The sequence below is a fragment of the Mauremys reevesii genome, linkage group 22 (genome assembly GCF_016161935.1).
Source record: "Mauremys reevesii isolate NIE-2019 linkage group 22, ASM1616193v1, whole genome shotgun sequence".
Classification (NCBI taxonomy): Eukaryota; Metazoa; Chordata; order Testudines; family Geoemydidae; genus Mauremys; species Mauremys reevesii.
Genome location: NC_052644.1, coordinates 19,857,518 through 19,926,432, shown reverse-complemented (window position 1 = coordinate 19,926,432; position 68,915 = coordinate 19,857,518). Strand labels below are relative to the sequence as shown.

The 68,915-nt window shown below is 60.0% G+C and overlaps 2 protein-coding genes and 1 long non-coding RNA gene across 4 annotated transcripts; all 3 read right to left on the bottom strand.

Moving 5' to 3' along the window:
- Positions 1-21,669: 21,669 nt before the first annotated feature.
- On the bottom strand, positions 21,670-24,231 carry LOC120388393. The gene is made up of 3 exons (XR_005590553.1): positions 24,052-24,231; positions 23,907-23,942; positions 21,670-22,476 (listed from the first exon to the last, which is right to left on the bottom strand). It is a non-coding gene; the product is annotated as an uncharacterized LOC120388393 (long non-coding RNA).
- Positions 24,232-40,505: 16,274 nt separating this feature from the next.
- On the bottom strand, positions 40,506-48,384 carry CACNG6 (calcium voltage-gated channel auxiliary subunit gamma 6). Of its 2 annotated transcripts, XM_039510123.1 has the most exons (5): positions 48,305-48,384; positions 47,751-48,048; positions 42,434-42,508; positions 41,915-42,052; positions 40,506-40,958 (listed from the first exon to the last, which is right to left on the bottom strand). In XM_039510123.1, exons 2-5 carry the CDS (start codon positions 48,034-48,036, stop codon positions 40,726-40,728), a joined length of 732 nt encoding a protein of 243 aa, XP_039366057.1. In that variant the 5' UTR covers positions 48,037-48,048; positions 48,305-48,384; the 3' UTR covers positions 40,506-40,725. The 2 variants fall into 2 exon arrangements, with proteins under 2 accessions (XP_039366057.1, XP_039366056.1); XM_039510122.1 differs by lacking the exon at positions 48,305-48,384 and having other exon boundaries at positions 47,751-48,128.
- A 7,564-nt stretch (positions 48,385-55,948) lies between these two features.
- CACNG8 (calcium voltage-gated channel auxiliary subunit gamma 8) lies at positions 55,949-61,639 on the bottom strand. The gene is made up of 4 exons (XM_039510153.1): positions 61,245-61,639; positions 60,555-60,638; positions 57,358-57,498; positions 55,949-56,556 (listed from the first exon to the last, which is right to left on the bottom strand). The coding sequence occupies exons 1-4, from the start codon at positions 61,396-61,398 to the stop codon at positions 55,949-55,951; spliced, it is 987 nt and encodes a 328-aa protein (XP_039366087.1). The 5' UTR covers positions 61,399-61,639.
- Between the last annotated feature and the right edge of the window lie 7,276 nt (positions 61,640-68,915).

Below are 68,915 nucleotides of genomic sequence, written 5' to 3'. Positions count from 1 at the left end.
CCCCCCGCCGCCGGGCCAGGGCTTGCGCTGGGGCCCCTGTGGGGCCCAGGGCAAATTGCCCCCCTTACCCCCCCCCCCAGCAGCCCTGCCCTCAGCTCCTCCGTTACCCCTGACTCCCCCAAGCCTTTGCACTGCTTCTCACAGGTGCAGGAAATACAGGTCTGGCCTGTGAGTTAAATGAATTACTCAAAGTTCTGTATTAATGGGCCTAGTGAGGAAACTATTTGTCAAAAAAAAAAAACAGAATTTTTTTTGGGTCTGTATTGTTACAGACACACTCGCAGACATTTTGAAATAAATGACCAAAATAATTGAAACTGGCAGGATTCTGTTGTGATATTTTGACAAATAAAATATGCAGAATTTTCAAATATTCCGTGCACAATTTTTCTGGTTTTTGCACAGAATTTTGAAAATTTTGGTGCAGACTTCCCCGGTTATAAGAAGAGCAGGAACCAGGGGAGCCGTGGCAGGCGCCGTGTGAAATGAGGGGTTTGTTCCGGCTCCGGCCCCATTCGCTGGAGCGAGTCTCTAGGCGGAAAATCCCCCGGGTTTGGGCATCTTCCCCCCTGACCCTGGAGACACTAGTGACTGTCCGGGGTGGGGGGGCGCAGAGGAGCCAGTGGAGCTGAGCTGGAGCCAGCGTCGCCACAGCTGCTGTTAAAGTCCGACCCCATTTCCTCCCGGGTTGGGGGTTCTGCCGGGGGGGAGATGGCGACGGCATCGGGTCCCTGTCCAGGCGTTGTCCAGCGTCTAGGCTGCTAGGGAAGATCACACCCAGGGACAGGGGTTGGGAGGGGCAAAGGGATACGGGACACTGGTGAGGATAGTTGAGTCTTCTTGTGCCCCTGCCTTGGGGCTGGATTGGAGCCAGCGCCCCCCAGAGGGGAGAGACCCCGTGTCCCATTGCCCACCCCCCTGAGCCAGCCATTCCCCAGCCCTGCAGCAAGGAGATACCCCACGCCCCTCCCAGAGCCGGGGGGGTGTGACGTTCCCCTGGTGTTATCTGGACCGGTGATCTGCTCGGTCACTCCAGCCCTCGACCCTGGGAGCCAGCCCCACCCTGCTGCGCTGGGAGACCCCCACCCCCGGGCTGCTCCCGCACGGCCTCTGGCATGTGAGCGGCTCCCAGCTCCGGGAGTGAGCACTCTGGGCAGCCGCTGCTTGGACTGTGCAACCGAATGTCACTGGCCGAGATCTCCGGTCCCAGACACCCCCCTGGGAACCTCCGTCCTGCAGTGCCCAGTTCTGCCGCTGGAGGCTGCAAGTTTCTGTGAGTTCATCAGTTTAACAAATAAATTGATATGTACCAGGCTTGTTATCCCAAGGGGAGTCTCTGACACACCTCAAACCAAACGCGCTGCTTCCGGTAGAACAAACAAACACATTTATTAACTACAAAAGATGGATTTTCAGTGATTATAAGTCAAAGCACAAGAAGTCAGATTTGGTCAAATGAAATAAAAGCAAAACGCATTCTGAGCTCATCTTAACACTGTCAGCGCCCTTACAAACGTAGATGCTTCTCACCCCAGGCTGGCTGGGTGCCCTTCCCCAGGCTCTCCCCTGCGATCAGCGCTTCAGTCGCTGGGTGGTGGTGTCTGTAGATGGAGGGGGACGAGAGAGGAAGAGCCGGGCAAACGTCTCTCCCTTTTATCATGTTCTTTCTTCCCTCTTGGCTGTGCCCCCCCCTTCAGAGTCAGGGGAGCGTTACCTCATCGCAGTCCCAAACTGACCAAGGGAAGGGGGGTGACTCACCCGAGAGTCCAACAGATCCTTGGTTGCTGCCTCGGCCAGTGTCCTTTGTCCCTGTGAGGCTGGGCTGGGTTTGTCCCGTACGTGCCCTGATGAGGTGTGAACTGCCCCTCTGCTCCTGGGGAGCTTTGCCTGGGCTTGTTTTAAGCCATGAAGACACATTTTCAGCCTCATAACTATATACGTGACATTACAACCTATGACATCACTATGACAACCATGCTCGGTGCATCATGAGCCTTCCAAAGACACCCGACATGACAAAGTTTGCACAGGAACCCACACAATCATATTATGAGGATGAACATGGGGGTGGAGGGTGTTCCCCCCTCCCCGAGGTACAGAGTGTCACAGGCAGGGACTAGCAGGCTCAAGGGGGCTCTTTAAGCAGGAGTTAAGGGAAACTGAGACATTGGGGAGACGGCCAATGTCTGAGCGCCCAGGGGCAGGGGGACGTGTCTCTCCAGACTGATCTGTGGGTCCGGAGGCTGCAGGGGCCAGGATTTCAGGGTGGGGGTGGGGGAGGAGCATCTCCTGCAGGGGTCAGGATGGTGGAGCTGAGGGGACTTTTCCTCTGCACACTACTGAACGGCAACAAAGCCTTGTTCAATGGAAAACAGCCCCCACCCGCTACCCATGCAGGAGGGATTCAGAACTGCCGTGCTCTGTGTCCTAGCCCCCGCATTGCTCCCAGCAAGTGGCGATTCCCATGTCGCCCCAGAGGCAGGACCTGGGGGTGGGGCCCGGGGCCTTTGCGAGGAAGTCCCAAGGGGGGGATTAGCTGTGGGGCTCTCCCTGTGCCCACACTGTCCAGCCTGGGGTCCCGAGGAGGGGAACATCGGGGTCACAGGGTGATGACCCCCCAATCTCTCATACGGGCCCCGCCCAGGGATCACTTCCCCTCAGCCCCATCCCCCCCCCACCCCGGCTCACGGCGACGGAGCCCCCAGCACAGCGGGGAAGGGACGACCCCAGGGAGGGGCTGTAAACAGCCGGCGCCAATTGGTCACAGGCACCAGACCCTTCTGCAGCTTCACCCGGAGTCAGGCTGTGAACCCCGGTGACCTGGACAACTGATGCCCCTCCCCAGAGGTGGCTGCAACTCAGCGCCGGGTGAGGGGTCCCTGTATAACCAGCCCCCACCCCATCTCCCCCAGGTGTTATTCACATTCCCTGCACAGGGGGGCTGCGGGGTGCCCAGGTTGGGCTGGTTTGTGGTTCCGTGTTTATTACAAATCTGGAGATTAACAGGATGCACAATAACATAAACAGCCACCTCGGCGCATCCCCTCCCGGTACTGAGCCCCCCACACCGGCCCCCACATCTGGGTCTGGGCAGGGCAGGGGGACAGCAGCTCCATGGGATGGGGCTGCAGTGGGGGGAGGGCAGTGTCCTGCAGGGGAGGTGAGTCTGTCGCCCCTTTGGGGCCGGTGCCCCATGGCTGTGGGGGGCTCTCACTGCGGGGTTCCCTGGCTCACATTGATCACGGCGTACTCGCTGGTCTGGGCGGGCTCGGGGGCAGGGGCCGGGCCTCCCCGCTGGCCCTGCAGTGCCTGGCCATCCAGCTCGGCGTAGGTGAGTCCGTCGGCACCAGAATCGGGCTCCTGGGAGTGGAAGGGGAGAGAGTCACTGGGGTGTGTGTGTGTGTGTGTGTGTGTGTGAATCCACCAACACCCCAACACACACAGAGCACAGGGTACACACACACACACACACACACACACACATTTGGCGATCCCATAATCCCACCCCCCTCCCAGCAGCCCCACCCCCACCCCAAACCACTGAGTGTGCCAGGAGGAGGGGAGGTGTGAGGGGGCTTCTGGGACCCATGTGGGTCAGGGTTGGGGGTCAGGCCCCATGGGGGAACAGGGGACACTTACCGGGGTCTGCGTCTTTTTCCCTTTGTCGATGGAGGTGTCTGCAGAACAGAGACATCCGCTGAGCTGCACCCCCGGCCGGCCCAGAGCAGAACCCCACACCCAGCTCCAGCCCCCGCGTCCAGCCAGGGGGGTCAGAGCCTGGCACAGCCACCCCTCCCCCACCCCACAGCATGGGCCAGGGTCATTAGCCCCGTGTTACAGAGAGGAAAACTGAGGCACAGAGATGTCTGGGGGTTAGAGCGGGATGGGGGCTGGGAGTCAGAACTCCTGTGTTCTCACCCTGGCTCGGGAGGAGAGTGGGGACTAGTGGTTAGAGCAGGGGGGCTGGGAGCCAGGAGTGGATGGGGAACTAGAGCGGGAAGGGAGGGTGGCCCCAGGGAGCTCCTGGGAGTCCAACACTCTCAGCTGACACCGGCTACCTCTGGGGCCCTCTCCTTAGCCCCGCCCAGCAGCAGCTGTAAATCAGGCCCCGCCCCATCTGGGTGGAGCCCCACAATCCCCTCCCCAGGGTCCTGCCCCACGCTGGTACCCCCTTGCGTGTGCTACTCACAGATGTGCTCTTCCTGAGCCGGCGCCTTTAATGCCCCCATAGGGCTGGTGCTAAAAGAGAAAATCCCCTTGTAAATATCATAGCCCTCTGCCCACGGGGGAGATTCCCCAACACACCCAGAGAGCCCGTTATCCTGCCTCACACTGAACCCAGTTCCCTAAGCCACCTGCCCCAACCACCAGACCACACCCCCACCCCACTCTAACCACTAGACCCCACTCCCCTCCCTGAGCTGGGACAGAACCCAGGAGCCCTGTGACCCAGGCAGGTCGATCGGGAGGGGGGGAGGAGCCAGGTTCCTACCTGTTCGGTCTCAGTGCGTCTCGTTTTCCTGCAGAGGGACACAAACCAGAATCTCCCATGAGACGATCAGGATCCCCTGGTCCCAGCGCCCAGCCACTCACCCCCCACAGGACAGCAGGGATGGGGGGTCTGGGGGTCCCCTCTGCTGCCGGTGCTGAGCCTGGATCCCTGCTGGGGTGGGACGGACCAGTAGGGGGCAGCACAACACCAGAGCATGCGCCGGGGGGAGGGGCAGATTAACTCGGGGGGCTTTTCCTGTCCCCAATCCTCCCTCGTTAGTGACTCGTTATAATGTATCTGATCCAGGCCGATCAGCTTCTCAGTCACCCCATGTACCGGAGAAGCACGGTGCCAGCACCTCTTTATACAGGGATCCTTAGCCTGGCACTGAGATGCGGCCACCTCTGGGGTGGGACGGCTGTGTGTGTACAGGGATTACACATGCAACAGCGCCCCCTGCTGAGCCCCCCCGCTTGGCTTCCCCAGCACAGTCCCCCATCCCAGCTGTTACCCGATCCGGCCCTGCTTAGCGGCAGGTTTAACCCTTCCCTCGCTGGACGGGGCACTCACTGGCTCGGATTTTTCTGAAGCAGACGAAGGCCACGAGGAGGAGAAGGATGACGACTGCTGCACTCACCCCAGCGCTGGTGGGGCTGAACTGACCCGAAGGTTTTGTCGTCATCGATTCCGATCCGCCTGGGAAACAGCAGCAGCCGTGAGTGCCGGGAGCGGCTGGTCTGTTCCCCCGCTCACCCCCCAGCCCCTTCCACCCCAAGCGGCACCCAAGGGGCTGGGACACCGCAGGGCGCAGGCAGCAGAAAATTCTATGGGGAGGGTGTTGGGGAGCCCCGAGGAATCAAGTGGGCTCAGAGCCAGCAAGATTTGGGGGATTCTTAGCACCAGGGGGCGCTGGGCTGCAGGGCGGGGGGCTCAGTAGGGGGCGCTCTCCCCAGGCAGTCGGGCCTGGCCCCGCTACCCCAGCGCAGCACTAGGGGGCGCTGTCTGATCCAGCCCGACCGTCATTTCCAGTCCCCCCCCTAAGGTGCCATGGCACCAGTCAGGCCTGGCCAAGCCATCTCCAGCCAACGGGCCCATCTGGCCCGGTATCCCGCCTCCCATGCTGGCTGCTCCTGGCTGCTTAGCAGTGAGGCCCAGACCCAGTCCCCCACCTCCCCCGTGGCCACTGATGGGCCCAGCTGCCCCCAGAGGAGGCCTCAGGCTTCCCTGTTAGCGGCGGGTTTGTGCCTGAAGAAGGAAGTTTGCTCTTCTCCCAAATCCGTTGGAGGGGGGCGGGAGTCACTGCCCCTAAGAACAGCCTCTGTCCCTCCTCCTGAGCAACCACTGGGGAGAAGCTGCCCCATAATCTGTGACTCAATAGATTCGCCCCCGCCCCAGTACCTGTCTCTGTGCTGCTCGGGTGGGTGGAAGTTGCCATCTGTCCAGGCTGGGTCGTGCGGGTTTCCTCTGCGGGAACAGAACCAGTGTCCGATGGGGTGGGGCTGAAATAGCAACTCAGCAGGCACCCAACCCCCCACCCCACAACTCAGCGTTGATCATCAGGGGCAGTCTGGGTCGGGGGAGGGAGATTTTTGTGTCTGGGGTCTGAGCCGGCTGGGCAGTCCCTGGGCCCTGACTCCTCTGTGCGTCCCCAGAGCCGGGGCAGCCCGGGGAGCATCCCCTGGCAAAAGCTCCCCCTGCTCTGCAGCTCCCCATGGGGCAGGGATCCCCCCTCCCTCAGCCCTGAATCTCCATTGGCTGCTCCCCGGCCGGATGTCCCCACCGCTAGGCCCAGGGTGGAGCCTGGCTCTAAGCATCCCATCAGCACTGACCCCCCAGCAGGGTCTGTCTGGGTGTGGGGCTGGGAGCAGAGACACTGAGCCGGGCCCCTCACCTGCTACCACCAGCTGCACGGGGTCGCTGGGCTGCGAGGAGATGAAGGGCTCTGACCAGGGCCGGTAGCTGCAGCTGTAGCTCCCTCCGTGCTGCCGGCCCACGCTGGGGATGCGGAACTCGGCCCCGGCCCCAGCAGGGTCCATGTGTCGCTGCGGGTCACCCCCCTGCGGCCACCGATGGGCCCAGTGAAGCAGGAGGCTTCACTCCCCTCCCAAATCCGTCGGCAACCCTGGGGGGAGACACTGCCCCTGAGAACAGCCTCCGTCCCTCCCCCTGGGCAACCACTGGGAGAAGCTGCCCCAAAATCTGTGACTCAATAGATTCCCCTCCCGGCCACAGTACCTGGCTCCGTGCCGCACGGGCAGGTGGGAGCCGACGTCTGTTCAGGCTGGGTCAGGTCGTTTCCCCCTGCGGGAATAGAACCAGCGTCCGTCGGGGTGGAGGGAGGGGCTGAAACAGCAACTCAGTGGTCGCCCCACCCCCAACTCAGCATCAATCCTCAGGGGCAGTCTGGGCGGCGGGAGGGAGACTTTGGTGGCTGGGGCCTGTGATAAATGAAGTTGGGGGGCAGCTCCCTTTCATGGACACCCAGCCAGCCAGTTAGCTGTAAAACCCCTCTTGGGGGCTGTTCTCTGCTTGCTTTACCTGTACGGGTTAAAAAGTCCCCCAGGTAACAGAAAGGGGGTGGGCACCTGACCAAAAGAGCCAATGGGAAGGCAAATATCAGAGGGGTCGCCGTGTTAGTCTGGATCTGTAAAAGCAGCAAAGGATCCTGCGGCACCTTATAGACTAACAGACATTTTGCAGCATGAGCTTTCGTGGGTCAATACCCGCTTCGTCGGATGCAAGAGAAGGCAAGAACTTTTTTAAAGGGGGGCGGGGAAACGGGACAGGGCAGCAGTTATGCTGTGAGAAGCTGAAGGCCAGAGATGAAAATCAGCAGCTCAAATCTCGAGCTACTTTTAACAGCCCAGCTATGTGAGTAAACCAGGAATGCTTAGAAAGGCGCGATCGGGTTTATTTCTTATTGGCGCGTGGACGCCTCTGTGGTGACCCCAGGTGCTCGTGTTTGCTTGTGACCTTGAAGCTGAACCCCCCAGGAAAGCTAGTTTGGGTGCTTCCGTTTTGGAATTGTTCTTTTGAAATCTAGCACTAGCCTGAGTTCCCAGCTGTATTTTCTTTCTTTCCGTTTTTAATAAAATTGACCTTTTTTAAAGAACAGAATTTCCGGGGCGGGGGGGGGGGGGGTTGTGGGTGTCCTAAGAGGTTTGTGCACATGTTTGATTAGCTGGTGGTAAGAGCTGATTTCCTTTGTTTTCTTCTCAGCTCTTCCCCCGAGGACTGTGCAGGCTCTGGGGTGGGGCCGTGGGTGAGGGGTTCAGGGTGTGGGAGGGGGATCTGGGCTGGGGCAGGGGGTTGGGGTGTGGGAGGGGGGCTCTGTATTTGCGGGGGCTCAGGGTTGGGGGGCTTCCCTCAGGTGGCTCCTGGCCAGCAGCGCAGTGCGGCTCCGGCAGGCTCCCTACCTGTCCTGGCTCCGCGCTGTGCCCCGGAAGTGGCCAGCAGGTCCAGCTCCGAGGCTGGGGGGCCGGGGGGAGCGGAAGGCTCCACGGCGCGCGCTACTCTCCGGTCAAACACCGGACACATCGTCACCCTAAGTGACCCGCACGTCTGCAGCAAGCCGAGGGGGAGACACAACGGGGCCTTGCTCCAGTCCCGCTGCGTGTCCACGTCTTACAGCCCTGCTCTGCCTGACCCGTTCCCCGGGCTCCTGCCAGCTCCCCGGGCACAGTCCGGGGGCGCTGCGGGGGGGCTGGTGCCTTCACTCTGTATTTCCTGCTTTGAGTGCAGGTGAATTCACCCTGTGTGGTGCCCATCCCTGTAATGAGTGGGGCGAGGTCTCAGTCCCACCTCTGGGTGTGGGAGGGAGCAGAGATCTGACAGGATCATCCCTTTGGGGGATCTGCACCCCTCACCCACCACCCACATCCCTCATCCTTAATGCAGAAATGCCCCCAGCTGCCCCATTCCCCACAAATACTCACCTCCTGACACTGCGCTGCACCCGGCCAGCCAGCAGCCTGGAAAGGAGATGAGTCATTAGGGACCAGATCCCAGATCAACTGGATCCTACACCCTGGGCTCAGATTCCCCCCCCCCCCCCGACACATGCCCTAGTCTCAGATCTCATCCCGTAGGCACACGCCCTGGTGTCGTATCTCCCCCATAGACACACGCCCCGGTTGTCTCCGATACTCACCAAGGAGGAGGATGGTGAGAGCAGACGCCATGACGGAGCAGTGGGGGGCCCCTCAGCTCTGCCACCAACACCCCGGTGCTGAGCTCCACCCAGCCTGAGGCCCGAGTGCGAGGGGAATGAGAAAATGTGCCAGGAGCTGCAGCCCCAGGAAGCCCGTGATGCGCTCGGCCCCTTTCTTCTATCACATGGTTTCTCTGCAATCTGCAGGCCCCATCTACCGTGCTCAGAACAAGCCAGATCCCTGCAACGCCCAGCAAACCACATCCCCTCACACAGCTGCCTGGTGCCCTCTTACCCGCCCCATCACGTCCCAGCCCCACATGGGAGCTGCCCAGTCCAGGGACCAGCTGGAAACAGGGCGATCTCAGGAGGCATCAAGAGGTGCTCAGGTTGTCCTGACCTTTTCTAATAGGCCCGTTCAACCTCCCTGGAGCAGCAGCTCAGAGCAGAGGAGGGCACCCACACACACACACATAGTGCCCCACACAGAGTGACCCTCTGCTATGGAGTGGGGCAGAGGTTCCTTCCTGACCCAGTTGGGCCAAGCGCCCACCCTGGAGCATGAGGGTGGAGGGGCCTGGCCAACCCCCTTCTCCGTACTGTCACTGCAGAATCTTTTCTTAGCCAAGTGACCTGGCACAGAGATGGGACGGGGGGCTGGGAGGGGAGTTGTGGTTTCTGGGCCCCGTGAGGGGATGAGAGAGGGATAAATTTAGATCCTGAGTTGTTAAAGGAGGAGTCGATAAATCTGCGAAAGGGGAAGGCTGCCCAGAGCCAGCGCTCGCTTCCTGTTTGTGCTGCTGCCTGTGAAACTCTGCATAAACCCGATGCAGCGACCCTGTTATATACCCCGGCTCTGGCAGGGCAGTGGGGATCTAGTGGTTGGGGGGGAGGGGCTGGGAGCCAGGACTCCTGGGTTCTCTCCCTGGCTCTGGTTGTGGGGATGGGGTCTGGTGCTTAGAGAAAAGGGCACAGATCAGAGCCAGCCCCCTGGAGGTGAAAGGCCCCGTGTCCCTTCCCCAGCCCATCCCCAGGGCAGTGGGTCTGCACAGCTCAGGGCCCGGGGCAGAGCTCACAGGGGCTGACGGCTGAGCTGAGTTTCCCTCTCCGACCTCAGGATGCTGCGAAAGAGCCGCGAGGAGGGGAGGGGGCAAGAACATGGGGACCGAACTCAAGAGAACCCCAGGGCCGCCCAGAGGATTCAGGGGGCCTGGGGCAAAGTGGGGCAGCTTGTACTCACCAGGCGGGCGGCGCGCCGAGTCTGCGGCGGCGGCATTTCGGCGGCGAGGGGCCCTTCAGTCGCTCCACGTCTTCGGCAGCACTGAAGGACCCGCCGCTGGGAAAGGGAAGGGATTCTCGGCCAGGACTCACAGGGCCCCTGCGGGGCCTGGGGCAAATTGTCCCACTTCCCCTCCCCGCCCAGTGACCCTGGAAAACCCCCATCATATCCCAGCTCTGGCTCTCCAGCTCATTTGCCCTTCACCCCCATGGGGCAGGGTCCGGGGGGCCCAGGAGACGGGGGGTGGCAGCCACTAGGGTGAAACGAGTCTCTTTCTTTAAGGCCCCAAAAGGTGGGGGGGGCACAGCCCATCCCTGCAATATTTTATCCACCAATGAGGCCTTGTTTCCAACACCCCCAATTTTGAGTCACAGATTTCTGCTCCCCCATTTCTCCCGTGTCCCAGGCGGGCCCCAGCCCGGCCCGTGGGGTCTGTCCGGCGGCCGCTCGGGTTGGACTAATCCCGTCTTTCTGTCTCGCCAACTTTCCCCGCAACGTTCGTTCGTCCAGGTTCTCGTGATGCTGCCTGAACTTCTCACTCACCTTCATCGGCTGAACCCCCCACGAGGGACATTTGGAGGCTCCGGTATCACAGGCACCCCCTGGGGTGGGGAGATTTGGGGGCCAGGGGAGCAGGCAGCTCTGTGGGGTTGTACAATAGAAATACAGGGTGGGGCAGGTCTAGGGAGAAAGGGGGGAGAGAAAAGGGGCTGGGGGACCCCGCTGCAGAGAGAGGAGGGGGACAGACCCCGGGGGGGGCAGTAAGTGCCGTTATTCCAGCACCCGGGCCAGATGCAGCGCCCCACACATAGGGGGCCGGGGGCTCTGTCTATGGGCACTGGGGGCGCTGGGATTCTGCGGGATGGGGGGGGGGCTGGCTCTGGGCTGGACGATGAGCCCTGATGGTCCTGGGGGATGTAACGACCCAGCCGCTTGTTGTGAAAGCGCCAGGGCCCAACGCACCCTGCCCAGTGCGGCCCTGGATGGACGGGGGACGATGCGGGTGTCTGAGGGGGAGGCCGTAACTGGGGGTTTAGACTCGATGGGGACCCCCAGGCAGGAGCTGGCTGGAAAGGGGCAGGGGGCAGGCAGGTGGGGTGACCGTGGCTGTGAAATGCCGGGTGCCCGGCCCTAAGGAAAGGGAGCGGGTGGTGCTAGGAATCCGGCCGGGAAGGGGTTAGTTATCGAGTGTCTGGCCCCCCCAGTGCCCCTGGCTCCCCACAGACACAGGCAGGGCCCTCCCCACGCTGAGCCCTGCTACAGCCCAGCTCCCCACTGACAGCCCTGGGCAGAGACCGGCCCGGCTGGGCCAGCAAGTGGGACCCCAGCGCCCTCCAGGGGCTGCTCCATGGGGAGCCCAGTGAGCCCAGCGCAGGGGCAGCTCCTCTAGCTGGTGCCGCAGGGGCTGGTCCTCGGGGGCCGGGGGTTCGATACTGAGGTGCGGCTGCTTGGCTGGGAGTGGTTGGGGGGGAGGATTCTCTGAGGCTGGGGGGTTTGGAAGTAGGGGGAGGTTGTGCTGGTGGCTCAGGAGCTGTCACCCCACCCCAGGGCGATCCCATCTCCCCCAGGTGTGACACACACTCCCAGTGTGTGGACAGCCGGGCTGTGGGGCATCCGGGGGAGAGGGGAGGGGGCTCGTTTGTGGTTCTGTGTTTATTAGAAATCTGGTGATTAACAGGATGCCAAATAACACAAACAGCTGCCTTGGTGTATCTCCTCCCCCTCCCGGTGCTGAGCCCTCCTGGCCATGGGGCTGGGTGGGGCAGCACCAGCTGCAGCGGGGGGTTACGCTGTCACGCCCTGGTGAGCGAAGCTCCCTGCCTGTCGCTCCGGTGACTCTCCCCTGGGTTCACGCTATGGGGCTGGGTGGGGGGCGCCCCTGCACCCTGGGGACTCTGCCCGTGGACCCACGGCTCACGTTGATGGCGGCATGCAGGACTCGGGGGCAGGGGCAGGGGCAGGGGCTGCCCCCCCCGCCCCCCGCTTGCCCTGCAGCACCTGGCCGTCCAGCTCGGCATAGGTGAGTTCCTCGGCGCCAGGGTCGGGCTCCTGGGGCTGGGAGGGGAGAGAGTCACTGGGGGGGGGGGTGTACACACACCAGGGAATCCAGCTCACAGAGCCCCATGGGGCAGGGGGCAGGGAACACCCTTCCCCCACCCCGAGCATCTGTCCCACATGGAACTCTACTGACCCTCAGCAAACCTCACACAAATGTGAAGGTTTGGGGGGCTCTGGGGTGAGTTTGGGAGGTGCAGGGTCAGTCAGGTGGTTATTCTCTGTGTTCTGGGTCTCCCCCTCCACCCCGGTGGGCCACTGCAGATTGGTGAGGTGGGAGGGGGGGTCTGGATGGTGCATTGGGGGGGGGTCGGAGAAGGGGGGGCACTTATCAGGGCATACAGCTGCTTCCTTTCACCCATGAGGGCGTCTGTGGAACAGAGCCTGCCCCTGTGAGGAGGGGCTGGGTTCAGATCAGGGCCCCGGACCCAGCCCCCCCACCCGCCATGTGAGCCCTTCACAGACTGGGCCACCTGCCCCCAGCATACTGGGGTGGGGCAGGATCACTAGCTCTATGGTGCAACAAGGGAAACTGAGGCACAGAGCAGGCGCACACCCAAGACGGTGCAGAGGTGCCTCATCCTAAAGTGACACGGGCTGTACCCCACATCAACGTCCTCCCCGAACAGGATGTGGCCTCCACCATGGAGCACCCGCCCCTCCCTTCCCCCTCATGTGTGACTTACACTGTGGCTTCAGCGTCCGACTCCCTACGGGGAAAAAGAGAGAGAGAGTCCTGGCTCCCAGGCCCCTCCCCAACCCCCGCCCCCACTCCAACCCACTAGACCACACTCCCCTCCCCGAGCCAGGGAGAGAACCCAGGAGTCCTGTGTCCTGGGGCAGGTAGATGGGAGGTGGGGAGCGGAGCTGGGGTCTCACCTGCTCTGTCTCGGGGCTGGACCTTTCCCTGCCGAGACACGAAGCAAAATCGGCCATGAGTCAACCCTGATCCCGTGTACCAGCCCTGCCCCCCAGCCCTATAGGGCAGCGGGGCCGGGGGTCCAGGACAGAATCACACGCACACTCTGCTGGGGGAGCCCCACCACCTCCAGCTGCTGAGCCTGGATACCCTAGAGACAGGTCCCAGCCCCCAGCAGCTTGGGACTTCAGAACCCTGCCTGGTTGCACCAGACACGCCAGCCGGCTGCAACGCAGACCCAGGGTCTGAACCACACCCTCAAAGCTGCAGGCTTTAACAAAAACTGCTCAGCAGGTCACCTATCTCCAGCACCCAGACACCCAGCTCCCAATGGGATCCAAACCCCAAATAAATCCGTTTTACTCTGTATAAAGCTTATTCAGGGTAAACTCATAAATTGTTCTCCCTCTATAACACTGATAGAGAGATTTGCACAGCTGTTCCCCCAGGTATTAATCCCTTACTCTGGGTTAATTAACAAACAAAAGTGATTTTATTAAGTATAAAAAGGAGGATTTAAGTGGTTTCAAGTAATAACAGACAGAACAAAGTAAGTTACTAAGCACAATAAAACAAAAGCCACAAGTCTAAGCCTAATAACATTTAAGAAACTGATTACAGGTAAATCTCACCCTCGGAGATGTTCCAATAAGCTTCTTTCACAGACTAGACTCCTTCCTAGTCTGGGCCTGATCCTTTCCCCTGGTACAGCCCTGGTTAGCTCCAGAAGGTATCTTAGGTGAAAAGCTGGGGATTCAACATGACTGGCCACCCCCTTTGTTCGGTTCCACCCCCTTTTATAGCTTTGGCCCAAGGCAGGAATCCTTTGTCTCTCTCTGTGTTCCCAGCCCTCCCGCTAAATGGAAAAGCACCAGGTTAAAGATGGATTCCAGTTCAGGTGACATGATCACATGTCCTGTGAGACTTCATTACCCACTGGCTGGCACAGGAACACAGGAAGGCTTACAAGTAAACAGAGCCATTGACAACCAATTGTCCTAGTCAATGGGAGCCATCAAGATTCTTAACCACCGTTAACGGCCCACACTTTGCATCGCTACAATAGGACCTCAGAGTTATATTTCATATTCCGAGTTTCAGATACACGAACGATACATTTACACAAACAGGATGGCCACACTCAGTAGATCATAAGCTTTGTAATGATACCTTACAACAGACCTTTTGCACAACGCATATTCCAGTTACATTATATTCACACTCAGAAGCATATGTCCATAAAACGTATGGAGTGCAATGTCACACCGGGGTTAGGCCCTCTGGCCCCGCCACCCCCTGGGGCCGCATCTCTGAGCCTCCAGCCCGCCTGACTCCCTCATGAGCCCCCTCGGGGGGTGCCCTCCCTCAGGCCCCCAGGGCCACCATCCCCAGAGGGAGCGATGCCCCCAATCTTCAGCCTGCAGGGACTCTCAGCCTGTGTAAAACAGGAGGGTTTATTGTATGGCTGAACCCAGCCCAGGCAGTTCTCAGGGGCCTCGGGCCTGGCCAGTCTCAGCACCGGCCAGCTGGGTCCGTCCCAGTCCAGGCGGGCTCCAGCTGCTCTTTGTCCCCAGTCCAGAGCGAGCTGCTTCCACCCGATCGGCCGATATCACCTCCCCACAGCCCCTCCTCCGCCCTGCGTCTTCATTCTGGGCAAACAGGGCACCGGGCTCCTCTCTCCTCAGCCCTTTGTCCTCCCACTGGCCAGAACCAGCTGGCTGCCAAGCTGGGGTGGGCCTCCAGGTCATCACTTGCTCGGTTCCACCATGTCCAGCTTCCAGGCAAGGTCACACCTGGCCCTTTGCACCAACAACCCCCCTCTCCCACCACCTTGTTACACATGCTGCACAGAGGGGAAACTGAGGCACTCATCGTGCTCATACAAAGCACTGAGAAAATTCTCCACTTCATCACATGGAGGGGCCTGGCCAACCTCCGGCTCAGGTAACGTCCTCTGCAGGATCTATTCTTAGCCAAGTGGCATGGGACAGAGACAGGACAGGGGCTGGGAGAAGTTGTGGTTTCCGGCTGCTGTGAAGGGGGGGCATAGGGGTAGATTTAGATCCTTAGTGGTTAAAGAAGCCAATAAAACCGCGAAAGGGGAAGTCTTCCCAGAGCCAGCGCTCGCTTATGGTTTCTGCTCCTGCCAGTGAAACGCTGATTAAACCTGATGCCCTGGCTGCTACCCTGTAATATACCCTGACTCTGGGAGGGGAGTGGGGTTTAGTGGTTAGAGCAGGGGGACCCTGCACCTCCCCCCCCAGCTTGTTTTGTAAGCTCCAATCAATCTTGCTGCCCTGCCCCTAGTCCCAATGCAGGAGTTGGGGGGAGGCATCAGGCGTGGAGCTGAGGAGGGCACAGTGAGCTGGGGAGCCCCAGGGCTGCTGTCAGGAGGAGGGGGCCTGTGATTGGGGGTTTCCGTCCACACACACATAAACACACACGCACTGTTACTCCTGGGGGGATTCTGCGCATCTGCAGACACGTAGAATTAATCTGTCCCGCATAATTTTGTTTTCCCCCACAGAAAATACATTCTGCCCAGAAGTGCTGCAGTTCCGCCTTTTGCCCACCAGGGGCCGCTGTGGCAGCAGAGCAGCCGGCAGCACGAACGGAGCCCGCTGTTCTGGCGCCACAGCGGCCCCTGGTGGGCAGAGGCGGAACGGCAGCACTCCAGGGGCTGAAAGTATTTTCTGGGGGGAAAAAAATTCTCTGCCTGCCCCGTGCTGCAGAATCCCCCAGGAGCAGAAGTTCATCACAACACCTGCCGCAGAGCCCGGTTAGGGCAGAGTGGGGCACCCAGGGCTGCTGGGGGGGTCACTGACTAGGGCTCAGGAGCTAGTGGGGTGACAGCATTGAGTCTAGGGATGTGGGCTGCAGGGACACATGGGGATGGGGGGAAGGGGCAGATGTGCCTGACTGAATGGCAGAGGCTTGAAGTCACCCAGGATCTACATGGGGGAGGCTTCCCAGCTCCCAAACAATCCCCCCACCCACCAAAAAAACCTCCCATCCACACCCAACACCTTCCAGGTTCACTCCCAGGCTCCTTCCCTCTCCCTCAGCTCCTCCGTTACCCCCGACTCCCCCAAGCCTTTGCACTGCTTCTGTCGGGTGCAGGAAATGCAGGTCTGTCGTGTGACTTAAATGAATTACTCAAGGGTCTGTGTTAATGTGCCTAGTGAGGAATCTGTCAAAAAAATTTTTTACCAGAATCTTTTTTTTGCTCTGTATTGTTACAGACACCCTCACTGACAGGTATTTTGAAATAAAGGACCAAAATAATTGAAACTGGCAGGATTCTATTGTGTTATTTTGACAAATAAAATATGCAGAATTTTCAAATATTGTTAACTTGTTTTATAAATTTTTGGTGCAGAATTCTCCAGTTATAAGATGACCGGGAACCAGTGGAGCTGTGGCAGGTGCCATGTGAAACGAGGGGTTTGTTCCAGCCCCGGCCCCATTCGCTGGAGTGAGTCTCTAGCCGGAAAATCCCCCGGGTTTGGGCGACTCCCCACTGGCCCCGGAGACACCAGCGACTGTCGGGGGGCGGGGGGCAGAGGAGCCGGCGGAGCTGGGCTGGAGCCGGCGGCACCGCGACTCCTGTTAAAGTCCAACCCCGTTTCCTCCTGGGTTGGGGGTTCAGCTGGGGGAGGGGTGATGGTGTCAGGGTCCCTCTCTCCACCGCTCTGCTCAGGACGTCTCCGCGGAGCAGGGTCCAGATGGCCCGAGGGGCCCCAAGAGATAGGGGAGGTGGCAGCCATGATGGTGAAGTGAGTCACTTTCTTTCAGGTCCCCACAATGTTTTGTCCACCAATGCAGCCTCATTTCCTACACCCCGATTTTGAGTCACAGATTTCAGCTCCCCCACTTCTCCCGTGTCCCAGGCAGGCTCCTTACCCAGTTATATCCGGCGGCCAGGTGAGGGGCATGCCAGGAAATAAGAGGAGCGATCGCACCTCCCCCAGGTGTCACACACACTCCAGGTGTGGGGACGGGGGCTGCAGGGTGCCTGGGGGAGGGGTCTGGTTTGTGGTTCTGTGTTTAGTACAAATCTGAAGATTAACAGGATGCAAAATAACAAACAGCTGCCTTGGCCTGGCCCGTCCCCTCCCCCCCCAGCCCTCTACGTGTGGGGTTGGGTGGCACCAGCTGCAGGGGAGGTACAGGGGGGTCTATAAGCAGAGCCTGTTCTCGGGGGGGGGGAATCACTGTCACCCCCTGGTGGCTGCTCCCTTCCCTGTCGCTCTGGTGACTCCCCCTGGGTTCACACTATGGGGGTGGGGGGAGGGCACCCCCTGCACCCCGGGGGCTCTGCCCAACAGGCCCCCGGCTCACTTGATCGTTGCATACAGGAGGGGTTCCTGGCGGGCCGGGCCCCCCACCTTGGCCTGCAGTGCCCGGCCCTCCAGCTCCGCACAGGTGAGTCCCTCGACGCCGGGGTCAGTCTCCTGGGGCTAGGAGGGGAGAGAGACACACCGGTGTGTGTGGGAGGGGGGGAGGAGTTGCACACGCACACACACACCACCACACTGCGCGCACACACACACACACAGAGATTTGCACCGACACACACTGGTGAGCTTGCACCAACAGAGCGCCCCACACGCCATGCGCCCCAGTGGGAGCTGATGTACACAGCAGCAGAGCAGACCCAGCCCCTCCACCAGGGGGCAGCGATGTCCCCCACCACACACAGTGGCTGTGACACGCTCTGTCCTCTCCAGAGGGGGCTCTAGAGAGCTGCTCCTCCACCCACAGCCCTGGGGACTCCAGCAATGCGCCCCCCTCTCTGCCCCCCCCCACTCTAGCCCACCCAGCCCCACGAGGCAGAGATCAGGGAAATCCCCCCGCCCCCAGCAGCTGCCCCCCATGGAATGCTACTGACCCTCTGCAAATCTCAGACAAATGCAAACATGTAGGGGGAAGGTTGGGGGGGTCAGGGGAAGGTCAGGGGAGTCCACGGGATGAGTTTGTGGGGTGCAGGGTCAGGCTCTTACTCTGTGTTCTGGGTCTCCCGCCCCTCTCCTCTCTCTGCCCCGATCCCGGGGGGAGCCCTGTTGCTGATCCCCATTGCTCTAGTGGGGCCTGTGCAGGGCCAGATTTGGGGGGACAAGATGGGGGCTGGATGGTGCATTGGTGTTCAGGGGGGTCAGGGAGCAGGGGGGGGGCCTTAGCGGGGGGGGGGGCACTTACCAGAACATCCCGCTGCTTCCCTTCGCCTACGAGGGCGTCTGTGGAACAGAGACGCCCCCCGTTGAGGGGCTGGGTTCAGAGCAGGGCCCCGGACCCAGCCTCCCAGCCCCCATCTGAGCCCTTCACAGACAGGCCCTCCTGCCCTCCAGGACACTGGGGTGGGGCAGGGTCACGGTGCAGCCAGAGAAACTGAGGCACAGAGCAGTGCGCAAGCACCACCAAGGGGGCGCAGTGAGACAGGGCAGAGATGGCTCGTCCCAAAGTGACACGCTGGCTGCACCCCACATCAGCATGTCCTCCCTCCCGCCACAGGCCATGGCCTCCACCCGGAGACTCCCGCCCCTCCCCTCCTTCTCCCCATGGCTGCCCCCTCATGTGTGACTTACAGATTGTGGATGATGTAGCCTTGGACTCCCTATGGGGGGAGAGAGAGAGAGTTAGTAACAGAACCCAGGAGTCCTGGCTCCGACCACCCCGTTGTAACCACTCCACCCCACTCCCCTCCCAACCCAGGGAGAGAACCCAGGAGTCCTGTGTCCTGGGACCAGGTAGATCGGGGGTGGGGAGCGGAGCTGGGGTCTCACCTGCTCTGTCTCAGGGCTGGTCCCTTCCCTGCAGAGACACGAAGCAGAATCGTCCATGAGTCGACCCGGATCCCGTGTACCAGCCCTGCCCATCTCCCTGTACCACAGCGCCCCCTATGGAGCCACCCGCCCCACCCTCTGCAGCCCAGCGCCCCCTAGTGCTGCCCAGGGGCTTTGGGGCCAGCTCTCCCTGCCAGGGGAGACGCCCCCTGCTGGGCCCCTGCCCCACCCTCTGGGTTTCCTTCCCCGTCTCCCATCCAAGCCGTGACCCCTTCCCAGCCCGGCTTAGCAGCGGGTTTAACCCTTCCCTCGCTGGGCGGGGCACTCACTTCTGTAGCAGAGGAAGGCCAGGAGGAGGAGGAGGACGAGGCCGGCGGCCGCCGCGCTCACCCCGGCGATGATGGGTTGGGTCAGACCCGGTGCTGTGCTTGGTTCCGATCCCCCTAAGAAGCAGCAGGCCGTGAGCAGCTGGCTCATTACCTGCTGCCCCAGACCCTCCCCCTCGAGGACCCAGGGGGACCCACAGCAGAACATGCTATGGGGCTGGGGGTGGCAGGAGCAGAGGGGATTCTGGGTAATAGTGGTCAGGGGGGTTCACTGCCAATGGCAGAGGCCTATCCTGGGGGGGCAGATTGGGGGGGGGGCTGTACCTCAAGCCCCACTTACCCTGTGAAGCCAGCTGGGGCCAGATCCCACAGCCCAGCTTCCCCCTACCCTAGGTCCTGCCTTGTCCTGGGAATTTCCCAGCAGCTTCAGATCATTTCTGTGTAGGAATCATCTCGAGGTGGGGCGGGGGGGGGGGGAAATGACAGTGGGGGTTGGGTTTCCAGCTGGGCAGGGCACTATGAGATTGTTGGGAGAACCACAACCCGCTGAAACGATCAGCAGCAGAAGACATAACAGTGGTGCCATCGGTGTGGCCATCATTAGGTTCAAGAGTTAACATTATCACATTGAATTGGTAGGTTCCAGAGTTAACTCTATGCGTATCTGGATCAGTAGCTTCCAGTGTTAATGACCCACTGGGCAGCAGACAGAGGGGATACACAGGACCCTTATGCCCAGCTCTCTGTCCCCGGCCGTTTTCCCAGGGGGATACGCACTGAGCTGTGCCCCACATGGGTTGCTTTGTGGTACCGATGGGAGGCACAGCACCCCAGCCTGTGGGGCCGATGGGGTGGGGTTGTGGGGAAGCTCTCCCAGGCCCTGCCCCTGCCAAGCCAATTTGGCATCTGACCAATGAACCCCCCCAGCCTATGAAATGAGTCCAGGGGAGAGTGTCTCAGCCCAGATGGGACATTCGCTGTGGGGCTCTACCCCGTCCCACACAGCCAGGCTCTTGGCTTCATGATTCCCCTTGGGGGCGGCTCCTTGGGCTGCACAAAGCTGTTTCTGTGAACGTTGATGGCGATTTCCTGCCCCCAGCCCCGGTACCTGGTCCCACGCTGCCTGGCTGAGTCGGGTCCGTTCCCTCTGTGGGAATAGAACCAGCATCTGCCAGGGGTGGGGCAGGGGTGTCAGAGAAAACTGGAGCCCTGGTGTCTGTGGTGAGTTATAGAGGGACCCCCTCCCCCAGTCAGCAATGGTAGCTCTTCCCCGGGCTGAGCCGGCGTCCCTGGGGAGAGGATGGGACCCAGGCATTCGGGCCAGCTCAGCACCCCCAGGATACCAGAACAGAAGGATCGGCCCAGAGATACCCTGAGCGCAGATACAGCCCCTGCCTGGCTCCATGGAAACCAGAACTAAAATCATTAATGACTCGTATTAATTACCAGGAGCCCCTGTGCTGGGCCAGCTCCCCTGTGTGCTTGGAGCTGTACGGACACACGACGCAGAGACAGTCCCTGCCCCAGCCAGGTGCCATTCACAGCTGGAGTCACTGTGGAGCAGGTCTGGGCGCGGCTGTTCCTATTTCGGAGGAGAAAAGTCCCTGTGTCTGTAGAGCTACAGGGGAGCTTGTCTGCCAGCCGGGGCTGAATCAAACCAGGGGGCGCTAATACCGACAGCCCAGACTCGCTCTGAGATCACCAGTGGGGGTTGGGAACAACACGGGATCCGTTATTTCGGGTCCAGTTTTCATGTAGACAAGGTCTTAGTCCATCTTTCTATCCCTCACCAGACGTGCTCCCATCTGTCCACTGCCCTACGTTCCCAAGGAGCCACATTCCCACTGACCTGTGGCTGTCGGTCCCCATAGATTTGTCCATCACTCTCTATCTAGAAGAACTGACCCCATCAGTTCTGTCTGCAGGGACCATCCCCCTCCAAACGGCCGAATGGCCATGGGCCCGCGGGCTGGGGGGCCCTGTTCCTGGGGTGTTCTGGGTTCGATTTTCTCACTCTCTCTTCCTCTCTCCCCTCAGGGGTTGGGTGCTGGGGGTTGCTGTTGGGGTGTGGGTCCCCCTCTGTGGGGAGCAAAGATGGGGGGGATGGGGGAGGGAGGGAACTGTGCATCCCCAGAGCGGGGGCAGCATCCCCCAGGGGCAGGGATCCCCCCTCCCTCAGCCTCAAACCTCCAGCGGCTGCTGCTCCCCCTGGCTGGGGAACCCCCCCGTGACTCCGTCCTTGCTCCCCAGCTGGGTGTCCCCTCTGCTGGGTCAGGGCACAACCTGACTCTGAGTGTCCCATCGGGGCTGAGCCCCTCTAAGTATCTGACTGGGGGTGGGGCTGGGAGTGGAGACACTGATCCGGGCCCCTCACCTGCCAGCACCAGCTCCATGGGGTGGCTGGGCTCTGACCAGGTGTCGGGATCCGAGTCTGGGGGAATAATAGCAGGTGTTGCTGCCTCCCTCTGCCCGGCTCACTTTGGAAAATTTGACCCCAGCCGAGTCCCGGCCCTGTGCTGCTGCGTTCCTGGCCCCAGCCTCATACAGAACAAACTCCAAACCCCGGCGCTGGCCCCGACACCGGACGGTCACGGCTCCCCCAAGGGCCCAGGGAGATAGAGGGTTCGGGGGAGCTGAGCTCTGCAGTGGGAGGAGACATGGCATGAGACAGACCCCGGCACGGCCACTGCGCCCCGTCCCCAGCGTGGAGCATCAGCGACGGGGCAGAGACAGGGTCAGGGTCTCCCCTAGGATCCAGGGCACCAAGGCACCACCTGAGATCTCCTCACATACCCACCTCCAGGGGGCCGAGATCCCCCCCACACAGACACTCAACCTTCACTGGCTGGACGTCCCATCTGCTGGGCAGCGCCAGGACTCACACAGAACCCTGGGGCCTGGCTGGGTGTGGGGCTGGGAGCCAAGGTCCCGGGCTGGGCCGCTCACCTGTTACAGGATCGCTGGGCTCCGATCGGGTAATGTCTCCTGATCCGTCGCTATAATAATATTCCAGTGTGATACCAATGGCAGCAAATTCATCCTCAGAGTCAGCAGGGTCTGTGTAAGTCAGATAGTTCCCATCTCCAGCCTTGTAAAGGAGGATCCTCACGCCCAGACGCTGATGCCGACACCAGATGGTGACATTTCCCCCCGTGAGGATCACCCCATGTAGTAGTAAAATTTTATGTTTGTATTTTGTATAATTTAAAATAAAAATTAATAACGTAGCACGTATTCACTGTATTGGTGAATATTTGACCATATCCTGCCAGCCACCCTTTCTAAAGGCAAAACGGAACAGCCTAAGGGGCCACTGGTAAAAATCCATCAGCCAGAATCTGTCTCTGAGCTGATTTCAAGGCAGTAACAGACTTTTTAGGGTCACCATTTTGTTGTGGGTTTAGCAGTAATTGTTGTTCTTTTTTGCATTGCAGCTTCCTGTTCCTGTTCCAATGTTCTGTGGAAATCAGTTCTGGTTTGTGTGTAAATAAAAAATGTGTGAGTTAAAAAATAACTATAAAGGCCGTCACCGAACCAGATGTTCTAAAAAAGAACCAAGAACAAGCGCAAGGGCACCCAAAAATTAGAACACGCAGAAGAGGGCAAATTAACGACTAACAATAAAACAGGCACCTATCAATAAAAACAAACTAGCTGTAATGAAAACCGGCATAGGGTAACTCCCTAAAAAAAAACTGAAAAACAAGCACTCGTCAACCAACAATTGATTACAGCATCATGGTGCAAAAGTCATTAGTCCCAATTTAAAAAAAAACAAAAAAAAACCACACACACAACATAAACAAGGTGCCTTGCCATGAAACTTTGAGTTTGTCCTGCCAAAATTTCTCCAGAGCATCGTGTTGCGACCAAGAGAACCCGGCTAGTCCCTCCCCATGATCAACCTAGTTGGCCACTAGATTGCTCCAGACTCTGGACTGGTAACTATAACATCGACTCGTGTGTGTGTGTGATTAGATGTATATGCTAGTTGTTGTATCTTCAATAAATGCGGCATATTGCGTTTTCCCCTGAAAAAGATCCCATGTGCTTCTTATAAGCATAACACCCACCGGGGCTGACAGAGATGGAGGGTTGGGGTAGGACCCCTCTGGAGTCACAAACAAACAGGCAGTAAGTGGGGGTGACACAAACCGTGTCCGTCTGACTCAATCCTCTGCCCATCTCTCGCTCCAGCGTTTCACCCCCCGCCCGTCCCTGGGGTGCAGCCCGGCCCCACGGCTCACAGCCAGAGTGAGTCACAGGAGGCAGAAAGATTTCCAGTCTCTGATTCCTTCAGTTCTCCAGGGTCAATTCAGCCCTGCCCCCCCTGCAGTCAGGGGTGACTCTGGATTGACCCTGGTGGAGGCTGAGATCAGAATCACCCTCGTTCTGTGTTTCTAACATTGTAGCTCTGCACGGTGCCGGGGGCCCCTTTGGGGACGGGATATTCCCAAAGCTGTTCAGGGGACGTTCCGAACGCCGGGCCGGGCTGAGCCTGACCCACGAGCAAAGCAGTGACACGCGTGTGCAGCAAGCCGAGGGGGAGACACAACGGGGCCTTGCTCCAGTCCCGCTGCGTGTCCACGTCTTACAGCCCTGCTCTGCCTGACCCATTCCCCGGGCTCCTGCCAGCTCCCCGGGCACAGTGCGGGGGCGCTGCGGGGGGGCTGGGGCCTTCACTCTGTATTTCCTGCTTTGAGTGCAGGTGAATTCACCCTGTGTGGTGCCCATCCCTGTAATGAGGGGGGTGAGGTCTCAGTCCCCACCTCTGGGTGTGGGAGGGAGAAGAGGTCTGAGAGGATCATCCCTTTGGGGGATCTGCACCCCTCACCCCCCACTACATCCCTCGTCCTTAATGTGGAAATTCCCCCAGCTGCCCCATTCTCCACAGATACTCACCTCCTGACATCCCGCTCCGCCCGGCCACCCAGCAGCCTGTAATGAGATGGATGGTTAGGGACCAGATCCCAGAGCAACTGGATCCTACACCCTGGGCTCAGATCCCCCCTTATGGGCACACGCCCTGGCTGTCTCCGATACTCACCGAGGAGGAGGACGGTGAGAGTAGACGCCATGACGGGGCAGTGAAGGACCCCTCAGCGCTGCCACCAACTCCCTGGTGCCCAGCTCCACTGAGGCCCGAGTGTGAGCAGAATGAGGAACTGCGCCGGGGGCTGCAGCCCCAGGAAGCCCATGATGCGCTTGGCCCCTTTCCGCCCCATCAGCTGGTTTCTCTGCAATCTCCAGCCAAAATCTACCATGCTCAGAGCAAAGCCAGATCCCTGCAACGCCCAGCAAACCACATCCCCTCCTGCAGCTGCCTGGTCCCCTTCCCTCCCCCCCCCCCCATCACCTCCCAGCCCCACATGGGAGCTGCCCAGTCCAGGGATCCACTGGGAATGGGACAATCTCAGGAGGTGTCAAGAGGTGCCCAGGCTGCCCCAACCTTTTCCAACAGACCCGTGTGGCCTCCCTGGAGCAGCAGCTCAGAGCGGAGGAGGGTTTGTGTACGTACACACACTCACTCTCACTCTCACTCTCTCATGGAGCAGGGCACAGATTCCTTCCTGATCCAGCTGGGCCCAGTGCCCGCCCTGGAGCATGAGGGTGGACGGGCCTGGCCAACCTCCTTCTCAAGTTGTGTCACTGCAGAATCTATTCTTAGCCATGTCATGTGCCACACAGATGGGACGGGGGGCTGGGAGGGGTTGTGGTTTCCGGACCCTGTGAGGGGGATGACGTAGGGGTAAATTTAAACCAACAGCCGATAAATCAGATCTGCAGAAGAGCCGGCGCTCACTTCCTGTTTCTGCTACTGCCAGTGAAACTTTGTGTAAACCTGATACCTGGCACCTACCCTGTTATATACCCCAGTTAGTGGAGGGAAATGGGGTCTTGTGATTGGTGGGGAGGGACTGGGAGCCAGAACTCCTGGGTTCTCTCCCTGGCTCTGGTTGGGGGATGGGGTCTGGTGCTTAGAGAAAAGGACACAGATTAGACCCAGCCTCCTAGAGGTGAAAGGCCCCATGTCCCTTCCCCAGCCCATCCCAGGGGCTGTGGGTCTGCGCAGCTCAGGGCCTGGGGCAGAGCTCACAGGGGCTAACGGCTGAGCCATCTCAACTGGGCGTTAGTGTGAACACAATCCTGCCCCCCACTTTGCTGTGTGGGGGGAGCTACACGTGAAAGAGCCTCCCGGCCTGTCCCCCCCACACTCACCCCCCCATCAGCCCGTCTCCTCCAAAGCCCCCATCTCCCGCCCGGCCTGTCCCCATCAGGGAGGCAGGCTGAGGGGATGTGGGGACCATTATAGGACAGGCAGTGTGTGGGGCAGGGGGAGGGAGGGAAGAAGAATGTGGGGGGCAGGAGGCTGAGACTGAGGGGGCAGGAGCTGAGGGGAGGCTGGGGCAGGACAGTGACAAGGGGTTGGGATGAGTGGGGTCCCCCTATGTGTGTTTCAGGTTGAACCTGCCCCATGGTCACGGGGGTACCCCCGTCCCCTCTCCCTTCCCCAGACCTAGCTCAGCAGGGGTTTGGGCAGGAAACAATCCCGCCCCCTACCCAGCTCAGACCCCACTGAGGGTGGGGGCTACATGGCAATATGTGGGGAGCAGAGATGGGGGATCAGGAAAGGGCACTGGGGGGCTGGGAATGTGGGAGGGCAGGAGGCAGAGAGGAGGGGAAGGTGAGGCATGGGGGGGCCATTATGAGACAGGGAATGTGGGCCAGAGGGGGGTGTGGGGGCAGGAGACTGAGGGGAGAGAAAGTGGGTGACCCAGGACTGAGGGGGCAGGAGCAGGAGGGGACAGTGAAAGGGGAAGCTGCTGAGGGGTAGCAATGGCAGCCTCCTCCTGGGGGCTACCGTCTGCCCCTCCCCCCTCAGACACCCCAACAATCCTACCCCCCACCAGCTCTGACCTTCTGGGGGGAGCCTGTCTGCCCTCAAACTCCTGTCCCCCATCCCAGCCCCCTCAACCCCTCTCAGGACACCCCCAACCTACTTCCCCCAAACTCCCAGCTCCCCCCAGCCAACTCCCCCCAAACTCCCGCCATGGAGGGGCCCAGAAGGGGCTAAATCGCTCTGGGCCCTGTTGTGTTCATGGAGACGCAATAAAAGGCCCAAGGTGCGAACACGCCCCAGCCCCTGCCCCACACTGAACAGGGTTAGACACGGGCCAGGGGTGGGGTCTGGAGCCTGCAGCTTCCCCATGGGGGACTCTGTCTAGGGGGGCTGGGCAGTTTGTGATTCTACAGGATGTGGGGGGGGGGCGGCTCGGGGCTGGGCGATGAGCCCTGCTGGTCCTGGGGGATTTAACGACCCAGCCGCCAGTTGGGAAAGCGCGAGGGCCCAACGCACCCTCCCAGTGCGGCCCGGGATGGACGGGGGACGATGCGGGTGTCTGAGGGGGAGGCCGTAACTGGGGGCGGCCAGTTTAGACTCGATGGGGAGCCCCAGGCAGGAGCTGGCTGCGAAGGGGCAGGCGGGCATGGCTGTGAAATGCCGGGTGCCCGGCCCTAAGGAAAGGGAGCAGAGCGGGTGGTGCTGGGAATCCGTCCGGGAAGGGGTTAGTTACTGAGTGCCCGCTTTCCCCCTCACACCCCCCGCCCAGTCCCCAGTTGTAGGGATCGTGCCTCCATCTGCAGCCAGATCAAAAGAGCAGCCGAGCAGCAGCCGTTAGCTGAGAAGCAGGACGTCACATCCTCGCATTCCATCAAAATGACAATAAAACAATGTCATACCAGGCTGCTAAGAAGGAGACCCCCGTCCTAATGGCCCCTACCATCACCAGATAGAGAAACAGATCTTGAGATGGTTGAAGAAAACTTGGTTTGATAACACCCGGTCTGGCAAGAGACCACTTCTCAGTAGTTGTGGTTGTGAAATCGTCATTGCTTGGTTTGTCATTATGGTCCCCACTTCCCCATTTGTGTGTACGGGCTCTGTCTGGTTCTTGACTTGTTTCTGGCTGTGACATAATTAATTTTGCCAGGTGTAAATGAATTAAGGTGGTGGGGTTGGTTAGAGAAGGTTGTTACACTGTGTATGGATTGGCTAGTAAAATTTCAGTATAACCATTGGTTAAGGACAGTGTGACAAAGTTCCTCCTCTACCTTGGTGGGTCCTGAGCTTATTGGCAGATTTGCTCAAATCAGTGATCTTCCCCTCTGGTGGTACCCACAGTCTGGGTCAACTGCTCCTGTGCCTGATCAGGAGTTGGGCGGTTTGGGGGGAACCCAGGCCCGCCCTCTACTCTGGGTTCCAGCCCAGGGCCCTGTGGATCGCAGCTGTCTAGAGTGCCTCCTGGTACAGCTGCATGACAGCTACACCTCCCTGGGCTACTTCCCCATGGCCTCCTCCAGACACCTTCTTTATCCTCACCACAGGACCTTCCTCCTGGTGTCTGATAACGCTTGTACTCCTCAGTCCTCCAGCAACAGCCCCACGCACAATCAGCTCCTCTCACACACTTCTCCTCCCCACCTCACTGAAGTGAGCTCCTTTTTAAACCCAGGTGCCCTGATTAGCCTGCCTTGATTGGCTGCAGGTGATCTAATCAGCCTGTCGGCCTTAATTGGTTCTAGCAGGTTCCTGATTACTCTAGTGCAGCCCCTGCTCTGGTCACTCAGGGAACAGAAAACTCCTCATCCAGTGACCAGTATATTTGCCCTCTGCCAGACTCCTGGACCCCACCGGTCTGGGTCTGTCACATACAGCTAAACAGGACTCAAATTTCACCATAGAAACTGGGATCCAAACGGAAGCTCTTTGGGAACCAACTCCAGGACACAGCCCCAGAGATCAGAGCTGCCAGACCTCAATGCTCTGCCAGTGACACCGGGCAGAACCTGGAGTCCCCCCGATGGACCTGATCCTGACTGGCCATCACAAAAAGTTCGTCTGTCTTATTGGGAGCGGTGAGCACTGGATGTGTAGCGTCTGCCGTCTGGTTCTGGCATGGGGCGGCTCTAGGAATTTGGCCGCCCCAAGCAGGGCGGCACGCCGCAGGGGGCGCGCTGCCGGTCGCCGGTCCCGCGGCTCCGGGGGACCTCTTGCAGACGTGCCTGCGGAGGGCGCGCTGGTCCCGCGGCTCCGGTGGAGCATCCGCAGGCACGTCTGCGGGAGGTCCACCCGAGCCGCGGGACCAGCGAACCCGCCGCAGGCATGACTGCGGAAGCTCCACCGGAGCCGTCTGCCGCCCTGCCGGCAAAATGCCGCCCCAAGCGCGTGCTTAGCGCGCTGGGGTCTGGAGCCGGCCCTGGTTCTGGTGATGGTTAATAAACAGAGATTAAGGATATTACCGTGTTAGGCTCTTTCACTGGTGAAAGGTCCTGGACATCTGCAGAACACCGGAGCCCACCGGAGCCAGGGCTGGGAAAAGGTGGGATGCCCTAATGTGTGCAGGTAACACGGGCTCTCCGCAGACACAGGCGGCGCCCTCCTGATGCCGGCCCCACTACAGCCCCCTCCCCTCTGCCAGCCCTGGGCACAGACCGGCCTGGCTGGACCAGAGAGGGGGACCCCGGCGCCCTCCAGGGGCTGTTCTGTGGGGCTAGGACTCTTCAGCTTGGAAAAGAGAAGACTAAGGGGGGACATGATAGAGGTATATAAAATCATGAGTGATGTTGAGAAAGTGGATAAGGAAAAGTTATTTACTTATTCCCATAATACAAGAACTAGGGGTCACCAAATGAAATTAATAGGCAGCAGGTTTAAAACAGATAAAAGGAAGTTCTTCACGCAGCGCACAGTCAACTTGTGGAACTCCTTACCTGAGGAGGTTGTGAAGGCTAGGACTATAACAATGTTTAAAAGGGGACTGGATAAATTCATGGTGGCTAAGTCCATAAATGTCTATTAGACATTATAAATGTCTAATGGCTATTAGCCAAAATGGGTAAGAATGGTGTCCCTAGCCTCTGTTCGTCAGAGGATGGAGATGGATGGCAGGAGAGAGATCACTTGATCATTGCCTGTTAGATTCACTCCCTCTGGGGCACCTGGCATTGGCCACTGTCGGTAGACAGATACTGGGCTAGATGGACCTTTGGTCTGACCCAGTACGGCCTTTCTTATGATCTTATGTTATGTTCTTATGCTCAGCGCAGGGGCAGCATCTTCAGCTGGCTCCAAAAGGGGCTGACGCCTGTGGGGCCAGAGGTGCGATTCTGGGGTGCGGCTGTGAGGTCGGCAGGAGGCGTCCAGGGAGCTGGGGCCCTGGCAGTGGGAGAAGGGCAGTGGGGCTGTTTCTCCCCCTCCTCCAGCCCCGTTTCAGTGAGCCACCCACCCAGATTCACTGCCCCCACCATCCCCCAAAATCATCCCCTGTTGGGTCGGTTCCCTCTGTGGGATTAAAATGAGTGTCAGCTGGGACAGGGGAGGGACAGAACCGAGCACCCAGGCCGGGGTGGGGGCTGAAATGGTGACTCGGTGATTGGGCCGCTCGCCCCGTGACCCGGCATCTGTTACGGCTTTAATTGTCCGGGCTGGTGGGGAGTGAATTCAGCGCTGGGGCCGGAGCCGGCTGGGCAGCCCCTGGGCCCCGACTCCTCTTGTGTGTCCCCAGAGCGGGGGCGGCTGGGGGATCATCCCCCTGGGACAGGCCCCTGCTGCACCCCGCCCCTGTGCATCACCTGCTTTCCGTGGCCAGGGGTCGTGGCCTCTCTTCTAGAACACCCTGTGGTGTGTTCTAGACCCAGCCCTCGGGGTTCCATGAGAGGGTGTGACTCCAGATTGACCCGGGGGGGGGGGCACGGGTGTGAGCTCAGATTCCTGCCCCACCCCCACTGCAATCAGGGGTGATTTCAGATGGAGCCAGGCCACAGTGTGACCCAAGGATCTCTCGGTGCTGCCACCAGCAGATGGGATGAAGAAAGTATCGGGACACAAGGGGGAACGGGGGGAGTCCCGCCGGCGGAGCAAAAAAAAACCCCAAACCAAAATATTGGGACAAATTGTGTCCCAACTGGACAAACGCCTAAATATCGGGACAGTCCTGATTTTATCGGGAGGTCTGGACACCCTAGGTGCTGACGGGCAGAGGGCACAGGGGGCGCTGGGCGTTTCACGGGGATCCCCTGGCTCCGATTCACTAAGGGGTGGTGTGTTAGGTCGCTCCCAAGGGCCAGGAGCCCTCTGCTGGTAGATCTATAGATTCCAGGGCCTTTGCGATTTGAGTCCGAGCTCCGGTCCGTCAGGCCAGAGACCTTCCCCACAATAATTCCCGGAGCAGATCGTTTAGAAACGGCCCAGCTTGATTTAAAAACAGCCAGTGATGGAGAATCCAACACACTCTGCAGCTCCCCCTGGGGGCACGGATCCCCCCTCCCTCAGCCCCGAACCTCCAGCAGCTGCTGTTCTCCCTTGTCTGGGGCACCCCAGTAACTCCATCCCAACTCCCTTGCAGGCTTCTCGTCTGCTGGGCCCAGGGATCAGGGCAGAGCCTGGCTCTGAGTGTCCCATCAGGGCGAAGACCCCCTGAGGGTCCATCTGGGTGTGGGGCTGGGAGCAGGGATGCTGATCTGGGCCCCTCACCTGCTACCACCAGCTCCACGGGGTCGCTGGGCTCTGACCAGACGGGCGGGTCCCACTTGGTGCTGTATCAGCAGCTGTAGCTCCCTGCATCTCTCCAGCTCATGTTGCGGATGGGAAACTCAGCCACATTCCCCGCGGGGTCCATCGAGCGCCGTGCGTCCGGGTCTCCAGCTTTACTCAGAAGGACCCTCGCTCCCCGACACCGACACTCACACCGGATGGTCACGGCTCCCCCCGGGGTGACCCGCCCGCTGGGGCGCAGGGAGATGGAGGGTTTGGGGTGTCTGAGCTCTGCAGGCAGGAGGAGGCAGGCTGTGAGATACAGACCCCGAAACAGTCACTGCGCCCTGTCCCCACAGCCCAGCCCCAGTGACGAGGCCGATACAGGGGCCTGCAGGGAGAGTCCCCTGGATGCTTTTCCCCCAAATCCAAAACCGAGAGAGCTGGGCTAGCGACACAATTGACATGGGGTCTCCCACCCCTCAGCAGGGCAATGGCACAGATCCATCTGCAAGGAGGCCATGGAGGCCGTGGTGACCCTGTTTACGCGCTGGGCAGGGGGCACCCCGGGGATGTGGGCACATTGTCACCAACCCCCCTGCTCATTGGGGCAGAGCGATGGGCCCCCTAGCCTGTGTCTCCCTCCCTGCTTGCTGGGGGTCTCAGTGGTTAGAGCAAGGGGGTCTGGGAGACAGGACTCCTGGGTTCTCTCCCCGGCTCTGGTCTCTCCTAGTCCCAGGATGGGGGACTGGCTGGCTCAGGGGGGCCTTTCCTTTCTCGGGGGCGCCAGCTCCCATCCGGCCGCAAGGCAGGGGGAGAAGGAGGCTTGACCATCTTTTCTCCACTTTGGGAGGAGGGATTTAGACCCCAGGCCTGCTCAGCCCTCGACCTCTTTGCTAGAGGGCGAGTTAGTATCTTCAGAGGGAGCCCAGCCTCCGTGTATATCAGCCCTGAAGTGCCTCCCCCCTCTCCCGCCCCACAAAAACCACAGGCCCCTTTGCAGAAGATGCCACCAAGTGGCCACTGAGCCCTGGCACAGTTGCAGCTGTTTCCTGCCACTAGATGGCAGCGCAGGCTGGCCAGGAATTCACCAGTTTGGGGAGCAGAGCTGAGAGCCAGAGCTTAACATTTTCCCTGGGAGAAATCTTGACAAACTTCTAAATGCCTCTGAAATTTCACCTCCTGGACAGGCGACCTCCTGGGCAGCAAAAAACTCCCTTTGCCAGCCCCTGAGCGCTGCAAAAACCACAAATCACCCCCCCCACACACACACACACAAATGACCAGTTCTGCTCTGAGATCATGAGACTGGTTTTAAAAATACCGAGCCTGGTTTATAAACTGGGGAACGTGGCTTTAATAATTAGGAGCTCGCTTTCCGAATTGTGGGCTTGGCTGCAATTATAAACCAGGACACGCCTTGAAAAAATCCTGAGTGTCTCTCAAACAACGGCGAGGCAGGTTTAAAAATCGCAGGATCGGCCTGAAACTCGTGGGTGCGGTTAAAAAAACAAACCAACCGTGAGAGTGTGGTTTAAAAACAGTGCGAGTGGTTAAAAACCTGGCGAGATTGGTTGACAAAGAGTGACCGTGGTTTTAAAAACTCAGGAGCCTGGCTTCAAAAATCACAAAAGTGGTTTAGAAAGTGTGCGATTTGTTTCAAAATCGCAAGGACTTCAGTGATCTCGGGACTGGGTTCAAAACTTGTGAGCCGAGTTTAAAATCCTGGAAACTGTTTTTAAAATGGCAAGATGGGCTTGAAAGCAGTGAGGCTGGTTGAAAGCTCAGGACATTGGCTTCAAAACTGGGGGAGTGTTTGAAAGATTGTGACATTTTCTAAAAATATTGTCACGGACTCCCAGATCGTGCCCACTCGTGGCCCCGTGCGGTCCGTGGGGGGTGCCCCTTCCAGAGTGACAGCCCTTCTCAGGGGTCCTCTCTCTCTCGGGGTCAGGCCCCTCCACCTCCCGGAGCTGCACCTCTCTGAGCCTTAGCACACCTGTTTCTCGCCAGGGACCCTTTCAAGGAGTCCACGCGCTCTGGACCCCCGGGGCCTTCTCACCCCCGAAGGGGTTGATGCCCCTGTTCTCTAGCCCGGAGCGACTCTCAGCCAGTGTAAAACAGGAGGGTTTATTGAGAGTTGAACCCAGCACAGGAAACTCTCAGGGCCTCAGGCCTGGCCTCCCTCAACCCAGCACATCCCAGTCCCCCTGCATCCAGGTGGGCTCTGCCTGCTCCCCCTCTCCAGCCCAGAGCCCCCCTGCTTCCTAGCTGGGCATCTGAGATCACCGGCACCAAGTCCCGCCTCTGTCCATCCTCTCCTCTCTTCTGTCCTCCGGCCCCTCTGGCTGGAACTGGCTGGTCAGGTCACCGGGGTCCTCTCATCGCAGCCCATTGTCCTCCCACTGGCCAGAACCAGCTGTGACTCCTGAGCTGGGTCTCCGGGTCACCAGGTCCCCAGTCATTGGGGTCTCCATCCTCCAGGACATCAGCTGGGGTCCCAAGTTCCCTCTCCGGTCCTGTGTAACAACAAACGCCCTCTCCCCTCCCCTTGTTAAACCAGTAACATTCGGGGACCCTCCCTCTGCATGCAAACCATTGGAAAAACACGAAAAAACTAAGAAACCCTCCCACTTCGTCACAATCATGAGACTTTTTTAAAAGCCGGGCTTTTAATTTGCCTTCTGTTTGGTTTTTTGATGTTGTCAATTTTGGTCTTGGGGGCTGTTTTTCTCTTTTTATGCCCCGCTTTTGCCAACTTCCTTACTCAACCACGAATGCTAGAAACTGCCCGTTTCTGCAAACAAGATTGTCCCGAAAACCCTGTGGCAGCAAGAGCAAGAAGCTTTAAGGGAAGTAGCAAAAAATCGCAAGACTTGGAATAAAATCCCCCAGACTTGGCAAGGCTGTGAAAGCCATGGGGCAGTGCCCCTGGGGGAAGCCATGCTGGGGAGGAGAGCATCTCCTTCGGCCCGGAGCTAGGCAGAGGGGTCACAGATTCCTCGATTCTCAGCCCAGATGGGACAACTTTGATCATGTAACGTGATCTCCTGTATAACACAGGCCAGAGACCTGCATCGAAATAATTCCTAGCGCAGACCTTTTAGAACAAATCCCATCTTGCTTGAAACGCTGCCGGGGATGGAGAATCCACCCCCGCCCTTGGTCAATTGTTTTCTCCATTAAAAACGTACGTTATTTCCAGTGTGGATTTGTTTAGCTTCAGCATCCAGCCATTGGATCCTGGTAGCCCTTCCTCTGCTAGACTGAAAAGCCGGTTATTAAATATTTGTTCCCCACGTAGGTACCGATAGACTGGGATAAAGTTGCCTCTGGACTTTTCCTCTGCTCAGCTAAACAGCTGGAGCTCCTGGCGTCTCTCTCTCTCAGGCAGGTTTTCTAACCCTTCAGTCGTCTGCGTGCCTCTTCTCTGACCACTCGCCAATAGATCGACATCCTTCTTGAATGGCGGGCACCAGAACGGGACACGGGATCCCGGCAGCAGTCGCCCTAGGGCCAGCTCCTGAGGGGAAATCACCTCTCCGCTCCTGCTTGAGATTTAGGCATCTCAGGATCACATCGGCCCTTTCGGCCTGGGAGCGCTTGACCCATTCAGGTGATTCTCCACCAGCGCCCCCCGCGATGTTTGTCAGAGGGTGGAGGGAGGGAAGGGGCGCAGCTGTCCGGTTACTGCCGCAGCTGAGTAATTTGAGGCACCCAAACCCCACACGCCAAACCAGAGTCGCTGGACAAAGCGAGCCCCAGCTCACAGACGTGCAAATTCACACACACTCACAGAGCAGATCTGAGCCCAGCCACCAGGGGGCAGCAGGGACACACACACACACACACACACACACACACACACACACACACACACACACACACACACACACACACACACACACACACACACACACACACACACACACACACACACACACCAACCATACACAGGAGTTCCCAGACACACACACACAGCGAGGCAGTTCTGATCCCAGCCACCAGGGCGAAGCAGGATACACACACGCGCAGACACAGAGCATACATAGACTCCCCGCAACACACACACACACACACACACAAACTAGGCAGGTCTGATCCCAGCCACCAGGGGACACCAGGGACACACTGTGATGAAGCAGGGGATTTTCTTAGTGTTTTGCATGAATACTATGTGTGCCTCAGTTTCCCCGCGTGCTGCGTGTGTAACAAGGTGGTGGGAGAGGGTTGCTGGGGCAGAGGACCAGGTGTGACCTCGCCTAGCAGCCGGAACCCCAGACAACAGCCTGGAGATGGTAACCCTAACAACTGGTGACCTGGTGTCTAAGAGGCCCCCCCAGCTTGGCAGCCAGCTGGTTCTGGCCAGTGGGAGGACAAAGGGCTGAGGAGAGAGGAGCCCGGTGCCCTGTTTGCCCAGAATGAAGACGCAGGGCGGAGGAGGGGCTGTGGGGAGGTGATATCGGCCGATCGGGTGGAAGCAGCTCGCTCTGGGCTTGGGACAAAGAGCAGCCGGAGCCCACCTGGACTGGGACGGACCCAGCTGGCCGGTGCTGAGACTGGCCAGGCCCGAGGCCCCTGAGAACTGCCTGGGCTGGGTTCAGCTGTACAATAAACCCTTCTGTTTTCGCTGGCTGAGAGTCCCTGCAGGCTGGAGATTGGGGGCATTACTCCCTCTGGGGCGGTGGCCCCGGGGGGGCCTGAGCGAGGGGACCCCCAGAGGGGGCTCCCAGAGGGAGCCAGGGGGGCTGGAGGCTCAGAGATGCGGGCCCCAGGAGACAGCAGGGCCAGAAAGCCTAACCCCGGAGAGGGGGGCGCTGTCACACCAAAGGGGGTTTCCCACGGGCCCTACGGAGCCGAGCGAGCCCGGGGCCTGGGAGTCCGTCTCTCACACACACACCCAGTGTGGGGGCAGTTCTGATCCCAGCCACCAGAGGGCAGCAGGACACACACACACACACACACACACACACACATAGTACATCGCCTCCCCCCAAGTATCCCCCTTGGCTCTGGTCTCAGCTGCAGTTCCCCTCCCCCACCCCACGGACCCCCTGCAGGGCTGCCCCCTCAGTGTGACGGGGAGCCCCCCCGCCCCGGCCAGCTCTGTGCCGACTGCACTTGGCTCGGCAGGTCACTGTGTGTTGTGGGCAGGATCCGCATGCTGATGCCCTGCAGGCCTCACTCCTGTTTGAGGGGGAATGGGGCCCGGGGCCTGTCCCCTCTAGGGGGTGCCGGCTCCCACCCGGCCCCAGGGCAGGGACTGGCTGGCTCAGGGGGGCAGGGAATGGGGCCCAGGGTCTGTCCCCCTAGGGGGCGCCGGCTCCCATCCGGCCCCAGGGTGATTAGATAGATAGAAAGATAGAGGGGGTGGCTGGGGATAGATAGATAGATAGATAGAAAGATAGAGGGGGTGGCTGGGGATAGATAGATAGATAGATAGATAGATAGATAGATAGATAGAGGGGGTGGCTGGGGATAGATAGATAGATAGATAGATAGATAGATAGATAGATAGATAGATAGATAGATAGAGGGGGTGGCTGGGGATAGATAGATAGAAGGGGGGGTTATAGATTCCTCCCCTCCCCCTTGTACATGTGGATCAGGACGAGAGCAGATGACTCTTCTGTGTCCTTGACCGCCTCTATTCCTCCGTCCTTCCACTTCTGCGTTCTCTCCTTCCCCCCTCCCCCCCCCTGCAGCACCTTGCGCCTTTGGCAGAAACCTCCTGAGCTCAGCGAAATGGAAATGAGCTGCCAACCCCTGCGCTAATAGCCAGCCATGGGATGGCTCTGCGTGCGTGTGTGTGTGTGTATGTTGGTGTGGGGGTGAGGGTGTTTATGGCTGTATTGTGGGTATGTGTGATGTTTGTGTAGATCTGTGGGTGTTGGACTGTGGGTGTGGTGGGGATGTGTTTATGGCTATGTTGTGCGTTTGTGTAGCTGTGTGCATGTAGATCTGTTGGGGGATGGTACATATGGCTGTGTTGTGTGTTTGTGTAGATCTGGGGGGGGAGGGTGTACATAGCTGTGTTTGTGTAGATGTGTGCGGGGAGGGTGTATATGCCTCTGGTGTGTGTTTGTGTAGATGTGGGGGAAGGTGTATATGGCTGCGTTGTGTAGATGTTTGTGTGGTGAGTAGATCTGTGGGGGGTGTATATGGCTGTGGGGTGTGTTTGTATAGATGTGTGTGTAGAATTGTAGGGGGTTATGGCTGGGGGATGTTGTGAGGGGAGGGTGTGTATGACAGTGTTGTGTAGATGTTTGTGTGGTGTGCGGTTTGTAGATCTGGGGGGAGGGTTATATATGGCTGCGGTGTGTGTTTGTGTAGATGTGTGTGTAGGTATGGAGAGGGGGTTATGGCTGGTGTGTGTGATTGTACAGCCTGGCACAGTCTCGGTGTGTGCACCTGGGAAGTGGATTGTGGAGATCCCTGTGCAGGCCGGTGTGGGTGTATTTAATGGGACCTACACACACCCACACCCCTCCCTGCCCTGGATGTGGGGCGGGGCTGCAGGGGGTGCACGGGGCGAGGGGGGTGCCCAGCACAGGGAGGTTGCAGAGGGTGCCCAGTGGGGATGGGGGGTTTCCGGGGGGGCACACAGGGCTGGCGGGGGAGGGCGGGTTGCAGGAATTGCAGGGGTGGGGGGGTGACATCAGCCTGCGAAGAGCCAGCTACTCCTGTTCTCATTCTCATGCCAGGCCATTGCGGAGCCCAGCTGGGGGCACAATGGCCAGGAGGGGTCCCTCCCCCAGCCCTGCCGTGCACCCCACCCCCAGAGAACCCAGGAGTCCTGGCTCCCAGCCCCCCACTTCTCAAACCACTACACCCAACTCCCTTCCCAGAGCCAGGGAGAGAACCCAGGAGTCCTGGCTCCCAGCCCTCACTGCTCTAACCCTCTGCCCCCCACCCCCTGGGAGCCAGGACTCCTGGGTTCCGTGCCCAGCGGGGGGCGGGGCAGGTCAGGGGGCCTGGCTGTGCGTTGTGCCCACGCCGGAGAATCTGGGGCTGCAGCCGAGCCCCCTGTTTACAGCACCGGGTGTAACTGGAGAACGGGACTGGCCCAGAATAACCCGGCCCGCGGCCCCGGGACCCAGGGACGCGCTGTCCTCACCGCGCCACACAGACCTGTCGCGCCCGCCGGTGCCAGCCTGCCCTACCGGCGGCCTCCTCACCCAACTCCCCTCCTTCCCCAACTTCCCCGTCCCCCCAACCTCCCCCTACTCACCCCTGGGGCCCCCAAACCTTCCCCAAACCTCCTCCTCTCCCCAAACCTCCCCCCACTCACCCTTGGGGCCCCTAAACCTTCCCCCTCCTCCCAAACCTCCCCCCACTCACCCCTGGGGCCCCCAAACCTTCCCCAAACCTCCTCCTCCCCCCAAACCTCCCCACTCACCCCTGGGGCCCCAAACCTTCCCCAAACCTCCTCCTCCCCCAAACCTCCCCACTCACCCCTGGGGCCCAAACCTTCCCCAAACCTCCTCCTCCTCCCCCAAACCTCCCCCACTCACCCCTGGGGCCCCCAAACCTTCCCCAAACCTCCTCCTCTCCCCAAACCTCCCCACTCACCCCTGGGGCCCCTAAACCTTCCCCCTCCCCAAGCCTCCCCACTCATCCCTGGGGCCCCAAACCTTCCCCTCCCCCACTCACCCCTGGGGCCCCAAACCTTCCCCAAACCTCCTCCTCCCCAAACCTCCCCACTCACCCCTGGGGCCCCCAAACCTTCCCCTCCCCACTCAACCCTGGGGCCCCTAAATCTTCCCCTCCCCAAACCTCCCCACTCACCCCTGGGGCCCCCAAACCTCCTCCTCCCCAAAACCTCCCCACTCACCCCTGGGACCCCAAACCTTTCCCAAACCTCCCCCACTCACCCCTGGGGCCCCAAACCTTCCCCTCCCCACTCACCTCTGGGGCCCCAAACCTTCCCCTCCCCAAACCTCCCCATTCACCCCTGGGGCCCCCAAACCTTCCCCTCCCCACTCACCCCTGGGGCCCCCAAACCTTCCCCTCCCCAAACATCCCGCCACTCACCCCTGGACCCCAAACCTCCTCCTCCCCAAACCTCCCCACTCACCTCCGGGGCCCCAAACCTTCCCCTCCTCCTCCGCCCAAACCTCCCCACTCACCCCTGGGGCCCCCAAACCTTCCCCTCCCCCAAACCTCCCCACTCACCTCCAGGGCCCCAAACCTTCCCTAACCTCCTCCTCCACCCAAACCTCCCCACTCACCCCTGGGGCCCCCAAACCTTCCCCTCCCCAAACCTCCCCACTCACCTCTGAGGCCCCCAAACCTTCCCCCTCCCCAAACCTCCCCACTCACCTCTGGGGCCCCCAAAACTTCCCCCTCCCCAAACCTCCTCCACTCACTCCTGAACCCCCAAACCTTCTCTAACTCTCCCTCCCCCAACCTCCCCCAATTACCCCTGGAGCCCCGAACCTTCCTTCCGCCCCCAAACCTCCCCATTCACCCCTGGGGCCCCAACCTTCCCTCTCCCCCAAACACCCCTTTTGGCCCCTGAACCTCCCCAATGCCCTGACCCCCAAACCTTCCCCAACTTCTCCTCCCCAAATCCTTCCCCATCTCACCCCTGAGCCTCCCAAACTCACCCCAACCCCTGAACCTTTCCAGTCCCCAAATTTATCTCAGTTCCTTTTCATCAAACTTTCAGCTTTAGATTGAAACAATGTCCTGTCCAGATGGGAGCCAGCGCCCCCTAGAGGGGAGAGGCCCTGTGCCCCATTACACACCCCTGAGCCAGCCAGTCCCTGCCCTGGGGCAGATCAGAGCCAGCACCCCCTGGAGGAGAGGCCCTGTGCCCCATTCCCCGCCCCCCGAGCCAGCCAGTCCCCGCCCTGCGCCTCTCCCACCTTCCCTTCCCCACGAACCCCCTCCTTTCGTGCTCACTTTCGCCCAAAGCGCCCTCAAGCACTGCAGCGAAGCCACGACCCACCCAAATGCATCCGGCGGGTGTAGCCTGCAGCAACAGGAACCAGCCCAGGTCTAACGCCCAGGCTGGGGCCGAGCGGCCTGACTGATGGGGGGCTGGGGAGATGGCTCCTGTCTTGGGCAGAATGAAAAATAGCAACTGTTGCCGGTCGCCACTTTGGGGGCAGCGCCAAAAATGCTGCCCAGCGCGGTGTGGGGCCATCGAGGGGGCTCCATGCAGACCCCACGGGGCAGAGCACACACGGCCCAGTGGAGGGCTGAAACAGAGGCGTCTTTGTCAATTCCCCCCTTCCCACCTGGTGGAACTGAGGGACGTGATTTTCAGTCCAGAAAACAGTCGATGGTTCTTGGGCAACATTCGCACTAAGAGCCGGTTCTTAATTCCTGACGCGGCCTGAATTCTGAGCTCGGTTTACACAGGGTAAATCCGGACTCTGGATTGACACCCTGGGAAGCTAAAATCAGAATCCGGCCCTGCCCCCATTGCAGTCAGGGGTGACTCCGGATTGCTGCCAGGAGCTGAGATCAGAACCCAGCCCTGCCCCCACTGCAATTGGGAGTGACTCTGGATTGACACCAGGACCTGAGATCAGAACCCAGCCCTGTCCCCATTGCAGTCAGGGGTGACTCCAGATTGACGCTAGAAGCAGACTCCAGATTGATGCCAGGAGCTGAGATCAGAACCCGGCCCTGCCCCCATTGCAGTTCGGAGTGACACCAGATTGATGCCAGAAGCTGACTCTGGACTGACACCAGGAGCTGAGATCAGAACCCAGCCCTGCCCCCAGTGCAGTAAGGTGGTGACTCCGGATTGACGCCAGAAGCTGACTCTGGACTGACACCAGGGGGCTGAGATCAGAACTCAGCCCTGCTCCCATTGCAATTGGGAGTGACTCTGGATTGACCCCGGGAGGGGAGGACTGAGATCAGAAAGACACCCCCTCCAGCTAAAAATAGCCATTTATAAAACCCAGGATTAAATACAGACCTGCTGAGGTTATTAATTTGATCCCTCCACCTCCCCCGCCCCCCGCCTCGTTATCATGCCACCCTCTTTCTTAATATCCCATGTTCCGGCCCCTTCCCATGCAACAGTAAAATCCCCAGAGGTTCATTGGTAGGTGGGGGGGGGGCTGATCTGAGACAGGGCGCCCCCCCAGGTGGGGCATAAAGAAATAGTTTCTCTGTGACCCCTCCACCCCCAGACTCTGGCCCAGGTCCCCCCCCGGATCGTGTCCATCAGGCACTGCTGGTGGCGGTGCTCCGGACGCAGCATTGCCAGGGCTTCTTGGGCAGGCCCGGGAGGGAGAGGAGGATGAAGCAGCCACCGCCGAAGATCAGCACGGCGCCGGCGGCCACGGCGCAGGCCACGGACCACGAGTACTCGTACTCCAGCGGCACGCTCTGGTCGCTGCCGATGAGCCACCGCACCGAGTGGCGGAAAACCTCCAGGCTGATCAGCACCATGATCCCTGCCGGGAGAGAGGGAGAGTGGGAGTGGCGCTAGGGGGCCCTGGGTTGCGGGGGAGCGGGGCAGGGGGTCTGGTGGGGGCGCTGGGCTGCAGGGAGTGGGGTGGGGGCTCAGTAGGTGGCGCTGGATTGCGGGGAGCGGGGCAGGGGGGCTCAGCAGGGGCGCTGGGCAATGGGGAGCAGGGCCGGGGCTCGGCAGGGGGCACGGGGCTGCAGGGGGCAGGGTGGGGCTTGGCAGGGGCCCTGGGCAGTGGGGAGTGGGATGGGGGCTCAGTAGGGGCATTGAGCTGCAGGAACGGGCAGGGGCTTGGTAGGGGCGCTGGGCAGTGTGGAGTGGGGCGGAGGCTCCCAGGAGGCACTGGGCTGCAGGGGCAGGGTGGGGCTTGGCGGGGGCACTGGGCAGCGGGAGTGGGGCTGGGGCTTGGCGGGGGCACTGGGCAGCGGGAGCGGGCAGGGGCTCGGCGGGGGCACTGGGCTGCAGGGAGCGGGGCAGGGGCTCGGTGGGGGGCACTGGGCAGCGGGAGTGGGGCTGGGGGCTTGGCGGGGGCACTGGGCAGCGGAGAGCGGGTCAGGGGCTCGGCGGGGCGCTGGGCAGCGGGGAGCGGGTCAGGGGCTCGGCGGGGGCACTGGGCTGCAGGGAGCGGGTCAGGGGCTCGGCAGGGGCGCTGGGCAGCGGGAGCGGGGCAGGGGCTCTGCGGGGGCACTGGGCTGCAGGGAGCGGGCAGGGGCTCTGGCGGGGGCACTGGGCAGCGGGAGCGGGCAGGGGCTCCCAGGAGGCGCTGGGCTGCAGGGAATGGGGCAGGGGCTCGGCGGGGGCACTGGGCTGCAGGGAGTGGGGCAGGGGGCTCGGCGGGGGGCGCTGGGCTGCAGGGAATGGGGCAGGGGGCTCGGTGGGGGGCACTGGGCTGCAGGGAGCGGGCCAGGGGGCTCGGCAGGGGGCGGAGGAGGTGGTACCTACCGGAGATCATGAAGAAGCAGGAGGCGGGTTTGAGCAGGAACTCCACCCCTTTGCTCAGCGCCATGGTGATGCACAGGGAGCCCATCACCATCAGGGTGATGCTCAGAAGAGAGATCACGGCCGCCGTGATGTTCAGCTCTGCGCGGGGGGGACAGAGAGTTACCCCAGTCTGGGAGGAAAACCCCCACTGCCAGCCTCCAGTGCAGCCCAAGAAACCTTGGCTAGACGGGCCCGTGGGTGTGATCTGGGGTAGGGAGGAGGCGGGATACAGGGGTAGATGGGCCCATGGGTGTGATCTGGGGTAGGGAGGAGGCGGGATACCGGGCAGATGGGCCCGTGGGTGTGATCTGGGGTAGGGAGGAGGCGGGATACAGGGGTAGATGGGCCCATGGGTGTGATCTGGGGTAGGGAGGAGGCGGGATACAGGGGTAGAGGGGCCCATCGGTGTGATCTGGGGAAAAGAGGAGGCAGGATACAGGGGTAGAGGGGCCCATCGGTGCAATCCAGGGGCATCCTAACCTTTTTTAGTCGTTCTCTGGAAAATGCGGGCGTTCTCCCCCGTGCTGAAGAATTTGAAGTAGGAGCAGTTGGCTTCTGGGAAGGGAGAAAGGAAGGTGGAGAAAGAGGAACGGTATAAACGGGGCGGCGGGGGGGGGGGAGAGAAGGGGATGGGAAATCAGGAAGTGTGAACACTCCAAACGGTCGGGGTGAGTTTGAGGAGAAGGGGTCAGGTGGGGTGAGTTAGTAACCCCCTGCTACCCCAGCCCTGGGGTCCCTGGACCCCCAGGTCTCCAGTGCCCCTCAATCCTGCCCCTCAGCCCCCTGCTATCCCAGTCCTGGGCTCCCCCTACACGCACCCAATTCCCCCAAACCTTCCTGCAGGAACCTTCCACCTCAAACTCATCAGCCCCACCCAACCTGCCCCCTCACTCACCCCAGCCCCCGAGTCTTCCTCCCCCACCACCCCAACTCACCCCCACTAGAAATGTAACTCAGGAATTTCACCCTCTGCAGCGGAGTGAGTGTACCGACGCATTCCCCAAAGGGCTGGGAATTGGGGGAAGGAGGGAGATTTATTAACACTCCCCAAATTTCGTCACAGATGGAAATTAGCCTGAGAGAGAGAGAGAGAGAGAGATGCAAGGGGGGTGGGATGGAGGGGTGGAACGGTACGGATGGGTGGGTGGGTGGAGGGGGTGAGTGGATGATACGACAAAGTGGGATTTTTTTGTAATATTGTATGACCCCTATCTGTGCCTCATTCCCCTCCACCCGCCACCCCAGTGGAAGGGATGACGTTTTCTCTCAGGGCTGGCTAAGAGACACGGGTGGCTGCATGTTACCTCCCGGTGTGGGTGGAATGAAGCTTCACCAAGGAACTTGCTGAAACTGACCCAGGACACCAACGGGGCCAGCTTCCAGGGCGCACGGATTTCCCCACTCTCTGCAACGGAGCAAAGACCCCAGCTGGAGAAGCAAAGCCATGGAGGTTTGAGCCGGGGTCTCCGGCACCTGGGAACTGACTGAGGGAGAGCTGGAGCTGGAGCTGGAGGCCGGTACAACCCACCGTGCCACAGGCTTGGCCTGGCCAGAAAATGGCTTCAATTCTGGCTCTTTGTGGTCCAATCCCGTTCCCCCCAGGTGTCCAACGCTGTGCTCCAGCTGGGAAACACCCTGGCAACTCTGAAAACACTGCCTGGGCCTCACTGGACATGCTGGGGGAGGCTCTCGGGTCCCTGAGTTGTGGACAGGTCCCTGCCATGAGCCTGTCTCGGTTGGACACACTGAGCAAGCTCTTGGGGTGAAGCTGGAGGGTGTCTGGGGATGGATGGATGGATGGACGGATGGCTGGAGGGAGGGAGGGAGGGAGGAATTGGAGGGGTGGATGGATGGGAGGGGGTGGGGTGGATGGATGGATGGTCAAGGGGGGTGTATGGGATGGATGGATGGATGGATGGTCGAGGGGGGTGTATGGGATGGATGGATGGACGGATGGAGGAATTGGAGGGGTGGATGGATGGGAGGGGGTGGGGTGGATGGAGGGATGGATGGATGGAAGGATGGATGGATGGAGAGGTGTGTATGGGTTGGATGGATGGTGGATGGGTATGGAATGGATGGATGGAGAGGTTTGGATGGATGGTGGATGTGTATGGGATGGATGGATGGTGGATGGGTATGGGATGGATGGATGGATGGATGAATGGATGGATGGATGGAGAGGTTTGGATGGATGGTGGATGTGTATGGGATGGATGGATGGTGGATGGGTATGGGATGGATGGATGGATGGATGGATGGAGAGGTTTGGATGGATGGTGGATGTGTATGGGATGGATGGAAGGGGATGGATGGATGGATGGATGGATGGAGGCGTGTGTCTGGGATGGATGGAGGGAGGGAAGATTGGGTGGGGATGGAGAATGTGTGGGGTTATAGAAGCAGATTTTTCTTAGCCCAGTAACATGTTTAAACCACTGCCGGTGGCTGGAATTCCAGTTGTTATGCCAATTACTGAAAGCCTCTAAAAGGAGGCGGTTTTGAACCCTTAGCACAGCTGACAGACCCCCTGTGAAGTGAGTGACCTCAAGGAGTAAACATGACCATCTGCCCTCCTGGCTTGAGTTGTTTTTCCGAAGCACGTGGTTTTGCAAGACGGAAGTCTGGCAATGGTTAACTATTGCTATCCAGCTGGTTAACTGATGGAAAATTGCCCACTAGACAGGCTGGAAATCTCCACCCTTAATTTAGCGTCTGCTCAGCAGTTTTGTTAATGAGCAAGCTCTGTAATACTAACAAGATGGGTATAAAAAGGGGACGAAATCTGAGCTCTATGGACACTTGAATGCCTGGACACCTCTCAAGTTCCCCTGGAGACCGCCAGCAGGCCACTGGACGTCTACAGTTAGCCACTTGAGACCGTCTCAAGACCCTGGGTAAATATGAATCTGGGATTTTGGGGGGTGTTTTACTAACCTGTTGCGGATGTGTGTAAAGAGTTTAAGACTAAGGACTATATAGCTTTAAGTGAGAGCACTCTATCGGTCAGAGGGCCGAGTCTGCCCTGATTTATTTCCTGACACCACTTCACACAGAATAAAGTTACCAGGAGCTTTGGGTTGAAAGAACCCCAGGTAACAGGATGGATGGATGGATGGATGGGTGTGGGGCGGGAGAGATGGAGGGGTTTGATGGGGGGTGGGGGTGGATGGATGGACAGACGGGCGTGCATGGGGCTAGATGGAGTCTGTTTGGCAGGGGCCGGCAACCTTTCAGAAGTGCTGTGCCGAGTCTTCATAAGGTTTCGCGTGCCAATAATACATATTAATGTTTTTAGAAGGTCTCTTTCTATAAGTCTATAATATAGAACTAAACTATTGTTGTATGGAAAGTAAATAAGGTTTTTAAAATGTTTAAGAAGCTTCATTTAAAATTAAATTAAAATGCAGAGCCCCCCGGACCGGTGGCCAGGACCCGGGCAGTGTGAGTGCCACTGAAAATCAGTTTGCGTGCCGCCTTCGGCACCTGTGCCATAGGTTGCCTACCCCTGCTGTATGGGATGAATGGATGTACAGGGATAGATGGAGAGGTGTGTGGGGATGGATGGAGGAGTGTGTGAGGATGGAGGGAGGGAGGAGGAGGGAGGGTGTGGGGTGGATGGAGGGAGGGAGGAGTGGGGTGGATGGATGGGAGGTGGATGGATGGAGGAATGGGGGTGGATGGAGGAGGGGTGTGAGGTGGATGGATGGATGGATGGAGGGTGTGAGGTGGATGGATGGAGGGAGGGATGGGGTGGATGGATGGGAGGGGTGGGGTGGATGGACAGAGGAGGGAGGGAGGAATGGGAGGTGGATGGATGGGACAGGGTGGAGTGGATGGGGAGGGAGGAGGGATGGGGTGGATGGATGGGAGGGGATGGGGATGGGGTGGATGGAGGGAGGGAGGGAGGATCGATGGATGGGAGGGGTCGATGGAGGGAGGGAGGGATGGGGTGAATGGCAGGGGGTGAGGTGGAGGGAGGGGGGGAGGAATGGAGGGTGGATGGATGGAGGGGTGTGAGGTGGATGCATGGGGGAGGGAGGGAGGAATGGGGGTGTAGATGGGAGGGGGTGGGGTGGATGGAGGGAGGGAGGGATGTGGGGGGATGGATGCGAGGGCTGCTGGAGGGCTGCAGGAAATGGACCAGAGCAGCTATCTCACTTTAAACATGCCCCCTACCTGATCCCAGAAACACATCCACATGGAGACAACCCCCGGGACCCCTCCAGGGCTTGTGAAATGGGGCCCGGGGCCTTTCCCCTCCAGGGGGCACGAGCTCCCATCCGGTCCCAGGGCAGGGACTGGCTGGCTCAGGGGGGCAGGGAATGGGGCCTGGGGCCTTTCCCCCTTAGGCAATTGGCCGTCATTTCAGTGGATTCAGTGAGGCAGATGCCCAGCTGGGTGAATGTTTCCTGGTTGGGATGGTAGCAGACCCCGGCGCAGAGCAGCTCCCCAGTTCTCTCGATCTCCAGTTTCACTCTTTCCAGCCAAGAGGCGCTTTAACTGGCCCCAGTCCCTTTTCAGACCACGCTCCCCCCCAGACTGGAATTCGGCTGATGCCATCGGCTGCTGCTGCAGCGTCAGAAAGAAGCGCAGAGACAGAACCCAAAACGCTCCTGGAGACGCCCGAATACGTTCAACCGAAAGCCAGGGACAGAACCCAGGAGTCCTGGCTCCCAGCCCTGCTGCTCTAACCACTAGACCCCACTCCCCTCCCAGAGCCAGGGACAGAACCCAGGAGTCCTGGCTCCCAGCCCTGCTGCTCTAACCACTAGACCCCACTCCCCTCCCAGAGCCAGGGACAGAACCCAGGAGTCCTGGCTCCCAGCCCTGCTGCTCTAACCACTAGACCCCACTCCCCTCCCAGAGCCAGGGACAGAACCCAGGAGTCCTGGCTCCCAGCCCCCCTGCACAGACCCAAGTGGGATCAGAACCCGGGTGGGTAGCGTGAGAGGGTGAAAGGAAGGAAGGAAGGAGGAAGGAGGAAAGCAAGGAAAGAGGGAGGGAAGGGAGGAAGGAAGGAGGGGGTGGGAAGGAAGGAGGAGGAGGGAAGGGAGGAAGGCTGGGAGGGAGGAAGGAGGAAGGGAAGGAAAGAAGGAAGGAGGAGCGAGGGAAGGAAGGAAGGAGGAGGGAGGGAGGAAGGAGGAAGGAGGAGGAGGGAGGAAGGAGGGGGGAGGGAAGGAGGAAGGAGGAGGGAAGGAAAGAAGAAAGGAGGAGCGAGGGAAGGAAGGAAGGAAGGGAGGAGGAGGAAGGAGGGGGAGGGAAGGGAGGAAGGAGGGGGAGGAAGGGGAGGAAGGAAGGAAGAAGGGGAGATGAGGAGGAAGGAGGGAAGGAGGGGATGGAAGGAGGGAAGGACAGGAGGAAGGAGGGAGCAAGGGAAGGAAGGAAGGGAGGAGGAAGAAGGAAGGAAAGGAGGGAGGGAGGAAGGAAGGAGGAGGGGAGGGGAGGGAGGGAAGGAGGGAGGGAAGGGAGGAAAGAGGAGGGAGGGAAGGGAGGGAGGGAGGATGGAGGGGAGAGAAGGGAAGGAGGAGGGAAGGGAGGAAGGAGGGAGGGAGGGAAGGAAGGAAGGGAGGGAGGGAAGGGAAGGAAGGAAGGGAGGAAGGAAGGAGGGGGAGAGAAGGGAAGGAGGGAGGGAGGGAAGGAAGGAAGGGAGGGAGGAGGAAGGAAGGAAGGAAGGAAGGGAGGAAGGATGGAGGGGGAGAGAAGGGAAGGAGGGAGGGAGGGAAGGAAGGAAGGAAGGAAGGAAGGGAGAAAAGTGCGAAGGAAGAGGAGGGGGGACGAGCCAGGCTCTCCTCACCTCCGGGCAGCTCGGCCGGGCCGCAGGTCGCCCTCTCCACCTCCACGTCCTCCAGCCAGAGCTTCTTGTAGCAGAGCTTCCAGAGGCCGAAGTGGGCGGCCTCGCACATGGCGCTGTGGTTCTGCTTGTAGGTGTTGAGCTCCACCCAGAACTCGGTGCCCACGGCCAGCACGGTCAGCGTCACCCCCACGATGGCCACGAAAAAGGCCAGCTTGATCTTGCCCTCCTGGGCGTCGGTGAGGGCCGGGCGCCGCTTGCCGCCTGCCCGGCCCCGCAAGCCAGCCATGCGCTCCTCCTCCTGGAGGAAAAAATTAGGCCACATCATCCTTCCTGGGTTTTACCTGTCTGCTAACCCTAACCGTAACCCCTGCCCCTGCCCCTGCCCGGTCCCCCTGCGCTTCTCCCAGCCGCCTCCCTCGCGCCGACGCTCGGTGCCGCCAACCCGCAGGCGATTCGGGCCGGACGCCTGCTGCCGAGCTGACCCCCCGGCGGGCTGAGCGAGAGGCCGCCTGGTCGCTCGCACCCGCGGCCCCGGCTGTAAATACGCCCCGCACCTGCTAGGAGCCATCACCCGTCTCCAGGGCGATGGAAGCTATTTTTAAGGCCTTGGGTGCGTGTGTTTTAAAGAGGCACATGCAGCGCTGGGAGCTGCCCACGGGCCGCCCACCCACAGCCAGCCCTCCTGCCCCCTGCCCCACAGAGCCCCTGGGAGCCCCCCTCACAGCCAGCCCTCCTGCCCCCTGCCCCACAGAGCCCCCTGGGAGCTCCCCTCCCCACAGCCAGCCCCCATGCCCTCTGCCCCACAGAGCCCCTGGGAGCTCCCCTCACAGCCAGCCCTCCTGCCCCCTGCCCCACAGAGCCCCCTGGGAGCTCCCCTCCCCACAGCCAGCCCTCCTGCCCCCTGCCCCACAGAGCCCCTGGGAGCCCCCCTCACAGCCAGCCCTCCTGCCCCCTGCCCCACAGAGCCCACTGGGATTTCCCCTCCCCACAGCCAGCCCCCCTGCGCCCTGCCCCACAGAGCCCCTGGGAGCCCCCCTCACAGCCAGCCCTCCTGCCCTCTGCCCCACAGAGCCCCCAGGGAGCACCCCACCCCACAGCCAGCCCGCCTGCGCCCTGCCCCCCAGAGCCCCTGGGAGCCCCCCCCACAGCCAGCCCCCCTGCGCCCTGCCCCACAGAGCCCCGGGGTGCCCCCCTCACAGCCATCCCTCCTGCCCTCTGCCCCAACTCTCCCCCTGGGAGCTCCCCTCCCCACAGCCAGCCCTCCTGCCCCCTGCCCCACAGAGCCCCTGGGAGCCCCTCACAGCCAGCCCTCCTGCCCCTGCCCCACAGAGCCCCTGGGAGCTCCTCCCACAGCCAGCCCCTGCCCCTGCCCCACAGAGCCCCTGGGAGCCCCCTCACAGCCAGGCCTCCTGCCCTCTGCCCCACAGAGCCCCCTGGGAGCTCCCTCCCACAGCCAGCCCTCCTGCCCCTGCCCCACAGAGCCCCTGGGAGCCCCTCACAGCCAGCCCTCCTGCCCCTGCCCCACAGAGACACTGGGAGCTCCTCACAGCCAGCCCTCCTGCCTCCTGCCCCACAGAGCCCCTGGGAGCTCCTCACAGCCAGCCCCCATGCCCTCTGCCCCACAGAGCCCCTGGGAGCTCCCCTCACAGCCAGCCCTCCTGCGCCCTGCCCCACAGAGCCCCGGGGAGCTCCCCACCCCACAGCCACCCCGCCTGCCCCTGCCCCACAGAGCCCCTGGGAGCTCCTCACAGCCAGCCCTCCTGCCCCTGCCCCACAGAGCCCCTGGGAGCTCCTCCCACAGCCAGCCCTCCTGCCCCTGCCCCACAGAGGCCCCTGGGAGCCCCCCTCACAGCCAGCCCTCCTGCCCTCTGCCCCACAGAGCCCCTGGGAGCTCCCCTCACAGCCAGCCCTCCTGCCCCCTGCCCCACAGAGCCCCTGGGAGCTCCCCTCCCCACAGCCAGCCCTCCTGCCCCCTGCCCCACAGAGCCCCTGGGAGCTCCCCTCACAGCCAGCCCTCCTGCCCCCTGCCCCACAGAGCCCCTGGGAGCCCCCCTCACAGCCAGCCCCCCTACGCCCTGCCCCACAGAGCCCCTGGGAGCCCCCCTCACAGCCAGCCCTCCTGCCCCCGGCCCCCCAGAGCCCCTGGGAGCTCCGCTCACAGCCAGCCCTCCTGCGCCCTGCCCCCCAGAGCCCCTGGGTGGTCCCCGCCCCCCAGCCAGCCCTCCTGCCCCCTGCCCCACAGAGCCCCCTGGGGGCTCCCCTCACAGCCAGCCCTCCTGCCCCCTGCCCCACAGAGCCCCGGGGAGTTCCCCTCCCAGCCAGCCCTCCTGCCCCTGCCCCACAGAGCCCCTGGGAGCTCCTCCCACAGCCAGCCCTCCTGCCCCTGCCCCACAGAGCCCCTGGGAGCTCCTCACAGCCAGCCCTCCTGCCCCTGCCCCACAGAGCCCCTGGGAGCTCCTCCCACAGCCAGCCCTCCTGCCCCTGCCCCACAGAGCCCCTGGGAGCTCCTCCCACAGCCAGCCCTCCTGCCTCTGCCCCACAGAGCCCCTGGGAGCTCCTCACAGCCAGCCCTCCTGCCCCTGCCCCACAGAGCCCCTGGGAGCTCCTCACAGCCAGCCCTCCTGCCTCCTGCCCCACAGAGCCCCTGGGAGCTCCCCTCACAGCCAGCCCTCCTGCCCTCTGCCCCACAGAGCCCCTGGGAGCTCCCCTCACAGCCAGCCCGCCAGCCCCTGCCCCACAGAGCCCCTGGGAGCCCCTCACAGCCAGCCCTCCTGCCCCTGCCCCACAGAGCCCCTGGGAGCGCCCCTCACAGCCAGCCCTCCTGCCCACTGCCCCACCGAGCCCCCTGGGAGCTCCCCTCCCCACAGCCAGCCCTCCTGCCCCTGCCCCACAGAGCCCCTGGGAGCCCCCTCACAGCCAGCCCTCCTGCGCCCTGCCCATCAGAGCCCCCTGGGGGCTCCCCTCACAGCCAGCCCTCCTGCCCCCTGCCCCACAGAGCCCCTGGGAGCTCCCCTCACAGCCAGCCCTCCTGCCCCCTGCCCCACAGAGCCCCTGGGAGCTCCCCTCACAGCCAGCCCTCCTGCCCCCTGCCCCACAGAGCCCCTGGGAGCTCCCCTCACAGCCAGCCCTCCTGCCCTCTGCCCCACAAAGCTCCCTGGGAGCTCCCCTCACAGCCAGCCCTCCGGCCTCCTGCCCCACAGAGCCCCTGGGCGCTCCCTCACAGCCAGCCCTCCTGCCCCTGCCCCACACAGCCCCTTGGAGCTCCCCTCACCGACAGCCCTCCTGCGCCCTGCCCATCAGAGCCCCCTTGGTGCTCCCCCCACAGCCAGCCCTCCTGCCCCCTGCCCCACAGAGCCCCTGGGAGCTCCCCTCACAGCCAGCCCTCCTGCCCTCTGCCCCACAGAGCCCCCTGGGAGCTCCCCTCCCCGCCAGCCCTCCTGCCCCCTGCCCCACAGAGCCCCTGGATGCTCCCCTCACAGCCAGCTCTCCTGCCCCCTGCCCCAGAGAGCCCGCTGGGAGCTCCCCTCACAGCCAGTCCTCCTGCCCCCTTCCCCACAGCACTCCCTGGGAGCTCCCACCCCCAGCCAGCCCTCCTGCTCCATCCCCCACAGTGACCCCTGGGAGCTCTTCCCCCCCACAGCCAGCCCTCCTGCCCCACAGTGACCCCTGGGACTCACCCCCAACAGCCAGTCCTCCTGCCCTGTGCGTCATTGTGCCCCCTGGGAGCTACCCCCACACACACACAGCCAGCCCTCCTATCCCACAGCCCCCCTGGGATCTCCCCACCCCCCAGCCAGCCTTCCTGCCCCCTGCCCCACAGTGCCCCCGGGAGCTCTCCCCCATCACCAGCCCTCCTGCCCTGTGCCCCCCAGTGCGGCATTCCAGGATGCAGGGCAGAAGGAACTGAGCAGTGTCTCTGCCCAGCGCTGAATCCAGCTGAGCGTCTGCGTTGGCTGCTTCACCGGGGCTGGGAGTTCAGCCCGGGACAGACGCCCTGGGACCAAACCGGGGGCTGCAGGGAGCAGGCCGGGGGCTCAGCCGGGGGCACTCTCCTTTCGCAGTCAGTGCTGGCCCCGGGGCTGCTGGGCGAGAGGTTCCCCGAATAATCAGCCCCCGTGACCCAGCCCAGAGTCGCCGCATCTCAGCACTGGGCGAGGGGGTCCCTGTATAACCCACCCCAGAGCCCCACCCCAGAGGGGTCGCTTCTGTGCCAGGGCTGAATGATTTGTTAAAGAATCAGTTCTAAATATATCAGCTACCGTTTCTGAAAGCCTCTTCTTGCAATGGACTTTCTCTACGTAGTTGGGCAGTGCCCGGCGTGACAGGGCCCCGATCTCGGTGACTCTGTGTCTGGGCAGCGCCCGGCCCGACGGGGCCCCGATCTCAGTGACTCTGTGTCTGGGCAGCGTCCGGCCCGACGGGGCCCCGATCTCAGTGACTCTGTGTCTGGGCAGCGCCCGGCGTGACAGGGCCCCAATCTCAGTGACTCTGTGTCTGGGCAGCGCCCGGCGTGACAGGGCCCCAATCTCAGTGACTCTGTGTCTGGCCAGTGCCCGGCCCGACGGGGCCCCGATCTCGGTGTCTCTGGGTCTGGGCAGCACCCGGCCCAACGGGGCCCAATCTCAGTGACTCTGGGTCTGGGCAGCACCCGGCACAATGGGGCCCCGATCTTGGTGACTCCGGGTCTTGGTCAACACCAGATGATACAAGCAACAAATAGGACTAACCTCAGGTCTAGCCCAATGAAAGCGCCATCCCTGTGTTTTCCATAGTACTTTATTTTTAAAGAGCGACTCCAGTAAAAATCCATGCAGTTGGGTGAGTTTTTTCATTGTAGCTTTTCACATTGAACTGGTTTGTTGTATTCTTCCTTTGTATCACCAGGACCACAACAGCTGGGTTGGGGGTTGGTTAGTTTTTTATTATTTTTTTTTACGTATTTTCTTTGTTTTTATATATATATATCTATCATTTTTTTTCTCTTTTATACGAAACGCACTTGAGACGGCTGACTCCCACTGGCTGACACGGCGGCTCCACATTTTTCTTTTTTTCTCGCTTTTCTGTAACTTTTTAAACTTTTTTTTTTTTTGGTCCTTTTTGATTTTTTTTTCACAAAAGTTTTCGAGTTCTTTTCGTTTGTTTTTTTTTCCCGTCTGGACGGCACAAAAACCGGGAAAGCAAAAATCGATCCCCCCTCTTCCCCTTTCCCACACAAATCCTCCCCTCCCCCCCCCCGTCTCCGTGAAATGAACAACTGAAACCGGGGGGGGGGGAGGGGCGGCCTGAGAAGAAAGAGAGAAAAATAAATAAATAAATAAATAGCTAACTAACCCCAAGCTAAACCCCACTCAGAACAACGGGAGAGGATTGTCTGATAGTTCCTCACCCCGGAAGGACTTTCGGGTAACATCGCCCCATTGGGAACAGGGGAGGATGCCAACCAAAGAGCAGGAGAGGTTACACTGCAGGGTATGAAAACTGCCACGTCCTTTGTCTGATCTTCCATCCTGGCTGTCTGCCGCCCAATGCGCTGATTGTAAGAGGTTGTCTTTTTGCTCTGCGTTCGTACAGCCCCTAGCACTGTCCTTCTCCAGGAAGCCGGACTCGATAAGGATGGACTTGGAATTGCTAAATCGCACACAAAGGCCCCTTGCCCCTATCGCGACGGGGTTAGAGCAGAGACAAAATCAATTTGGTCTCCGCGTGATGGAATTTCTTCCTCTCTTCTTCTCTGTGCATCTCCTCCCCACCCTGAGGCTGCTAAAAAAAATCCCCACACACACACACACACACAACACATGCACACGGCGCAAAAACATGTCAATAAACCATAAAAACGCAACACAACCCAACATGGCCTCTCCCGACGGCGCAAAATCCGGTATCAACAGAACCGATAAGAACCGAAACCTAAGAAAAGCTCAACACCGATTCGCTATAGATAGGTCTCTCTCTAGGTGTGTGTGTATATATATATATATATATATATATCCTCACACAAGGGAGTGGGGCTGGGGGAGAGGGAGGTTTTACGAAGAGGTTTCTAATTTTTTGGCAGGGGGGGGATTGGAAGACAACGGAAACAGGATGAATTCACTGCAGAGGAAATGAAGAGGAGTGAGAAGTTAGTCTTGAAGGATCAGCATGAGAGGGCGGCGTTTCTCAGATTGGGTGTCGGATTGCTTTAAAAACAGCTCCCCACCACCATCACCCCAGAGGTGGCTGCATCTTAGTGCTGGGTAAAGGACCCCTGGGTAAACAGCAGCCCCGCATCAGAGGTGGCTGCATCTCAGTGCAGGGTAAGGGAGCCTTTTATAAACAGCAGCCCCACATCAGAGGCAGCTGGGCAAGGAGTGCCTGTATAAACAGCCCCCATGCCCCACCCCAGCTGTGGTCGCATCTTAGTGCCAGGTTTCGAACCGCTGTTGTCCCGCGTGTGACGTTCATTTGAACAGGATACTTGGTCCTGCTTGGCTGGGGCGCTGGGGAAATCTGGTCCCCTGGGTAGGGTCCCGTACTGGGGGTCAGTAGATATTATGCCGTCGCTATTTCTTGGGAGGGCTCTTTCATAGACAGCCCGTATTGCTCAGAGGGGAAGTCACTTTCGTGGTCCGTATTTATTTACTGCCTGGGGAGGCTGGTTTATTGTGCAGGCCATCACCCCTCGGGGGGGGGGGGCTGGGCATTGCCTGTCAGCCTGTTTATGGTAGGGTCTCTATAACCGGACGAGGGCTGTTTAGTATATGGAGCATCTAGCTCAGCAGGGCAGTTTGTTGTAGGTCCATATTGCATGAGGAAATGGCTTATTTTATATCCCAACAGGGACCGTGTCATCTAGACTGCTTAGGAGAATTGTCCCTATGGGCCATGGGGGACAGGGAATAGCTACAGGGCAGGGGGGCCCCGGCCGTGCCACCGATCTTCCCCCTATAGGCCCTGGGGGGAAGGGAATACCCACAGCTTAAACCTAGACAGACAATTCTCCCACTCTGGGAGCCCCCATTAAGAACAGGGAAAGGCCGGGGGGGGGGCAATAAAACAGAGAGACACCCCTCCCCCTGAAAATACCCAGCATGCTGCGTTACCACCCCCCGCCAGCAGGGGGTGCTGGGGGTAAAGCTTTGGCACTTGAATTTGGCACGAGTATGAGCCCTTGGTGGGTTGGGGAGGAAAGGAGAGGGGGTATCTCTAGCTCATATCCCCCCCTTTCCAATTCCCTCCCCTCCATGTACAAACTTGCCCAGCTGTGAATATGGCACTGGTAAATTACAAGCCTCCCCCATTCTAACACAGCCACCCCTCCATGGTCCCCTGGAGACCCCCCAGCACTGAGACATAGCAGAATCCTCTCTGCAGGGCCCCTGGTCTCAGGACAGTGCTTGAAGCATGTCAACCAACTCCCATGCTGATCCGAACTTTTCCCACATTCTCCTGTGACCCGCATCCCATCCTCCCCGCAGATAGAGTCCGGCTGGGAAATTGCTTCCCGCTGGTGGGGAAATGGAAAGGAAAAGAGGGTAATGGTGGAGAAAGAAAGAAAGAAAGAAAGAAAGAAAGAAAGAAAGAAAGAAAGAAAGAAAGAAAGAAAACCAGTATTAGAAAAAACTATTGAAAGAAAGAAAGAAAGAAAGAAAGAAAGAAAGAAAGAAAGAAAGAAAGAAAGAAAGAAAGAAAGAAAGAAAACTAGTATTAGAAAGAAAGAAAGAAAGAAAGAAAGAAAGAAAGAAAGAAAGAAAGAAAGAAAGAAAACTAGTATTAGAAAAAAAACCATAGAAAGAAAGAAAGAAAGAAAAAGAAAACTAGTATTAGGAAAAAAACTATAGAAAGAAAGAAAGAAAGAAAGAAAGAAAGAAAGAAAGAAAGAAAGAAAGAAAGAAAGAAAGAAAGAAAACTAGTATTAGAAAGAAAGAAAGAAAGAAAGAAAGAAAGAAAGAAAGAAAATTGGCCCTAGAATGGAGAAAGAAAGAATTAGTAAAAGTTAAAATTAAAAAGAGAACAAAAGAACGAAGGAATGAATGAGGAATGAACAAACGAATGAACGCAGGAGGGAAGGAACACAGGGTTCGAAAGACACTTTGCTAAGAATGCCCCTTCATTAGCCTAACGCCCTCCCGCCCCACCTTGCGCCGCAGCTCCCCACGGCCGCTGTGTCCCTCGGCCCCATCCCCCTCCACTAGCCCCCCACCCGGCTGCCCCTACACAGGCGTGGTCTTCCGGTTGAGCGTGTTGGTGTTGGAGGAGGCATCCTTGCCCAGGGTGCCGGTGGCGCCGGCCGCACCGGGTCCTGTCACCGTCACCGTCACGCCGGGGTCCTTGGGGAAGGTGTTGTGGAGCTGCAGGAAGCCCCCGCCGGCCCCTTCCCGCTCGGCCCCGTAGAGGCTGCTGACGTTGGCCTTGGAGGGGTCCCGCGAGAGGGTGTACATGGAGATGTCGGTGGAAGGGAAGCCCTTGAGGCCCACGGGCGAGGCGTCCCGCGACTGCGAGGGCTCGGTGGAGCGGGAGCTGGAGCGGGAGCGGCGCCGGTAGCGGAAGCGGTAGCTGGGCAGGCGCAGGATGGCGTTGGAGGAGGACGAGGGGTTCTTCAGCAGCTCGGTGCGGCTCTTGCAGTGGGCCTCCCGGTTCTTCTCGATGTAGATGTTGACGGCCAGCACCCCGATCATCTCGGCCAGGATGAAGGACAGGCCCCCGAAGTAGAAGGACCAGCCGTAGGAGTAGTGGCTTTTCTTCTCGTCGTCCCGCTTGGTGCCCGGGTCCCCGGCGTTGGCCGAGATGTACACGATCACCCCGATGATGTTGCTGAGGCCTGGGGGAGGGGAGGGGAAGGGTGGGAGCCATGGATGGAGGAGGGGTGGGGATGGGGTGGATTCGAGGAAGGGTCAGAGGAGATGGGGGCCATGGATGGAGGAGAAGTGGGGATGGGGCAGATTTTGAGGGGATTGGGGTGGATTTGGGGAGGAAGGGGGAAGAAGACGGGGCAAACGTTGGGGAGAGGGTAGAGGTGGTGGTGAGTAGCCAGGGCAGGAATTGGGGGCAGAAGGAGAGGAGGGGGCAGGGCACAGAGAGCCATTAGGGAGGCAACCACGGAGCCCTCCCCCTACCCAGACTGCCCTGCGGGTGGGGAAGCCCCATCAGGGACCATCTAGACCCCCCCACCCCCGTACCCCACACCACCAAGGCTGGATCCTCCCTGTGTGTGGGGCAAGAGGAGGCTTCCCCAGACCCACAGCCCAGCCTCCATCACCCCTACACAAATGGAGTCCCAGGGGACTGTCAGACCAGGTTCAGCGCCCCCTGATGGCTGGAGGAAACTGACTTATCCTAGACAAGGTGGGGGGAGGCGAAAACTCCCCTAAAGGTGGGTCCCCTTTGCACTATTCTTAACCCCCCAGCTGTGCCCATGGGCTCCTCCCCCTCCTACAACCCTGGGCAAACCCAATGACCCGGGGCCATTGGTGGGGGAGCCTATTCCAGGCTCCCAGCGGTTCCCCTCCCCCAGCCCAAGATGCCCCATGAACTGAGCCAGGCACGGTGGGTGGGAAGCAAGCCCCGCCCTGACACGCCCCGCCCAACTAAGCCCCGCCCCCGACCAGCCCCGCCCACTCACCCGCAGCGACGAATAGGATCCCGGCGCCCAGGATGATGTTGCGCTTGGACTTGTAGACCCGGCTGGCGGCCACGCAGAACCCCCCCATCAGCAGCAGGATGGCGCTGAGGATCGGGAAGATGCTGGAGGCGCGGACCACACCTGGGTGGGGGGAGGGGAGCAGAAGAGATGAGTCAGGGAGGGGGGCTGGAGGGATCCCCAAAGCCGGCCTATTGGTGAATGAGACAGTGGCAGCGTTCTGGGACCAATCAGAGTCTCGGGTATTCTAGCATGCTGAGGCCAGTGGCCAATCAGAATCCAGGGACTTCCAGACCTCTGACGCCAACAGCTAATCAGAATATGGGATTTGTTTGTCAAGAGACACTTACAATACAGAGTAGGTCAACAGCCAATCAGAGTCTCCAATTTCCCAGTGCCTTGAGGTCAAGAACCAATCGGAGAACAGGATTGCTCAAGGTTCTCAACCTACCAGCCAATTAGCAGGATTACTCAAAGATCCGAAAGGATCGCACAGATTACAGATTTCCCTATGCTCTGGTGTCACAGCCAATCAGAATCCAATGTCTGAGGCTGCCAGCCAATCAGCATTCAAGGTTTCCCATCATTCTCAGGCCAATTGGCAAGCAGAGTGACACTGTGAGGCCAGCAGCCAACCAGAGCTGTGGATGTTCCGATGCTCTGACACTCCCAGCCAGTGAGAATCTGGGATTTCCCAGCATATTAATGCCACCAGCCAATCAAAATCTGGTATCACTCAGCAGTCTGAAATGAACCAGTCAATCAGCATCCGGGTCCATTCGCATTCTAAAGCTCTTAGCCATTGAGAGCCTGGGATTTTCCAGCCTGGGGAAGGACATTAAGGAAGCCAAAAGTCAGGAATGGCTGGTGTTAAGAATGCCTAAATCCCCTTAACTCTGCCCTCATGGAAAAAACAGGGTCTCTAAGGCTACCACCTCTTGCTATTCCTTTAGCAGAGGGCTCATTTCGCTCAGCGTATGGGAGGGAGAAAGGGCTGGGGCATACTTAATGGTCAGGTGTCTGCCCGAATGAAATAAAATAATACAATATTTTTCTCTTAAATCAAATCCCTTAAACACTGATTTTTCAAGACAGACAAATAGATATAGCTATCTGTCCCCACACGTACCCTTCTGTCCATCCATCCTCATACCCATCCATCCAGCCCCCCCATCCCTTTATCCATTCATCCTCATGCACATATCCAGCCGTCCATCCATCCCTCAGCTCCTATCAGACCGCTCTGCTCGATTCCTGGCCAATGGGAGCTGTGGAGCCGGCACTCGGGGTGTAGGCAGCGCACGGAGCCAGGTAGGGAGCCTGCCAGCCCTGCCAACACCCCCACACCCACACCAGCGATGGTCCTGGGCCACGCGTCACTGCCCACACCCCACAGCACCTGCAGCACGCCCGGGCTGCTCCCCCCATGAGCACCCATGGTGCCCCCTGGCCACCCTGAGCACCCACAGCGCCCCCTGGGCTGCCCCCCTCCTAGCACCTGTGGCACCCCCAGCGAGGATTGGTGAATATACTGGTTTGTGGGACTTTAGTTTAAAATAATTGGTTAAGATACAGCTAAGCAGGACACAAATTTCAGTATATAAACTGGAGTCCAAAGGAAAGTTCAGAACCCAACTCCAGGACACAGCCCAAGATCAGAGCCGCCAGATCTCAACACCCGACCAGAAACTGGAGCCCCCGGACGACCTGATCCTGACTGGCCACCAGGAAAAGTTTGTCTGCATTATTGGGAGTGGTGCTTAGCGTGTGCATTCTGTTTTGGTAACTGTTAGTAAATAGAGGTTAAGGATATTACTGTGTAAGACTCTTTCACTGGTAAAAGGTCTGGCAAACCTGGAGAAGATTAGGCCCTGAGCCCTAGGAACTGGGTACGGGTGGGAGTGCCTAAATTAACTGGATTACACCTTGAGTCCACCGAAGGGTAAAGGTGGGGTGCCATAGAGTATGTGGGTAACACGCTATCTATATGCAGAGAGCCTTTGATAATAGCTCTTAGAGGCGTGAGCTGCCCCTATTCATGCTGAGTGGCGTGTTAACTCTGAAACCTAATGATGACCATAAAACCTTGAACCTGCCTCACTATTATAATTTATTTGTATCTTTAAGTAGCAACGAGAGGCCTTAACTGAAACTGGGGCTCAGTCGTGCCAGGAGCTGCAGTCACAGAGTGACTGAGACAGGTGCCCCATCGCACTGGGCACTGCCCCGAAACAGAATCGCTGAGATCAGGGCCCCGTCACGCTGGGCACCTGCCCAGATACAGAATCACTGAGGTCAGGGTCCCATCATGCCGGGTGCAGCACAAACCAAGAGACAGAACCTCCCCCTAGCAGCTGCCAATCTAGATGAGAGAGAGGAAGTATTCCTACATCTGCTTCTCAGCCCTTCACGTTGCACGTTTCATGGCTTCTTCGCAGATTGGTTGTTGTTTTTTTTTCTCGTGCGTGTGGAAATGGAATTTCCCAGGTTTTTCTTCTGCAATTCCCTCCCCCCCGCAACCCTCCAAACCGAACCATCTGCTTCCACCAGCAGGCCGGAAAAAGGAGAGACAGCCCGAAAGCTAAGCCAGCTCCGGGTAGGCTGCTCCCGGCCAAATCAAAATGGATTTGCACAGAGACGTAGAAAAGAACTAAACTGGCCCAAGGGCAATTTCGCTGCCAAACTTCCACTCTGGCGCCCCGGCTGGTGTGGGTGCCAGCACCACGTTTTTAAAAAGACGTCAAAGTTTACACCATTTGGGGGTCCATCCTGAGCTATTCTGCCCACAGCCTCTGCACTTCCAAACTGCTTTAAGGCACAGCCTGGAATGGCAAACGAGGTTGGGCCGGGAGCACAGACGGGGCCTGGGGTATTTAACCCTGGAAGGAGAACAATGTGAGCATCTTTAAAAAAGGGGGCTGGGAATTGGAAAGTTCAGGCGACCTTAGCTAGAGATGGGGACAAGCCGGACTAGACTCCAATTCCTTTCCAAGTCAACTTCCCACCTGTATTATAGCTGTCGGGAACCCCAAAGCGGAGACGCCCCTGCGTCTCCGTCTGCATTTCAGCCCCCAGGAAGATGCCACGCTGTGCACTAAGCAGGATTCCCGCTCCAGCACCTGGTGCCCGAGCACGGCACAGGGCCATTGCTGCAGCGGGGGAGCCCCATGGATACGTACGCAGGAGATACTCTGCGCTGTCGTGGTCGTAATCTGTGTCCTCGGGGAAGTGGTTAATTTTCACGCACACCCCCCTCTTCAGGCCTGCAACGGAGATGGAGAAATCAGAGTCTGGGGCCTGTCTCCCACCCAGTACCTGGCTCAGACCAATGGGGACGCCGACGCTGCGAGCTTCCCCACAGCAGTGCCCAGACGGGGACATCGATGCTGTGAGCTTCCCCACAGCAGTGCCCAGACGGGGACATCGATGCTGTGAGCTTCCCCACAGCAGTGCCCAGACGGGGATGCCGATGCTGTGAGCTTCCCCACAGCAGTGCCCAGACAGGGATGCTGATGCTGTGAGCTTCCCCACAGTAGTGCCCAGATGGGGACATCAATGCTGTGAGCTTCCCCACAGCGGTGCCCAGATGGGGACATCGATGCTGCAAGCTTCCCCACAGCGGTGCCCAGATGGGGACGCTGATGCTGCGAGCTTCCCCACAGCAGTGTCCCAAACAGGGACGCCGATGCTGCAAGCTTCCCCACAGCGGTGCCCAGATGGGGACGCTCATGCTGCGAGCTTCCCCATAGCGGTGCCCAGATGGGGACGCTGATGCTGCGAGCTTCCCCACAGCAGTGCCCCAGTGGGGGTGCCGATGTTGTGAGCTTCCCCACAGCAGTGCCCAGCCCGGGATCCCCAAATGAAGGTACCTTCCAGGCAGCATATCCTCCAGAGGCCAGAGTGGGTGAGGCCCCCTGGGTCCTTCTTGTCCTTGTGCGGCATCTCCTCGCTGGAGATGTTGGTGGTGTTACAGATGAAGGCGCGGGCGTAGAGCCAGTAGTCGGTGCCGATGGCGATGGTCATGAGGCCGAAGGCTGCGAAGGCCCCGACGGTGGTGAGGAGGATCTGAACCCCCTTCTCACACCACACCACCCTCTCCTCATTCCAGCGCTTCAGGGACTCCAGCTTGACAGGGGGACGGGGTGGGGCCACCCACCCAACCAGACAACGGGGACTTCCTAGCACCAGCACCCTCCTCCCCACTCGTGGCTGGGGACAGGGGATCGTCTCTGGAACCCAGGAGTCCTGGGTCCTAAAACTCTCTAACCACTAGACCCCAATAACCTCCTACAGTGGGGGATAGAACCCAGGAGTCCGGGCTCCCTGCTCTAACCACTAGACCCCAATAACCTCCTGGAACCAGTGATAGAATCCAGGAGCCCTGGCGCCCAGCCCCCACCCTGCTCTAACCACTAGACTTCACTCCCCTCCCAGAGCACAGATCTTCTTCCTTAAGCAGGTGTCTCCTTCCTCGGCTTCAGTCCCTGGTTCTGGGCTGGAGGCCGAGTGGGTCGAGGGGTGCAGGCGCCCGTACTGGCAGCCCCTGGGGCGATTCCATGGGTAGCGCCAGCCCACTTGGTCTCTCCTCAGCGTGGGGCGCGGTGACAGCCGACCTGGGGGTGGGAGAGAAATGGAGGAGGAAGGAGATTAGCCGGGGATGGGCAAGGAGATGGCCTGACACCCAGCACCCCTCCACATGCCCCTCTGACATCCAGCACCCCCCACACCCCTCTGACACACAGCACCCCCCCTGCATAGCCCTCTGATACCCAGCACCATCTGCAGCCCTCTGACACCAGCACCCCCACAGCCCTCTAATACCCAGCATCCCCCCGCATGCCCCTCTGACACCCAGCACCCCCCCACATACCCCTCTGACATCCAGCACCTCCCACCCCCCTCTGACACCCAGCACCCCCACACCCTCTGACACCCAGCACCCCGCATGCCCCTCTGACACCCACACCCCACACCCCTCTGACACCCAGCACCCCCACATCCCTCTAACATCCAGCACCCCGCATGCCCCTCTGACACCCAGCACCCCCACATCCCTCTAACATCCAGCACCCCCGCATGCCCCTCTGACACCCAGCACCCCGCATGCCCCTCTGACACCCAGCACCACCACCCCCGCATACCCCTCTGACACCCAGCACCACCACCCCCGCATACCCCTCTGACACCCAGCACCCCCCCGCATACCCTTCTGATACCCAGCACCAACCCCATCCCAATATTCTATTCCCCCCACCAGCCTGCGCTCCTAACACCACCTCCCTCCCTGATCCACCCCCATGGCCTGTAAACTCCCCCTTCCCCACCCTGCGGCACCCTGCTGTGGAGGGGTGCTGGGAGACTGGCAGCCAGGACTCCTGGGTTCTCTCCCCGGCTCTGGGAGGGAAGTGGGGTCTAGTGATTAGAGCGGGGGGGGGAGTTGCCAGGACTCCTCGGTGCTGGTATTGGCTCTGTGACTTTGGGTCTGTCTCTTTCCCTCTCTTAGCCTCACTGAAAACACAGGGAAACTGAGGCAAACACTGTTTGCACCCCGTCAGCATGGGAAGATGAAGATGGGCAGGGTATTGGGGTCCATGAATGCTCCCCCTGGGCATCGAATGCCTCGAAGGACAAAGCGAGACCCACCCCAAGCCCGATATTCCTGTGTCTGGAGCATGATCCCTTGGTCGGGCTGCATCCGGCCTCACCCCAAATTTCAGCAATTCTTCCAGGCACCAAAGAGCAAAGCCCTATGGATCCCGGGGAAACTGGGGAAACCGGAAGAGGAAAAGTGGGGCCTGGCATCTGCTTAGCACAGCCGGTCGCCTTCAGCCAGGCCTGTGGATCAAAGAACCAGCTGCCGGCAGAAACCGAGGCCTCCCAGTGGAGCAGCACCCCCGAGCCAGCTCTGCCCAGTGTCCCAGGAGAGAGGGCCACGTAGACACCCTGAAAGAGTGATGTCCCAAAACAAGGGAAAGGAGTGAGGAGGAGAGACACAGATGCCTTGTCATGGGGGGAGGATAGATAGATAGATAGATAGATAGATAGATAGATAGATAGATAGATGAGTGTGTATGGGATGATGGATGGATGGATGGATGGATGGATGGATGGATGGATGGATGGGGGTACGGGGATGGATGGAGAAACAGGGAGATGTGTACAGGGATAGATAGATAGACAGATAGATGTACGGGGATGGATGGAGAGATAGGGAGATGTGTATGGGGATAGATAGATAGATAGATAGATAGATAGATAGATAGATAGATAGATAGATAGATAGACAGCTAGATAGACAGATAGATGTACGGGGATGGATGGAGAGATAGGGAGATGTGTATGGGGATAGATAGATAGATAGATAGATAGATAGATAGATAGATAGATAGATAGATGAGGTGGATGGATTGATGGAGGTACGGGGATGGATGGAGAGACAGGGAGATGTGTATGGGGGGACAGAGGGAGAGAGAGAGGGGGAGATGTGAATGGGGATAGACAGACAGACAAACGCCTCCAAGCCCGACCAACCCTGCTCTCCTTGAATCTGTATTAACTCCTCAGCGAGGGGGAGGTCTCTTTGGGTTCTCCCCCACCCCAGGGATCTGCCTCTGTGTCTGGGTGCCTTCCTCGCCAGCTCACCGTGCATCAGGTCCATATTCCTCCACATCGGCTTCCCCCCGCCCCCGTGCCCTCGCCTCCAGCCCCCACGAATCCCCCCTTCCTCCCCGCCCTGACCCCTTATCCTCTCTGTTAGCTCCTGGAAGATGGGGACAAGGGTGCGGTTCCGACATGTGCCATTTCCACACGCGTTAGCCACGGTTCACAGCAAGTGTGCCAATGTGTGTGTCATTTACACAAGCGCCTGCCACGAATCGTGTACGTGTCATTCCCAACACGTTCCACACGCACACGACTCCGGCCACGTCTCTCCCTTCCGGTTCCGAAATGGCAACCCCTGCCTCGTCCTCCCAGCCCGGCTCCTGTCTGAGGGTGTCAAATGGAACACAAGCATGTGGGGGACACACACAGAGAACATCACACACACACACACACACAAACGTCACACTGAGACACACACACACAGACAACATCACACCAAGACACACATACCATCATGTCACACATCATACACAGACACACACACCCCCCACCACCGAACATCATACACACACACAGACCCCACACTGAGACACAGACAGGACAGACAACATCACACACAGACACACACTTAACCAACCTGCTGCCCAAATTAGTGAGTTGCCAAGAGGTAGGGGTGTGTGTGTGTGTGTGTGTGTGTGTGTGTGTGTGTGTGTGTGTGTGTGTGTGCTGCTAATCAGCCCCTCCACACGGCTCCTTCCCTTCCAATATCCCCCCCTCCCCTCCCTTTGTGCATTTCATGCTTTCTTTGCAGCCGCCTGGAGATGCAATTTCCTTCCCAGATGCAGAACACGGTCCCTCCCCCCCATCTCCGGCAGCCAGAACCCCCAGCCGCCCCCGCATCCCCGACAGCCATTGCCCTGACGGCTTGCAATAAAGCGACCCCCTTCACCCCACCCCCTTTTCACTTGCTCCCAGGTGCATTCATTAGCCGCCAACATTCCGCCCCGTGCGCCTTGCGGCCAGGAAATCGCCCAGCAGATCTGTTGCATTTTCCACGCGCGTTTCCTCTGTCCCCCTCCCCTGTCCACACCCCGAAACTCCAGCCACTGTGCAGGACTGGGGCTCACTTCCCCTGCACCCCACCCCAGGCAGCCCCCCAAATCCAGCCACTGTGCAGGACTGGGGCTCACTTCCCCTGCACCCCAACCCAGGCAGCCCCCCAAATCCAGCCACTGTGCAGGACTGGGGCTCACTTCCCCTGCACCCCAACCCAGACAGCCCCCCAAATCCAGCCACTGTGCAGGACTGGGGCTCACTTCCCCTGCACCCCACCCCAGACAGCCCCCCAAATCCAGCCACTGTGCAGGACTGGGGCTCACTTCCCCTGCACCCCACCCCCGTACAGCCCCCCAAATCCATCCAATGAGTTTCACTGAGGCTCATTTCCCCTGCACCCCCCACCCCCGTACAGCCCCCCAAATCCAGCCAATGAGTATCACTGGGGCTCATTTCCCTGCACCCCAACCCCATACCGCCCCCAAATCCATCCAATGAGTATCACTGAGGCTCATTTCTCCTGCACCCCCACCCCGTACAGCCCCCCAAATCCAGCCAATGAGTATCACTGGGGCTCACTTCCCCTCCTTTCCCATCCCTGTACAGCCCCTCCAAAATCCAGCCACTGAGCATCTTTAGGCCTCATTTCTTCTCACCCACAAAACCCCCCAAATCCATCCACTGAGCATCTTTGGGTCTCATTTCCCCTGGCCCCCCAAACGCTCCAAAAAACATCCACTGAGCATCTTTGGGCCACATTTCCCGTGCCCCCCAAACACCCCCAAATCCATCCACCAAGTGTCCTTAGGCCTCATTTCCCCTGCCCCCCAAACACCCCCAAATCCAAGCGTCTTTGGGCCTCATTTCCCCTGCCCCCCAAGAACCCCCAAATCCATCCACCGAGTGTCTTTGGGGTTCATTCCCCCTGCCCCCCATACAATCTCAAATACATCCACCAGCCCCTTCGGGGCTCATTTCCCCTGCCCCCAGACACCCCCAAATCCAGCCACTTGCGTCTTCTGGCCTCATTTCCTCTCCCCCAGACACCCCCAAATCCATCCACGGAGTGTCTTTGGGGCTCACCCCTGAATCCATGCACGAGCCAATTTCAGTCTCCCCGCCCCAGCTCCTGCCCCCCAAGGCGCGTGTGCAGAGGCTGGCACGACCCCCGGCTCTTTGGGGTCCCAGGCAGCCCCCCCCCGCAGCCGGGGGGTGCAGAAGCCGAGGCCGCGCGGGGGGGGGTCGCCTTACCGTGCGGATGCAGAGTGGGGTGGGGGGGTCTCTGGTCCGGCGCCGGCCCCGGGAGCGGTCAGGGGGCGCGGGGGGCTCCGGGGCGCGTGGCGAGCTCGGCGGGGCGCAGGGCGCGGGCGCCCGGTCCATGCCCCGCTGCAGCGCGGCTCGGGGCGGGCGGGGACGCAGCAGCCGGCGCGCACCCGGCAGCCCGCTCGTATGGCACCGGGAGGGACCGCGGGCGGAGGCTGTGAAGGAGCTGGGGAGGGAATGGGGAGAGGGAGGGGAGGGGAAGGGGCAAAGGGAGGTGGGAGGGTGCAGGAGGGGAGTGGGGGTGCAGAGGAGGGGACACGGAAGGGAGGGGAAGGGAGAGGAGGAGGGGATGGGGTGCAGGAGGAGTGGGGTGCAGAGGAGGGGACACGGAAGGGAGGGGGAAGGGAGAGGGAGGAGGGGATGGGGTGCAGGAGAGGAGCGGGGGTGCAGAGGGAGGGGACATGGAAGGGAGAGGGAGGAGGGGAGGGGGGTGCAGGAGAGGAGCGGGGGTGCAGAGGGAGGGGACACGGAAGGGAGGGGGGAGAGGGGAGGAGGGGATGGGGTGCAGGAGGAGTGGGGGTGCAGAGGAGGGGACACGGAAGGGAGGGGAAGGGAGAGGGAGGAGGGGATGGGGTTCAGGAGAGGAGCGGGGTGCAGGGGAGGGGACACGGAAGGGAGGGGAAGGGAGAGGGAGGAGGGGATGGCGTGCAGGGGGAGGGGGAACTGAGGGGTGGGGGAAGGGAGATGGGATGGGGGTGCAGGAGGAGAGGGAACAGGGGTTATGGGGACGGGACACAGAGGGGAGGGGAAGGAAGAGGAGGAGTCGAGTGGGGATGCAGGAGGGGTGGCGCACAGGAGGTGGGAGGGGTGCAGGAGAGGAGTGGGGGTGCCAGAGGAGGAGACGTGGTAGAGAGGGGGTAGGGAGATGGGATTGGGTTCAGAAAGGGAAGGAAAGTGGGGAGGAGGACAGGGTGCAGGAGAAGAGGGGAGTGAATATGGGGAGGGGTCATGGGGTAGGGTAGGGGAGGTGGGGTGAATGAGAGGAGAGGGGGAAGGGAGGTGGGATGGGGTGCAAGTGGTGAGGGGGAGGGAAGATGTGGGGTCATGGGGGAGGGGACATGGAGTGAAGGAGGGGAGAGGTGGGACAGGGCACAGGAGGAGAGGGGAGGGATGATGGGGAGGGGAGGGGACACGATTCGGTGGAAGGCAGATGGGATGGGGAGGGGGAGGCAAGTGGGGGTGCAGGAAGGGAGGGGACACAGGGAGGAGGGGATGGGGCACAAAGAGGTGGGATGGAGGGGGCGTGCGGGAGGGGAGAGGTTGGAGGGCCCGGACGAGGTGGGTGGCTGGATGGATATTTCCTCCTGCTGCCCTCCGGGTGCGTGTTGTATGAGCTGTGCTCTACAATCGCTTGGCGTGTTCTGTGAGTGTATGTGCGTGCTCTCAGTGTGCACTGGGTGTGGCTTGGGCGTGTGACCAATGCATGCCTCCCCTGCATGCCCCAGGGGTGTCTCTCACACGCAGAGCACCGGGTGCCCATGTCTCATGTCTATCATGCGTGTAGCATGATCCCAGGGGATCCGCCCCTCCATGAGGGAACAGCCGTGTGAACACAGAGGGCCCGTCGGTCCAGCAGGCCAAGCGCTAACTCCATCCAGTGGCTGGAAGTCGAAGCTGGGTGAAGCCAGTCTGGAAATAACGTGTCAGCTTTGAACAGGGAGGGGAATTCATCCTTGGAAGAAGTCACTCCGGCTCCTGGTGGGTTCTCCAGACGTGGTGAGTTTTAAATCACATGTAAAAGCCATGGTCTAGTTCAAATGGGAATTACTCTGGGGACGTCCTCGGGGCTGAGTCATACAGGACTGGCTGATCGCAGGGAGCCCTGCTAGCCTTAGACACTAGGAAGTTTTGAATTGTGCACCGTATGTGCTCATGCGTGTGTCATGTGTGTGCATCATGTGCATGCACTGTGCTTCTGTCTCCTGGGTGTGCCTCGTGTGTGCATGCACCATGTTTGTGTCTCATGTATAGGTGTGTCATGCATGTGCACACATCATGTTTGTGTCTCGTGTGTGCATCCTGTGAGCCAGGCACCTGCATAAAGTGCATGCCCCATTTGCGTCGCATGCATATGCACGATGTGTCTCAGGCGTGCGCGCCCTGTGCATGCATCGCATGTATCAGGCGTGTGCGCCGTGTCGGGCATGTGCGCCGTGCGCGTGCATCACATGCGCTGGGAACGTGCGGCGGCGTGCGGCTGTGCAGGGACGGGGATGTCATACGCTGTGCCGCAGCAGCGGCTGCCTCCCCCTCCCCCTCCCGGTCTCTCCCACCCGCCTCCAGCTCCGGTCGCCATGCCAACGGGAATGCTCGGAGCCGGCTGTGTGCTGTGCTGCACTTTGAGGGCCCCGCCCCCTCCCCCCTCCGCTGCGTGACAGGCTGTGGGGCCTCCTCCCCAAAAAATCCTGCGTTCCAGAGCAAGGTGGTAGCAAACCCCCGTGTTCTGGAGTGAGTCGGGCAAATACAGCCGCATTGTACAGCAACGGGCCTTGAGTCCGCAGTGCTCTGGTCCCATAGGTCCCACTGCTGCATTGCTCTAGAACAATAGATCCCAATGG

Excerpts from the sequence above, each read along its gene's own strand:
- CACNG6 (XM_039510122.1), bottom strand. The coding sequence starts at position 48,075 with ATGATGTGGCCTAATTTTTTCCTCCAGGAGGAGGAGCGCATGGCTGGC. Across the intron at positions 42,053-42,433 it reads CCAGAGAACGACTAAAAAAG|AGCTGAACATCACGGCGGCC; the intron begins GTTAGGATGCCC and ends CCCCCCGCGCAG. Across the intron at positions 40,959-41,914 it reads CTGCTTCTTCATGATCTCCG|GGATCATGGTGCTGATCAGC; the intron begins GTAGGTACCACC and ends CTCTCCCGGCAG.
- CACNG8 (XM_039510153.1), bottom strand. The coding sequence starts at position 61,398 with ATGACCATCGCCATCGGCACCGACTACTGGCTCTACGCCCGCGCCTTC. Across the intron at positions 60,639-61,244 it reads GAGGATATGCTGCCTGGAAG|GCCTGAAGAGGGGGGTGTGC; the intron begins GTACCTTCATTT and ends TCTCCGTTGCAG. Across the intron at positions 57,499-60,554 it reads CAGCGCAGAGTATCTCCTGC|GTGTGGTCCGCGCCTCCAGC; the intron begins GTACGTATCCAT and ends CCCCCCACCCAG.